Below are 51,230 nucleotides of genomic sequence, written 5' to 3' on the forward strand. Positions count from 1 at the left end.
CTGGGCATGACCTATCCTGCGACCTTCGTTGTGCTGTGGCAATGTTCCCGCGAAGTGATCCTGGGCATGACCTATCCTGCGACCTTCGTTGTGCTGTGGCAATGTTCCCGCGAAGTGATCCTGGGCATGAATTTCCTTAGTGAACATCAGGCGATCATCGACCTTCGATTCAAGCTCGTCACGCTTTTGACGGCCGAAGCCATCCCTTCGATGACAACCATGGAGTGGCATATATAGAACCACAGAGTGTTTAGAACCTCAGAGTGGATGCTGTTTGGGCATAGTTGATTTTCATGTGAATTCAATCCTTACAATTTGCTATGCACAGCAAAGGAGTCAGACCCCTCCAGCAGGCATTAGAGTGAGGCCTTTTCTTTTTGATGTCCACATTCATCATCAGTATCCAAATTATTCATCACCTCCCCCCCCCCCCTTTCTTTTTTCTTTTGCACTTTCTGCATTCTTTGTGCATCAAGAAACCTTAGCCTGTCATATTGCTTTCTGTGTTTTTTGGGAGGGAAGTAAAGAAAAGAAAGTGCATAAGATGACATGAAGCAGTATCCTGACCGAAAACTATGTATTTTCTCTGTATTTGTTTTTCAGGTCAGTGGCCCTTGTGATGTTTTAGATGAAGTGCAAGTCTACTCGGTCCACTTCACCAGTTCAGGGTTTACTCCTGGCCAAACCAGTGTTATAAATGCGAAAGTATTATATGGCTCTCTTTCAAGGTCATGTCCGCAGAAAATGGCTCCATGTGACATTGCGAGACAACATCATATCAAGTCACGTGGCAGCGATGTAATATGACACCATGCCAAGTCACGTGACAACGATGTAAAGTGACGTCATATCAAGTCACGTGACAAGATGTAGTGCGATGTCATACCAAGTGACATGATAGATTATTGCAAAGAGTTCAGGTCACCTGACAAGTAAGCTACGTGCCGGTTTTGAGAACATACCCCAGTCCCCACTCCCTAATCTAGGAAGGTGTAGATGAAATCCCAGTGATGGCATCACTGGCTGACCTCAATGTGGTGGCAGTATTTCGGACTACATTCGCACCAAAATTTTTGAGCAACCATTCATTGTATAGTGTTCCCGGTGGTGTCATAGTATTTTTGTTTGCATACAGCTTACATGTTTTTAGTCACGTTGGAGGCTAGCTTGCAACAGGGGTTGGAACCGATGACATATGCGCCTTCAGTTGCATGCTTTAAGGTGCGCTTGAGATGTCGACCAAGATGTCCACATGTGAGAGCTACTGTACCCTTTCCTTTCCTCAAATACCTTTTCTTTCCGCAAAAAACATGCTTTCGCTTTCCTCCACGTAAGCAGACTTAAGCGCCCTCTGAATTTTTTTGCGACTTTCCCCATTGTATTGCAGCCCTTGGAAAACTCACTACGCTATCACCAGCACTGTATGTTCTCGTACTGTTGCTGCAGAGCTATGGCTGTTTTGTGTTGTGTTTTACCGCCTTGAGCATGTTTGTAAAGATGTGCCTCACGTATTTTTTATTTTAAATCTACAGTGCTGCTGTTTCGCCCTTTACATTCCTTGTGGTATTGTAGCTGCATGTTGAAGTATTCCCGATTTGCGCTTGTCACAATGCTAGGTTGCATGTACTGAAAAATACTACGGCAACAATTGACCCATTACACCCGCTTAATGGTACTAAATGACGACTCAAGCTGGTGCAAAGCAATACATTAGGCTGAATTAAATCAGTGCATCACTTCATGGCCCAGTACTGCGTTACTGGGACTGTACTCCGTTTGTCTGTTTAAAGTGTCTCCGTGATGACTGGAAATTTTAATGATCTGGCATAACAAGTGGCTCTTTTGTTTAGTCCAGAATTCTTGCAGTGTGTTGCCAATGCTGAAATAAGACTCTTGGTGATTAGATTGACGAAACTGAATGATGTGTGGACACATATTGAATGTTTCCAAGCTTGCAAAAATGAAGCAGCAACACCAGTTTTACCAGCGCAGTACAAAGCTATGTGATAAACACCAACGCAGTTCAAAAAAATTTATTCATGTTCCTCGATTCTGTCTCCCCTGTACTGCCTAGTACCAGCAAAAGTTATCTTTTTAAGCATTTATGGGCATTCAGTATCTACTAATGCGTTGCTGCTTGAGAATTACTGATAAGTAGTGAAGTGCAATCACCGTTTCCTGTGCCCACGTGCTGTGCAATGTAAGCGCACGTTGCAGATCCCCAGGTGGTCAAAATTAATCCGAAGCCATTTATTACTTTGTCCCTCATAACCCAAGTGTCGCTTCGGGATATTTAAAAGGACAGGGTGGACGACTCCATCTGGTTTTCGCTCTTGGTAAAAATCGGTTTCATGTCTCTTTTTGAGTATGTTGATGCTTGTCCGATGTCGAAAAACACATTTATTGCGAGAAAATTGCATTTAAAAATTCTCCCTCGATTCGGATTTATGATGTCGGCACTGTAAAGCACTCAGTGATCACTGCTGTAAAGTGGATGACAATTTAGCCTAGACTGTGAGATCCACATCCCAAAAACAGAAAACTCTACACACCGCAGTTTACTTCCGAAGTCCGTGCTGGTGGCGGCGACATCTGTATTTGATTTTTTTGCCTTCTCTAGCTTAAACAAGCTCCATTTTACATGATAGCATGTTTGTTGTTAGACCGCAGTAACCTGTTGACACAAACCAAACTTCCAATTCTCAGTGTTCCGTTGAAACTCCTCATGCCACATATTCAAGCTGAACTAATGGGGTGTGGTCTTTACGGTCTTATGGCCTTATAAATGAAGTACTGTATGAGAAAAGTAAACGTTATTAACTTTTATGCAGACTGAGGTAGCCAGTAACTAGTAGGCCATGTTAAATACAGTGGTGGTAACAACTGGAGTAGGTTCATTCAAGTTTCGAATCAAATCTGAGAACAGAAGAAAAACTCCATGGCTGTATCTGAATACCTGTATTACATGATGTTACTCTTGAGCGGTCATTCTCCTGATGTTCTGCTTGTGCATTTCTTTTGCAGCTACAGTCTTTGTCAAAAGTAACCAGGCTGCATGGTTTGCTTCTCGCTCGTATAGTAGAGCCCTCGCGGCTTCCCTAAAGATAAAAAAGTTCTTTGAAGGGGAGAAGAGGGGTCCTTCTTACCATACAGAGATTTAGAGCTTGAGGGCTGGCATAATAGCTTTAATATACGACTGAGAAGAAAAACGTGCAGCCTGGTTACCTTTGACAATGACTGTATATATGGCGCACAAAAGAATGAGTAGCCAACGTTTTTGATTAGAACATAGAAGCATTTTACACATTCTTAATGGTACTTAGACCTGTGAGAATGGAAAGTCCTTTTCTCGTTTCCCTTCTCCAAGTGTGAATTTATGTTCTCCATTCTTCTTTTGACTTGTGTGCAAAGGCGCTCTTTCTTGCATGATCTTGTATGAATAACTGCTAGCATTGCATTGGACCTGAAGAAACTTCTTGTTCGTGTGTACAGTGAAGGACAAAAGTTCGCGGGATGCGGATTTGTGGAAAAGAAAATTACTTTCTGCGTTAACGTGCTGGTCAGTCTGCTGGCGTTCTTTTTTTTTTTTTTCGATGTTTTTTGTTCAGCGGCTTCACTCGATCTCATAGAAATTATTTTTTCCACGAGCCTCCGTCTCGCAAACTTTTGTTCATGACTATACTTGTCAAAGCTTTTTCTGTGTGCACTTGACGTCCCTCTCAATTTTTACTGAATTTTGCTGCTAGCTTTTATTAGCTTTTTGGCAAATAGTTTGTACTGTCTTTAATTCACAAGTTTTATTCGCAAGATTGTATGTTTAAAGTAGTTATATTCATAGCTGCGTCGCCTGGTTCTTGTACCTGTGGAAAAAGAAAATCAATAATGAGGTCTTTTTCTCAGGCAAATGATTTACATGTTTTTTGGCACTGTATGGGTGTTATGCATTACATTTAAGAACCTCTCTGGATACAGCCGTGTTGAATATAATGTCATCGAATACATGACCTTGAAGTGCTAGAAGGGCTAAGAAATTTATTTTTGGTAGCTTGTACCTGCTAAAATTTATTGCCTTAGACGTTCTTCATGCTCATATATTTCTCATGAGATGAAGCTGGCGGCATGGCGAAAATGTGACGGGCAGTGGGGGCCATACTTCTTTCTATATGCTTTTCCTTTTTGTGTGTGCGTGTGTTTGAGCACCGATCAACAGTTGTACAGTGGCTCAGAATAATTGTCTCTTTTGATTAAGTAGTAGTTTAGACCACCTTTGTTTGACATGCTGTTTCTTACCGACCTGATTTCGGAGTTAGTGAACTTCAAAGCAGAAAAATTTCTGAGTTCAAAACTGAGTTATCCTAAACTTTGACTTGTTGAATTGACATATGCCAGAAATGTAAACAGCTCTGAGTCAAGCATTGTCACCGTGCATTAACTATTAGAGGTAGGCTGGCCGCAACCTTTACACTCTGGCATATTCCTGACATAAGGGAGTAATTACTCATTGGCATCCACCCGAGCGCAGCCATACGGCTACAAAGGAAAGATATACAGCTTTCTCAGAAACTTCTCAGTTAAAGAAAAATTCGTCCTGGTCCGGGGTTCGAACCTGGGACCACCGCTTCACCGGAGCAGTCGCTCTACCAATTGAGCTAACCGGGACGGCAAGCTTATGGTAGGGCGAGAGCGAATTGATCAATAACTCGAAGTGGGAACAGTGTTGGTCAAATGTTGTAGGGGAATCCCCCAAGGTGGAGTAGATATAAGGTAAGCCCTACCATAAGCTTGCCGTCCCGGTTAGCTCAATTGGTAGAGCAACTGCTCCGGTGAAGCGGTGGTCCTGGGTTCGAACCCTGGACCAGGACGAATTTTTCTTTAACTGCGAAGTTTCTGAGAAAGCTGTATAGCTTTCCTTTGTAGCCGTATGGCTGCGCTCGGGTGGATGCCAATGAGTAATTACTCCCTTGCTACAAATCTACGCGACCTTGGGAGATTCCCCTAAAACATTTGACCATATTCCTGACAATTCAGCAAGCATGTTTTGTTCCATTGCGCAGGCTCAGTCACTACTCGTAGTGGGCGTGGCTCACCATGTCAGCAGCTATTGCAAGGAGAGAGGCGGCAACACCTGTGGCCCCAGTGTGGCTGCACCACGGCTTCTTTTGCCAGCCTCAAGACCCACCAGAGGGCACACGCTGGGGAGCGGCCCTTCCAGTGCAGCCATTGCACCAAACGCTTCATCAAACGCACCCACCTGAAGGAGCACCTTCGCATCCACACGGGCGAGAAGCCGTACCAGTGCGTTCACTGCAGCAAGGAGTTTGCGTGGAAGGGTTGCCTGAAAAAACATCTTCGTGTCCACACTGGGGAGAAGCCGTTCCAGTGCCGCCTGTGTCCCAGGGCGTTTTCAAGTAACAGGTCTTTAAAGAACCACATGGAAGCACATAAGGATGGCAGATGGTTCTAGAGTTGCTTTTGCTCAAGAGTGCTTGTACAGTCAGGGACAAAAGTCTCCGGACCACGTGTTCCTCAAACGAAGCTTATAGCTCTACTATCAGACAGCGGCTGGAGACCGCACTTGTGGAGATGAAAGAACAAAAATTTTACTTTTTCCTCCACAAGTGTGGTCTCCAGCCGCCGACTAATAGCAGAGCTATCGGCTTCGTTAGAGGAACACGTGGTCCGGAGACTTTTGTCCCCGACTGTACACAGGCTGAAACTGGAATGACATGTACTGAATGATCACCAAAAGGCATCCTCTGTTCCATAAAGCTGTACCATGCATTGTTAGCATTCACTGCCAAACTTGCAGGTCAATGTGTGTGCATCATATGAGTCGTCCAATTTTTGCACAAAGTCTTTGTTGAGAGAGTTTCTTGTTAAAGTGGTCCAAGAGGATACCTTTTAACGAGGGCTGTGTTGTCATATTACGGGGTTTTATGATGCCAGAGAGGCAAATGGTTTGTTGAAACGTTCTAGGGGAAAACTTGTGAACAGTTTTTATGCACCGTTAGTGAACCGTGAATGGTACCATGAAGGCAGTGAGCATATGTTTTTGCTGTGTAGTGTTGTTTTGTTTTGGTTTACAGTATTTTGCTGCATGTCAGCAAAACCTGTCATGTTTGCTAGAACAAAAGTCATTTTGAAACCCTCTTAGAAAGCCAGCTTCGTGCTTCAAATGCTTAATTATGACACAACTTGCTTGTTTTTTTTTTTAACAAGACCTCAGCATTCTTTTTTTTTTTCTTTTTCATCTAGTGAGTGGTCTAGATACCAAGGCATTTGCATATTTTTTGTTTATGTTGGTAACATGCAAATGTGAATAGTCATTCCTTTCCCAAGATGAGACATCGTTTTTTGTCTTTAGTATTTGTGATGAAAGTGCGGTGTTAATTTTTGCCAGGTTGTCTGCTCTGTGTATGCATTTCAATACACAAGGAGTTTGCTTCAGAGTTTGCTTCTATGTTTCTGATTGTGTTAACTGCCCATTCTTTCCTGGTTAAAATAAAACTGCAGTTGTGCTGACACATTTTCATGTTGTGGTCACAATAGAAATTTTTGTTCTACCATTTGGTATTGTACTGGCTTCTGATGGCACTCAGTTTGCAGGTACCCTGTATGGAATTGAGCATGCCGAGGTTAACTCGACATGCCACAGTCTCGGCACTTGTTGTCACGTCCCCTCGTTACTGGTGCCTTGCAGTGCGCAGGGTAATATTGTGCATTGATAGGCTTTCTTAAGCACGAAGAAAGAATCCTATCGGTGCATCCAGACAGAGTTGCAGTTATAAACCTGTTAGCAGTACAGCCAATGTACTGATATGGACTGTTACTTAGTTGGCGAACAGAAACTGTTTGGCCCACTATTATTAATAAGCATCTGTGGCTTGTCGTGAGTGACCCATTTTTCTTAGGGAATCGGCTAGCTAGCAGATCAATTCACAGGCTGCCAGGTGACTCATCAAGTAGCGTTCCAGCAGTAATTGTCGTATTATGCAGAGCATGATTGAAATAATGGCTGAACAAGTGTTCAGGACACGACTGAACAAAGACAGATTAAAGCACCTGCATTGTGAATGTGTTGGATAATATTTGTGGGAGGGTGAAGTTATTTGGTCCTAGAATTTTTCTGTGTGCCCACAGGAAAAATTAACAACCAAGGTTGATTTGTATTTCTGTATCTAGTTTAAATCATGTTAGAAACTTGTACAATCAGTGGAATCGCTTTTCATGGGATTCCATTTCTTCATTTCGTTATGTTGACAACATGGCTTAGCATAGTGGTTTTTGCTTTTGATTGTATATATGAAGGCAAAGTTTTGTAGATTTTTTCAAGTTGCTTGACTGACACTTGGTACTGTACAATGAACTGTGGGAGATATGGTCAGTAGGACTGAGAAGTTAGGACTAGTTTGTCTGACAAGCTTTAACAATAGCAGTGACACCAAAATGCAGAAAACAATGACTGTGTTTGCCCTATTGTGTTTGTTGTGTTCCTTCTTAGTTGGAGTGCACGATGGCTGCAGCCCTAAATCCATGTGGCCACATGGTTTGTCTTGGAGCAGCCACTAGGCTCGCAGTTTTCTTGAGCAATAGCTGTGGCGTGTGCTTGTTTACACGGGTCTCGTTTGTTGTCATAAATTTCTGTTATTTTACTTTCTTCCCCGTGACTTGCATGAAGTGGAAGTTTGTTTGCGATTGGTGTGTATTGTTGGTTTACAGAAATTTCATTGGGACACTTTTATTCATTTTATATTCAAGAGCTGGTCACCTTTTTGCTACAGGCTGCAGTCATTGTTTGCTCAATACTGTATGTATATGCATTATATTCAAGCACATTTACTGGCTATCTTTTTCTGTAACGGGGCTACAAGATTTAGGAGAACAAGCTGTACTTTTAAGGCTGGAGAAAACTACCGCAAAGCCATCAAGTCTTCCTTGATTAACCAGGAACCATAAGTAGACAAGTAATTTGTAAACAGAAGTTTGCATACCGTTATTGCAAACTACCAACCATTGCACTCCAGTCACGAACCATTTTTCAAATAGTTTAATGCGTAAGTCCTATTTTGCTAGCTTTGAATTTTGCACTTAATATGCTGATGTCTGTTCAGTGCTAGAATAACGTGAAATGTGGGGAGCAATTCAGCGTTCTTCCTGCTCACCTTGTTTCTTGTTTTTGCTCTTGTTTTGCTAGAGAAACTTACTAACGGGGTAAGTATGAAATGGAGCATGGGATGTGTTCTTGTGTGAATACTCTTTTTCATGAATTGCATTAATTGGAAGTCAAGCTGTGCATCAGGACGTGTGTCACTCTTGTGTTGTTACGCAGTTTCAGCTATCTGACCGATAAGCTTGTGGCCATTATTAATGCAGTGCAAAGAAAACGCTGACTTAAGGGGAGGAAATCTGTTATTACAAGGTTGTGTTGTGCAAAACGTAGGTGTATTGAGTTTTGACTCTACATGTAGTAAGGTGGCCTTGGTGAAAGTGTCTTCAGAACATGAGCCAGCACTCCTACATGTTGAGGAAGGTACAAGAGCACAGGATAAAGATGTAGATGAACTGGGAGGGTGGAATGAGAACTCATTCCATCCGCTTACTTTGCTGATATCTTTGCTTTATGGTCCTGTATTTTCCTCAATATGCAGCAACAGTCTCACCCACAAGTGCGGCTCACCCACGCACACATTGAGGCACGTGCTCTGCATTTTAGAACATTTTTTTTCTTCCTTTGTGCAGGCTCGGGGACCGGGTGGGAGCGCAGCTTACCTCCTCGACAAAAATCGCAAGCAGAAAAACGCCTGCTGCAGTGTCTCGTGTGCGGCTACAAGACAGCCTTCCACACAAACTTGAAGAACCACATGAGGACGCACACTGGAGAACGCCCCTTCCAGTGCAGCTATTGCAGGAAGAGCTTCACTACTCGAAGTAACCTGGAGATGCACCTTCGCATCCACACGGGCGAGAGGCCGCACCAGTGCCACCTGTGTCCCATGACTTTCGCTCAGAAGTCGAACCTGAAAACCCATGTCCGTGTCCACAGAAGTTGAATGAATGTTCCTATTGCAGTTTAAAATGTGGGTACAGTAAAACCTCACTGATATCTGTTAAAAATGGGGGAAAACCTATGATCCAAACCACCTAATTTTGAAAATGTATCTGTTAAAAGAGCGTCTATTGACAATAGGGGATATTCAAAATTCCGCAAGTGCGCTTTCCCACATAACTATGTTGCCCCAAGCAAGATGGCCGACTTCGCTATAAAGTAACTACGTGGGCTACAGGACAGGCGTTAAAGGTGTGGATAGAATGTAAGAAACGTATTTTGGAAGAATCTAACAAAAAACCAGTCTTTCTTGCTTTGTTTCAGCTGGAAACGCATGGTCAGCCATCTTCTTTGGGACAACATTGTTATGCGGGAAAGCGCACTTGCGGAATTTTGAATATCCCATATTGCCCTTTGTAAAATGTTGATTAGCATTTCTTGGTACAAAGCTCCAAGGCTTGGTACAACTCCATTTCTAGTGCTCACAGAATTCAGTCTGCATTTGCATTGTCCTTAGCGCGGAAGGAACTTCACAACAAATCCTGTCCACCGCTGGCAATGGTGCAAATAGCCAAGATGACTTCCTCATTGTTTTTGGATGCTCTGCCTCCGTGCTGTAATGCTGTGCAGGGAAATTGCCATGGCAGCTGACTCTCACAGCGTTTTTACTCTTCATTTTGAGTTCCCCAGAGTCTGCCCTCTTGCATGTAAGCACATCGTTGTAATCCTTAGATACCTTGCCTCTTGCTCTTAGACACTGCGAAGGAGCCGCTGCACTTCTCTTCATGTTGGCTCCCCGCGGGAAAGGTGTACTCTTATATTAGCACTCTTTTTCTTTATGTTTTGCCCCTTTGCAACGATGTGCTCTTTCATGCACTCCAGAGGAGCCAACACAACGGATGAGTTTTGCTGCATTCAGGCTTTTCATGCCGCGTGCCCCCCGGGTCAGCCAGCTCCCCTGTTTCTGCATGTGCGGTTGGTCGGTAAATGAATTATGCGACCAGAAATTGTCGACATTTTGAACATAGTAGCCAAGAAATCGTGCTGTCGGAGCACGTATTGATCAGAAGAAAAATAGTAAACGAATAGGAAGTATATATTGCCAGCGATTTTTTAAGTGCATGAATTAACCGGGAAATCATATGAACCGGAAACATATCAACGATGTTTTGCTGTCTTTGTGCAGAAGTTGGAGTTTACAGGGTCTGTCCTGAAAGTAATGAGACAACTCGCGGTGCGGCGCATGCATGCGCTAGATCGGGAAACCACTTTTGGGGGAAGGAGGGGGAACCTTCGCAATGCAAAAACCTCAGTTGGCTTCGAGCAGGTCAAGCGAGTGGACGTGTTCAAACGTGTACCTCTGTTTTGTCGCTGCGTAGAGAAAACCATGGAGCGAACGTTGGAACAGTGCGACGTGGTGAATCTTTGCAATAAACTGAGTAAATCATCGACCGAGACATTTGACAGGATGTGGTAATGATGCAGTGTCCATATCGGAAGGATTCCAATGGCACAAAGCATTTACAAATGGCTGTGAAGACGTTCAGGGCCACAAAGTCAACGTTACCGTCCGTAACCATCATCGACGGGCACCCGGACCATTGCTCGTCGCGAGTGTCGTCACGACCGTTTGTAAATGCTTTGTGCCATTAGAACACGCGACCTGGACATCACATCGTTCCCACATGCTGTCTTGATCACGTTGATTGACTCAGTGGGTGACTTACTCAGTTTATTGCAAAGCTTCACCGCGTAGCGCTGTTCCAACGTTCGCTTCATGGTTTCCTTGACGTAGCGACGAAATATGGGTACACTCTTGAAGACGTCCACTCGCTTCGCCGGCTCGCAGCCAACTAAGTTCGTCGCATTGTGAAGCTGAAGGTTTCCCCTCCTTCCCTCAAAAGCTATTTCCCAATCTAGTGCGTGCACACGTCCTGCTGCGACTTGTCTCATTACTTTCAGGACAGACCCTGTATGCACTTGCGACAGACAGAAGTATCGTGCAAGGAAGGCTGCTGCCCGTTAATTTTTTCATTTACTGCCAATTTGTGGCTGTGACTGTGCCTACAAACAGGCATTGTGCATTGGATTGTTCTGCAGCTTTTCCCCCATTGTTTTTGTCCAGAGAAAAGAACCCCAGGTGGATGAAATTATCCTGAGTGCTTCACTACGGTGTCACTCATAGCCTCATTCGCTTTGAACATTAAACCCCTTAAAGCAGTAAACTACTTAAATGGGTCCAGGGGGAACTATTTGTCCAGGACCTCACTTCTCATACTGCCGTATTGCCAATAAACAGCTGTACAGTATGATGAACCATTTTGAGTGAATGCTTAGATTTATTCTTCCATGCCATTTTTGAGCAGTGGAGAGTAGGGCTAAGCGAGTTCACTGGCCTCGGCAAGGCATGCTTGCTATGCGGTGTCATTTAGTTTCACTGAGCTGCCTGTTCTCTGTCTCTTGTGTAATGGCGCTGGCGAAAGTGGTTGTGAAAACTGTGTTGTCAAAAACAGACAGTAATTGGTGTATGCTTTATATGTCTAATCCTGAAACAAAATGTTGGTACTTTCTGTTAAAACATGAGACTATTTCCTTTTTCTTGTCCAGCTAGTGGTCCATGGAACAAAACTTTGTATGTTTTTATGGGTGCACTGAAAATCGAGCAGTAACTCCCTCATTGAGATGGTCCATTGTATTCATTATCAGAAATCGTGACAAAAATACTGTTAATTATGACTAGATCGTCGAGTTTTCGTTGTGTTGGATGCTTTGCAGCATGTTATAAGTGTGTTGTGTTTGCTGCATACATAGAGGGATGTTTCAGTGTTAAGGTTGATGCAGACGTTATCCCATTAACGTCCTATGTTGCATATATGATGCAGGGCGCAAAATTGTGAATAATTTTAATTTCTGCCTGCATATCTACTTGAACTGATAGCATAGTTCAAGTAACGCTCTTCTCCAACATATCTGTCAATGCAAGTCCACAGTGTAAGCTGCCAGAAATGCAGGAGGCCCGCGAAAAGATAAATTTGTGCAAAGGCTAGCCCTAACACAAAACAGCCTAAAATTTATATGTTCATAATGCTGCTTTCACTGACTATAGAGTAGTTTTGACTTTCGTACTTGTATTCCTGAATGAGCCTGCATGTTAGCACATGGTTTTGTGGACTTTAGGCACACAGATGTAAAAAATTAGCTCAAATCAGCTAATATGTAATTAATTTTTGTTATTGAATCTCCAAGATTTTTACATTTTTGCAATTGAGAAGCCATTAATGATGAAGTCCTGGAAATTCATAACTTTTATCTGATGTTTTTAATGGATGAGAATTAATGTCAGTGTTTTGCCATATTTCACATTGTACCGAATCCTTGTTGGCATTCAGCCTACTTTTTCAAAGTATGGATGCATGAGTGCACCATTTTCAAACAAGCTCCTTGCCTACAACCACAAATCTTGCTTTGGTGGCCACATCTAATTTATTGGTAGTTACCTTTGCATATTTACTACATTCAGCCTGTTTGTTCCGCTATTAAAGAGCTCCTAGAAAGTTCGGAGTAACTTTTTCTCAGTCACTTTCAGGGGTTTAAGTTCAGTTACAAATCTTCTTACTGTACATCCTTTCTTTATTGAGTAAAATCTATTGATTTTGTGATATATGGAAACTACTGAAAACTTTGTAACTCAACTTGAATAATGCATCTTCTTGACTCAGCGGCACACACATGCACATGCACAAATAAAAAAAAAATTCATATACTGCAGTGCTGACCTGAAAAACGCGGGTTCGATCCCAGCCGCGGCGGTTGAATTTCAATGGAGGCAACATTCTAGATGCCGATGTACAGCACAATATCAGTGCACGTGAACGAGCCCCAGGGCATCGAAATTTCTGGAGCCCTTCACTCTGGCGTCCCTCATAGCCTGAGTCACTTTGGGACATTAATCGCCTATAAACCAGACTACACCAATTTTATACTGCAGTGTTAGAACAAGGTGGCGTTTTAACATAATTGTCTTGACGTGCATTGTGCAACAGTATTTGTAGTTCAACATGAAAATGTCTTGCTGGATGGTAATCATTGTTTTATCTTGTTGATGTGTGTCTGCTATGTGTATTCTTTGCTGCATTATCTTCTGGTTCCAGCACCTGTGGCAGAGAATAAGAATAAAAGTGTTTTAATGATAAGGTCTTTTAGCCAGTGAAATCTCTGATTTTTGCTAAAATCAGGGATTTCGTATGCTTGAAAAAGAAATTGTTGCGGAAATTGTTGGATTTCAGCAGATATAGGTTGCAATTGCAGATAATTTTATTCTCAGTAGAGTTAAGAAGGGTGATGTTGTTTGCAGTTTTCTGCTGATTAGTTATTGCTGTTCTAGCTTGCTGGTCTGATTAGATCTTTTGTTAAAATGAAATTTGGGCTGTTTCTCAGTATTACTTGAATAAAAACTCCCATCTTTGCTTATTTTTGTGGTCAGCTTTAGTTCTCAGATTATGGTTCTAGGTCTTATTTAATACCTAGCTTGACTATCTACAGCTTATGCTGTGATTTTATTTAGCTGAATCTTATTTTCTTACTTTCTCAGATATCTACAAGACTGTCTCACAGACAATACAAAGATTATATATAGGCAGCTTGTGGTGTCTTCTTGTATGCACTTTTCTTTTTTATGAGTATTGATCAGATGCTATGCAATGGCGTATGTATATATACATAGCTGTTTACTCACATACAGTTTCAGCAATCTCTTGGCATTTTTTTTTGTGATTTACTGCTGGTGTGAAGTGAACAACACGCTAACTTCAAGACAGAAAATTTTTTATTTCAAAGCTGTATTTCCCAAACATCAGCTAAGTAAGTTCAACACCACGTATGCCGGCAACTTGCGACGTCCTGTGTAAGCACATCCTCACCATACGTTTACTCCTATTGAAAGGTGGGAGCACTCGTATGTGCATAGAGACATTTCTTTTCTTCCATTGCACAGGGTCAGTCACCATGCATTGGAGGTGCAGCATACAAAACCCAAGCAGAGAAGCACCTGCTGAATTGCCTCGAGTGTGGCTACTCCACAACTATTCTCACCAACTTCAAGAACCACCAGAGAACACACACTGGGGAGCACCCCTTTCAATGCAGCTACTGCAACAGGGGCTTCGCAAGTAGAAGCAACCTGAGGATGCACCTTCGCATCCACATGGGCAAGAGGCCATACAAATGCCAGTTTTTTCCCATGACCTTCACGCAGAAATCGAACCTAAAGAGCCACTTGCAAACCGACAAAATGCAAAACTGGTTTTGCTCAAGGGAATTCATGAACAGAACTATTGTTCAGTCATCCGCTGTTCTGTGGATCTGTAGCACGTTTTGCCAGCTTTCAACTTGTGGGCAGTCATTTAGGGTACTTTGTAACGAGTCAAAAAGGACCAAAATTGGGTCTGTCCAAAACACTTTCAGAATTAACTGGAATCGGATTGGCTGTGATCGTATTTTGTCCTTCTGGATGTTGTGGAGAAAATTTAACTTGCAAGATGTGATAAAATTTTGTGAACGATTGTGAAGAGTCATACGAAGGAAGTGCACTAGCCGTGGCGTGCTGTACGGTGAGGCTTAATTCATTTTGGTTTACGTAATTTCTTTGCTGCATGGTCGTTCGTGCACTTGTAAAGTATTATCAAGTGGCCTCTGACAACCACCCATCAATTAACTAAAAATTCATTCAGCTACTATCAAAATTCAAAGTGCACTAAGCACTGTTTACTCGTTCTTTTGTTTGTTTTTTCTGCCGCTGCAATGAAAAAATTGAGGAAATGCTTTGTGTTCTTCCAGGTTTTATTTCTGTTACGAATATTTCGCCTCGGTAAGAAATCTTAGGGACCAGTATTTTTTTTTTCCCCTTTTTCTGGCTTTTGCTTCGAGTGGAATCAAGAGGGAACCCTCTTACAGCTGCACGAACTGCGCTGTCGTTCGGCGGTGCAAACGTCTCCCCGAGTTGTGGTGTTACATCTGTTACATTGATACAAACAGCGCGAAGAGCAAACAAGTCCACTATGCGCGCGCGTGCGTACTTGTGCGTGCGTGTGGTCCAGCTCCAGTTACCGATTGTTTAGAGTTTTACAATAGTATCCGCCTTAATTTTTTTTTTACTTTTATTTTTGTCATCACTGCGTTGAAATGATTACGATCATTATGAAAAGCAGCATCACTATGCGCATCAGCGATGGCGACCATAAAGCTCAAGTTGCACTTGATCATGGAGGAAGGAACGAATGATCTTTGTTGCCTTGTGGTAAAGACGGAGAGCTCTGAAAGAGGGAGAAAAAATGTGTGCTTGCAGTGAAGCTCTAGTGTGGACGGCTTATCGCCTGTGATTCTGGAAAGTGTGCTCCGTTGTGCGCTCGTCGAGTGAACATCGACTCTCAATGGCGGGCGTTTCAGGCCGTTTCAAACCTCTACGGCTGGAAACAAAGCTGATGGCTGCGTAAACGGTGGGCTGTCAGTGATATCAGATTTACTGCGGTTTCTGCTGTCTTTTTGAAGGATACTGACTGAAAGGTGACTTTGAGACGTTTAGTTCAAGCATGCTTTGTCAAGCAAAAGGGACCGGAACATTTTGACGTGGTTAGCGGAGGTTAGCCGAGCGCAATCGGTGTGCTCACAACGGCGGTAACTCGAGCGTCAACACGAACTGCCAGCTACTACGTCAGCTGGGCCGATCTTGCGGCTACCGGTCAGCGGGAGGCAGTGGGGAGGTTCGAGCGCATGTACTGCGCTCGTGACCACAGCGCTAGCGGCGCGATTTCGAAACCTGACGCTGTGGGAACTTTTTGTTGCGGAAGCAACACTACGTTAGGTGTGAGCGATTTCGCGGAGCCCCGGAGAGCCCCAACGGCGCATGCACGAGGAGCTAGTGTGAGACAGTTGCTGCGTAATTTCCTTTCCTCAAATACAATTTTCCTTTTCTCCTCTTTCTTCTGTCACTCCCACTTCCTCTACGAACGGATGACGGGTGTCCACCGAGATATGTGAGACAGTTACTGCGTAATTTCCTTTCCTCAAATACAGTTTTCATTTTCTTCATTACGACCCCTCTTTCTCTTTCTTCTTTCACTCCCACTTCCTTTACAAACGGATGACGGGTGTCCACCGAGATGTGCGAGACAGTTACTGCGTAATTTCCTTCCTCAATTACAGTTTTCATTTTCTTAATTACGACCCCTCTTTCTCTTTCTTCTTTCACTCCCACTTCCCCCCTTCCTGTACGGTGCGGTTCAGGTGACCAAGGAGATCCTTTGCTCAAAAAGCGTTGCGTTCAAAGGGCAAGGTGTCACGCGGAACAGGTGGTGGTGTTCCCTGGACTCCCTGGCAGTGCTACAACAGGCTGTGTCCGTTCCACTCCTAATGGCGAAGCTTAAGCGTCATTAATTGCCAGTTAATTAGTAGTTAGTAATTAATCAATTGGCCATTAATTAGTAGTTTGTCATTAGTAATTAGTACTTAATTATGTGAAGTCATCCAGTGGTAAGGTCACCAGTGCCACAGAGGCAGTCAATGTGGTGCAGAAAACGCTTTTGCCTCTACGCACTTTACACAGTCAAAGTGCCCCCTGAGTTCCCGCCGCTGCTGCGATTGCGTGCCATTGCTTCCGCAATTCTACTCGGGATGGCCATTGGTCAAACCACAGCCAATATTTTTTCATCTTGCTTACATGACTTTATTATTTTTAGTGCTTTATTGCGCGCAGGGTACGGCGCATAGAGGATTGAAGGGTGGAAGGAGTTACTGCGTCAACAAAGCTTCAGAGGCTCAAACCTTTATATTTAAAGTGTTGTAAGTGGCGATAAAAACTTGCTGGAACGTTCAGATGCCATCGATGCAAGCGTTTTTACATGCGCAGGCAATGTTTGCATTTCTTCAATTCCATCCAGGCATTCACCTATGTCATAAAATGTGACGTGCATGCTTTTCCGCTATTTCTGGCAACAAAGAAAAAGTGCATATATGTTCACACAGTAATGCAATGTTTTACTGAATTGCCTTTGACATAGTACACAGTAAGATCAATGCTTGAGGAAGGCATGGCGATACGGTGCATCGTGAAGGGTGATAAACCGGGCCACTGGACCGGGTGCTTCTGGCTGTAGTGAAACCTCTGATTGTGTTAGCATTGCATTACACATACATTACATTACATTACATTACATTACACTTGTAGCATGGACCAGCTGTCTGTGCCAACAATAGGCAAAGACAGTGACAAAGTTTTGGCTTTTCACAAAAGCATTGTTTTGTTCATGAAAGGGACTCTTCAAATTTATTATTTATTTTATTATTTACAAATACTGCTGTCTCTGAGGAGAGACATAGCAGGAGTGGGTAAATACATTAGTAAAAACAAAATAACATGGGTAGCATAGAGATAGATAATACAGAAGTATTAAAAACAGATCAACAGGTCAAATTGTCAGGCAACTGAACAACAAACTCTTCAATTGGCAATAAAAGAATTGAGCCGTCCAATCCATTCCAAATTTCAACAGTTAGAGAAAAAAAGAAAATTTAAAACAATCTATATGTGGTTTGAAGGGAACAATGTTTAATGGGTGGTTCCGTCGGGTTGCACGTGCGCTTGAGGACACAAATGTGAAGGGTGCCTGAATGCCAGATGACGTGTGAACAATCTTGTGCAGCATAATGATGCGTTCACGTGTGCGCCTATGTTCTAAAGTTTGTAAAGATAAGCTGTGCACATGGGAAGAAGGTGAAAACTTGCAATCATAGCGGCCGAAGATGAATCGTATTGCATTCTTTTGAACTGATTCTAAGCGGTCAATGTCGCGCGCGTAATGAGGGGACCAGACAATTGAGGCGTACTCCAGGATGGGTCGAACTATTGATTTGTAAGCCATGCTTTTTGCGAGAATTGAACCCACTATCTACATTTACTAGTCACAACTGCAGGGAATGCTATGAACTCATATTGTTCTTAACGAATCTTTCATGATGAGTGTAGAGAATGTGTTTGTGGAATGTGTGGAGCAGTTTAGCAATGTAACAGAGCACTTTTGTTACACACGTGCTGCATTGCTGCATTAATTTTTGCAGGCATTGCAACTCATATCAAGATACCCAAGAAAGAAATTTGCTGGCAAACACTACCACAAAGTGACTGCTGCCCACATTTTTTCGGCATGTCTAGTGATTGCAATCCCCGGGGCGTATTTGGGAACAGTGAGCCTCTTCAGCTGTCATCCCTTCGTGTCGGGTATTAGCCTGCATATGGACTGTGCCTAACAGCTAGGCATTGGACGTGTGTTCCTGTATGAATGTGCATACGAGTGCAACAGGGACACTGTACTCAAACTTAGCGCTCATACTGTGAAGCATGACGTGATCTACTTTTTCTTGCTTTGTTTTTATAATAACTTGTATGGCTTTCAGAAACCATTGCAAGGCTAGATCACATGGAATGATCCTTCATGTGTTGTTCCTTCTACACCTATGCTGGTTGACTTGCATGTGTTGCTGCTCCTGTCATTTTATACAGTGCTGCCTTGTCAATTCACTGTGATTGTACTTCGCTGTGACAGAATCCTTACACCTATGGTTGGGCTGATATTTTTCCTGGTGTCATACTTGCATTCCAAAACGTGTGGACACCACGGTATATAAGCAGTCTGTAGGAGGTACGTACTGACATATGCAGAGAATATGCTGATTCTGACAGGAGCATCACATTCTGAAGTATGCAACGTGAAGGTTACTTATTTGTTTAAAGGCATTTTCCAGTTCAAAGGTATAGCGACCACCTCTCGTCTTGACTCTTCTACACTTTTTCTGTCTTCTGGTGTCATGCTTGTGCTTGTTACCAGTGCTCGGTGTTCAAAGTACCTGTGCTCAGTAAGAACTGCAAGTGAGGAAAATGACGCTGCTACTCACGCTGCCTATACAGCTCATGCACTGTATTTTGGAGTGGCAGACGAAATTTTATTTCTTTCTGTTTCTTTTTTTATTGTGCGTGTCAAAATGTGTCCAGTTAGCATACTGCATTGCCACTCCCAAATACAGAGCATAAGGTGCATAGGCAGCATGGATGCAGTGTGTGGTGTCTAACAAAATATCTTTCTTGCAGAGGTAGGCAGTTGTTAATGTAAATATAGTCAATATTAACTGGTTTGCCCAGGACAGGCATCCGAATCCTTCAGCAAGTGCTAGACTAATCCTTTTTTTTTTTTTGCGTCAAGGCATTACTGGTGTTTGAACTCTGGAGCAAACACAACAGCTATCTCTTCTTTTCATCTTGTTGAATCCTTATGTTGCACCAAGCACCTTCAGCATATTCCATTCTCTTGTGCGCTTGTATGGGAAGTCTAGAAAAAGAGATTACATGAGTAGGGATGATGGGAACTTCTTGTTAGAAGTGATGTTACCTTTTTGTTTCTTTGTTTTTAAAGTTTGAGACCTATTTGTATCATTTTTTAATTAAGTGGAACTCTCCATTGCACCAGTTTGTAGTCAAGTCATGACAGAGCCGGTGTTAACTGTCACTTCTTTCGCTGCAGTGCAGCCTGTTGAAGGCCATCTCAGCACTTACTCTCACATGCATTGAACATTCTGATACTGTTGATGCAAAGTTATGGTTCTTTTCTATTGTGTTTTTTGTGTGATGCCTTGTCCGTGTTTGTGCACGTATACTTCACAGATTTTCACTCTACAAGAACATTATTACGCAGGAACAATATTCCTGTGGTGCAGTTGTTCCAGTTGCCGTGAAACTGGTTGCATGTGCTCAAAAATGCCTGCCTGATGACGGGGCTAGTCAGTCAAGCTTAATGAATGTAGTTGAGGTACTGAAGGTCGCGGAGCTTGGTATATTTGGCTGACTTCAATCACTGGATTGTCTAGTGGCCCTGCATGCTAGTGTTGAGGTCGCAATTGGTATGCCCATTTTATGCACATTGGCGGTGTTTGTCCAATAGCGCCTGCATAGTGGCTGTCCGAGGTTCCCAGCATTCTAACCCTGGAAATAAGGAGCCTTGCAGAAGTAAAATAAGTATTTTCATGGCTGTGAGGGGAAGCATTGGCAGCTGTCTTAGAAGCAGGGGTGCCAAACTGCATGATGAAGTCTCAATACAGTTGCAACGAAGCATGCACGTTCTGCAACTTTTCATCCTTTGTGGTGCCTATGAATATGGGTTTAACAATAACAGTTTGTGCATTTATTTTCTTCACTAGCAGTGTATGTGTGACATAAGTGTTGTTACACTGTTTTAACCCCTTTCCGTCCCTGGACAAGCTGGGTTTGTGTGCACATTTCTGGTAAAAGAGGCCAAGGACAAGCTTAGCTTGTCGACAGTACTCTATTTTCTGATTTTAAATGTGTTTGCTGTTGTTATGGTCGATGGCAGCACACGTTCCACGGGGCAGTGCTAGCCGTGGTGAGTTGAAGACACAGTTCTTCAATGTGCTCAGTTTTCAGTAGTAAAAAAAAAAAATTACCGTTTTTGGTAAAAGTTTAGAATAATAGCTTGGCAGTGAAGGGGTAATAGGTCAGTGACCAGGTATAAAGTCAGTTACACATGGTTAACCTGAGCAAACAGGACACAGCTTTAATGATGTCGTACTTGAAATACTGTGCTGCCACTGTGGCTCTGTGGCTCAGTGGTTAAGGCGCTCGGCTGCTGACCTGAAAAACGCGGGTTCGATCCCAGCCACGGCGGTCGCATTTTGATGGAGACGAAATTCTAGAGGACCGTGTACTGTGCAATGTCAGTGCACGTTGAAGAACCCCAGGTGGTTGAAATTTCTGGAGCCCTTCACTGCGGCGTCCCTCATAGCCTGAGCCGCTTTGGGATGTTAAACCCCCATAAACCATAAAACCATACTTGAAATACCAGATGTGAAAAGCAAATGTTTATAGCTTTAGTGCAAAGGCTAAATCGCTTAATCAGAAGACAGGAGGTGGATTCGACAAGCATATTTGAATACGTGCGTCACGTGTGTTGGTTTTGAGTGGACATCCCCTTGACATCTGTGCTTAGGCATAATGGCTTTTGTAATTGCATGTAGTGCACAGAGGAAAGAGTTACAGGCAAAGTTGACTGGTCTTCATTAGCAGTGTTCATTTTTTATGGCATCTGGAACTGTGAAAAGAGAATTCTTTCCTTGCCAAGTTTCTCGATGCCAGTTACGTGCTTTCATGTTTACTGTTCTGCTTTTGAGCGGTGTGCAGTGGCATGTTTTCTCACGAGGTCTTACATGTAAAGCATAGCTGTTGGCACTGCGTCAGACCCCCTGATAAAAATTTTTATCGTTGTGTACTGTGTAAAATAACCGGTATTATGTATGCATTTGATTTCCCTCCCTGTTTCTGCCAAGTTTTGAGACCAGCTTCTTTTGGGTTCTACATCAGTGTTTCTTGACAAGTAATGGGTATCGTCATTACTCCGTAAGTCTTAAATGACAAGATTTCACATTTTGGAAAGTTCCATTTAAAACTTTGCTGCCTAGTGGTGCCACCTGTGGTAAAGAAACTAAACCAGCAGTGAGGCCATCTTATACCTCATCTGCCTTGCTCTTTTGCAATAACTGAGCCCTATCCAGTTTTGCTAGCTGCAGCTGCCCCTCTTGAAGAGCTTTTCCATTCTGCTTAATGAATGCGCATTCAAAAGGCATGAAAAGTGTCCAAAATGACCTACTGGAATGCGTGGAACAATTGATCACGGCTGCTTGTAGCATTGCCTCTTGTAATGCACTTGTTGCATTGCTCTGTTTTATTTTTACAGGCATTGGAGGTTGCATCAAGATCCCACAAAGAGGCTTTCTTTTGAAAAACTGCTTCAGAATGACTCCTGCCCATCGTCAGAGGCCAGATATAGTTTGGAGGTCACTGTAAAACACTCTGTCTGGTGATTGCAACGTCAGGTGTCTGTGGCACCTTATGGATCGCTTTGTGTCGAGGGTATTAGCACAGCTCTGCATATGGGTTGCAGCTGATGGCTAAGCATTGCACATGTTTCTGCATGGCTGCTCGCATAAATGCAACATCAAAACTGGGTTCGAACTTTGCGATCATAATTTAAGGCATAACATGATCTACCTTTCCTTTTTTGATAATCATTAGTTTTTCTTGCTTAAACTGTCACAAAGCATGTTCCCTTGGAACGATCCTGTATTTGTTTTGCCTCCCACACCTAAGCTTTTTGTCTTGCATGTGCTTGTTCTGGTCTGGTGTATTTTTTTTCTGTCATCATACTTGCATCCTGAATTTCGATGCTTATGAATCACGGTTTGTGAACGTTTTCAGGGCGGCAAGGACCTGATATGTCAAGTTCCTGTTCCTCGTCATCTAAGGAAACATTTGCATGTTGGTTCTAATGTGAGTGTTGCATTGCGTTATGAAGAATGTTACATGAAAGCTTCTTCGCTGTGTGAGGGCATATCTCAGTGCCAAGATGTTGCTATTAGCCTTATCTAGCTTTTCCCCAACATTTTTGCTGTTTTCTGGTGTCATGCTTGTGTTGGTTACCTGTGACCTAGGTTCAACGAGCAGAAGCAAGAACAAACCGAATTTTTTGTGATACTGCATGTTCTGCATTTGGGAGTAGTTAGAGAGGCTGTATTTACTGTATCCTTTTTTATAGTGTCTGCCATTTTACTTCTCAAAAGCCTATTTAGGCACTCTGTAGTGTGCATTTGTCATGTTGTGGCAAGCAAAGTAAATGTTCTGCTGAGTTGTTTTTCCAGGAATTCTATTGACAAACTTTGTGTGTGTGTGTGTGTGTGTGCGTGCGTGCGTGCGTGCACACGCTTGTGCGTGCACAGTTCCGAATTCATCACTGTTTTCATGAGCTCTAAGTGGATTCTTCAGTCATACTTTTGTTTTCGTGAACTCTTAGTGGATTCTTCAGTCATACTTTTTTACTGTTGTACAGTTTTACCCAGCACTCTTGGGTTGCCACGTGATGTTTTTCTCTGCGGGAATGCTGAAAAAAACATGCATGAGAAGGGGTGAAGGTATTCCCTGGCTAGAAATGATGCTTTGTCTTTTGATTTGTTTTACAGATTGAAGGTTGGTCTCCCATTTACGTAAAGTGCAAGTCTCTGCTGCACCAGTTCATGGTTTACTCTTGGCCAAGCCATGGTTGTTTGCCTACTATCTGCTACTAGTCATGTCGTCTCTAGTAGTCTCTATTAGTAATGTTTACCGCCTGTTCGCACACACTGTTGCAACTGAACTATGCATTTTTTTGCCCTTGCAATTGCACTTTTGCATTTTTCATATGTTACGAGCTTGTTGATGTCTGTACAGATTTGTCCCACAGATTTTTATTTTTTGTCCACTGGAGCCATTACCCTGCTTCTGTCACATCTTATCCCCTTTGCAGCATTCAAGCAGAAGCCTTTTCTGTGTATGCTTGGTTTCCTTCTCTATTTTTACTCAGTATCACCTTCACCTTCTATGGGGTTTCATATCCAATGACAAGTGGTCTGTATTGTTGTTACTGTGCATGTTTTATTGGCAAGGTTGCAAATTCCAAAAAAGGACGATTCATAGTTTACGAGGGTAGAAATGCAGTGTTGTCGGTTGTTCATGGTCGCAGAACAGTGCAGATGACAAGGACTAAGTGCTATTTGTTCACGCAGTGTCGTTTGCAGGAGTTTGCGACCATTCATAGCTGCATAACTTTGTTTCTGTACCTTTGGAAGAAAGTATAAATAACAATAAGGCCTTGCAGCCAGGCGAATTGCTTTATTCATTTGTCGACACAGTTACAATTGTTATTAGCTGAAATGAGGCCATTACATATAGCTGCCTATAATATTTACCACCGCCGAATAAATGACCTTGGAGCACAAAATGGTTTAAAAAATTTCAGTAGGGCAGTTCATACCTGTGAAATTAACCCTGTTGGGTTTTATTTCAGGACAGATTTTTGATCAGGTGAAACAGGTGACGTGAAGATACAGGAGGCAGTGTGTAATGTTTGGCTGTATTCGCTTTGTTTTCGTGAGCAATACTAATCTGACTTCACGCTGTTGCTTAGAACATTTGTAGCTTTTTGCCTAGTTACAGTTTCATCTTGACTGTTTGTAACTTGTCATGCATGCGTGCCAGAATTGGAGCAGAAAACTTTGATTTCAAGACTGAGTGTTGTAAACAGTGACGGTGAATTTTGACACAACACATGTCCGAGACGTATAAAGGCCCGAGTAAAAGCGTCCTCACTGTGCGACAACTTTGGCCAGGGTTAATGCACATTCCCCGCTTTTTGGAAACAAATGCATTGTTTCATTACGCAGGCGCAGTCACCACCGACAGCAGTTGCAGCTCACCACCTCAGCAAGCGTTGCTAGCAGGAAGGCAGTCGTTCCTGTGCCCTGTATGTGGCTACACCACGGCTTCTCACACCCACTACAAGGACCACCTGGAGACACACGCCAGGGAGCACCCCTTTCTGTGCGCCGTCTGTAATCAGTCCTTTGCCAAGAAAGACCACCTGAGGATACACCTCCGCATCCACACCGGCGAGAGGCTGTACCAGTGCCCTCATTGCAGCAAGGGCTTCAGTAAAAAATGCCACCTGACAAGCCATATGCGTATCCACACGGGCGAGAGGCCTTACCAGTGCACTCACTGCAGCAAGAGCTTCACAAGAAAGTCTGTTCTGACAGAGCACCTTCGCACTCACACTGGCGAGAGGCCGTACCAGTGCCCTCACTGCAGCAAGAGCTTCACAACGAAGACCATTCTGACAGAGCACCTTCGTACTCACACGGGCGAGAGGCCGTACCAGTGCAGTCATTGCAGCAAGAGCTTCACAACGAAGACCATTTTGGCAAATCACCTTCGTACTCACACGGGCGAGAGGCCTTACCAGTGCCGTTTGTGTCTCGAGGCTTTTGCAGTGAAGAGAACTCTAGATAATCATATGCAAACCCACAAGGGTGAAAAACTGCCGTAGGCCGCTCAGAGTTGTTTATACAGCCTGAAGGCACTGTGACACCGTGAACAGAACCACCACTCAAGGCATCCTCTGTTCCTTAAAGCTGCATGGCATGTTCAGGCAGCATTCAGTGGTGGACTTGTAGGCAACCTTAGTGTATTTTATAGATTAGCCAGTTTGGCTGCCAATTCCTTGTTTGAACACTGCGGGGTCCTAGAGGCTAGGCTACTTACTGATGAGGGTCATGTTGCACTCTGCCTTGCTGCCAAAGAAAGGTGTGAGAAATGATAAAACATTAGAGTTGACGGCTGTAAACAACTAAGGTTTTCGTCCATGTGAACGACGAACTTTGGCTAAATGGGATTGTGCTGGCTGTGGAGAGTTGTGTTTGCTCGGTTGTTAGGACTTGCTTTTGTTGAGAATATATTACTGGCCACATGCTCTTTGACTTGCATGCTTGCAAAGGTAAAAGTGGTTATCAAACATTTATTGAGAGTGCACAGGGTGTGCATCTTAATTATGTCTGGCATAAACTACTTGCATTTTCCAACGAGGCATAAGTATTCTTTTTCTTTGCTGTTGCATCCAACAGTTTCTGTTGAAAATGTGTTAAAGTGGATATTTCTCTGTACGTGTTGGTGGTGTTTAAATGGGAAAGGTAATCCCTGGCGCAACTTTTTAAGGTGAACTTTATCATGAAACGGCGGGGATGACGACTTTTGGGTTCATAAACAGCGGTCATTTCGGAGGCCCCAAGCAAAAGTAATGTGAAGTGCCAAAAGATGGCGAAAATCGCACTTCTCGCCATTGTCAAGACGAGCCAAGTCAAGGCGGCGTTTTTTTATTCATCCTTTGCAACTTTGTTTGCTCTGTACGTAGTGCGAAGAGAGTGTTTCAGCCGCGTTGCCTCCAGAAATGGGCGAACTTTTTTATAGCGCATCCGAAGATTAAGACTTCGAAGGTTTTAAGTAAAAATAAAATGTTGCTATGAACATAAGGAGAGTTCTATTGTTTATTTTTAAATCTTTGCTAAAACATGGGCAGGTATGGCGTAAGTGTAGCCCTTTTCGACCACTTAGCGTTGTTCAAGAGCCTCTCACAGGTACGGTGCATGTTGCGATGGTCGCACAAGCATGTTTAATTAAGCCTTACTAGCCTAACTGGGTAAATTGGGGTGCATCTTATACACCGGAAAATACGGAGTTCAAGACTGAGTGTTGTAAACAGTGACTAGCTGAATTTTGACACAACACATGTCCGAGACGTGAAAAGGCCCGAGTAAAAGCGTCCTCACTGTGCGACAACTTTGGCCAGGGTTAATGCACATTCCCGCTTTTTGGAAACAAATGCATTGTTTCATTACGCAGGCGCAGTCACCACCGACAGCAGTTGCAGCTCACCACCTCGGCAAGCATTGCTAGCAGGAAGGCAGTCGTTCCTGTGCCCTGTGTGTGGCTACACCACGGCTTTTCACACCCACTACAAGGACCACCTGGAGACACACACGAGGGAGCACCCCTTTCTGTGCGCCGTCTGTAATCAGTCCTTTGCCAAGAAAGACCACCTGAGGATACACCTCCGCATCCACACCGGCGAGAGGCTGTACCAGTGCCCTCATTGCAGCAAGGGCTTCAGTAAAAAATTCAACCTGACAGTCCATATGCGTATCCACACGGGCGAGAGGCCTTACCAGTGCACTGACTGCAGCAAGAGCTTCACAACAAAGTCCATTCTGACAGAGCACCTTCGCACTCACACGGGCGAGAGGCCGTACCAGTGCCCTCACTGCAGCAAGAGCTTCACAGCGAAGACCATTTTGACAAATCACCTTCGCACTCACACAGGCGAGAGGCCTTACCAGTGCCGTTTGTGTCCCATGGCTTTTGCAGTGAAGAGAACTCTAGATAATCATATGCAAACCCACAAGAGTGAAAAACTGCCGTAGGCCGCTCAGAGTTGTTTATGCAGCCTGAAGGCATTGTGACACCGTGAACAGAATAACCACTCAAGGCATCCTCTGTTCCTTAAAGCTGCATGGCATGTTCAGGCAGCATTCAACGGTGGACTTGTAGGCAACCTTAGTGCATTTTATAGATTAGCCAGTTTGGCTGCGAATTGCTTGTTTGAACACTGCGAGGTCCTAGAGGCTAGGCTACTTACTGACAAGAGTCATGTTGCATTCTGTCTTGTTGCCAAAGAAAGGTGTGAGACGTGATAAAACGTCGGAGTGGATGGTTGTAAACAACTAAGGTTTTCGTCCATGTGAACGATGAACTTTGGCTAGATGGGATTGTGCTGGCTGTGGAGAGTTGTGTTTGCTCAGTTGTTATGGCTTGCTTTTGTTGAGAATATATTTTTGGCCACGTGCTCTTTGACTTGCATGCTTGCAAAGGTAAAAGTGGTTATCAAACATTTATTGAGAGTGCACAGGGTGTGCATTTTATTTAATTATTTCTGGCATAAACTACTTGCCTTTTCCCAACAAGGCATAAAAAGTATTCTTTTTCTTTGCTGTTGTGTCCAACAGTTTCTGTTGAAAATGTGTTAAAGTGGATATTTCTCTGTACGTGTTGGTGGTGTTTAAATGGGAAAGGTAATCCCTGGGAAAGGTAATCCCTGGCACAACTTTTTTAGGTGAACTTTATCATGAAACGGCGGGGATGACGACTTTCGGGTTCATAAACAGCGGTCATTTCGGAGGCCCCAAGCAAAAGTACTGTGAAGTACCAAAAGATGGCGAAAATCGCACTTCTCGCCATTGTCAAGACGAGCCAAGTCAAGGCGGCGTTTTTTTATTCATCCTTTGCAACTTTGTTTGCTCTGTACGTAGTGCGAAGAGAGTGTTTCAGCCGCGTTGCCTCCAGAAATGGGCAAACTTTTTTATAGCACATCCGAAGATTAAGACTTCGAAGGTTTTAAGTAAAAATAAAATGTTGCTATGAGCATAAGGAGAGTTCTATTGTTTTTTTTTTAATCTTTTTGCTAAAACATGGGCAGGTATGGCGTAAGTGTTGCCCTTTTCGACCACTTAGCGTTGTTCAAGAACCTCTCACAGGTACGGTGCATGTTGCGATGGTCGCACAAGCATGTTTAATTAAGCCTTACTAGCCTAACTGGGTAAATTGGGGTGCATCTTATACGCCGGAAAATACGGAGTTCAAGACTGAGTGTTGTAAACAGTGACTAGCTGAATTTTGACGCAACACATGTCCAAGACGTGAAAAGGCCCGAGTAAAAGCGTCTTCACTGTGCGACAACTTTGGCCAGGGTTAATGCACATTCCCCGCTTTTTGGAAATAAATGCATTGTTTCATTACGCAGGCGCAGTCACCACCGACAGCAGTTGCAGCTCACCACCTCAGCAAGCATTGCTAGCAGGAAGGCAGTCGTTCCTGTGCCCTGTGTGTGGCTACACCACGGCTTTTCACACCCACTACAAGGACCACCTGGAGACACACACCAGGGAGCGCCCCTTTCTGTGCGCCGTCTGTAATCAGTCCTTTGCCAGGAAAGACTACCTGAGGGTACACCTCCGCATCCACACCGGCGAGAGGCCGTACCAGTGCCCTCATTGCAGCAAGGGCTTCACTCAGAGCGGCAACCTGATAAACCATATGCGTATCCACACGGGCGAGAAGCCTTACCGATGCACTCATTGCAGCAAGGACTTCACTGTGAGCAGCCACTTGAAGCGGCATCTTCGCACTCACATTGACTAGAGGCCGTACCAGTGCCCTCACTGCAGCAAGAGCTTCACAACGAAGACCATTTTGACAAATCACCTTCGCACTCTCACGGGCGAGAGGCCTTACCAGTGCCGTTTGTGTCCCAGGGCCTTCGCAGAGAGGAGAACTCTAAATAATCATACGCAAACCCACAAGAGTGAAAAACTGCCGTAGGCCGCTCAGAGTTGTTTATGCAGCCTGAAGGCATTGTGACACCGTGAACAGAAAAACCACTTAAGGCATCCTGTTTCTTAAAGCTGCATGGCATGTTCAGGCAGCATTCAGCGGTGGACTTGTAGGCAACCTTAGTGCATTTATAGGTCAGCCAGTTTGGCTGCGAATTCCTTGTTTGAACACTGCGGGGTCCTAGAGGCTAGGCTACTTACTGACAAGGGTCGTGTTGCATTCTGTCTTGCTGCCAAAGAAAGGTGTGAGACGTGATAAAACGTCAGGTTGTAAACAACTAAGGTTTTCGTCCATGTGAACGATGAACTTTGGCTAGATGGGAGTGTGCTGGCTGTGGAGAGTTGTGTTTGCTCAGTTATTACGGCTTGCTTTTGTTGAGAATATATTTTTGCCCACATGCTCTTGGACTTGTGTGCTTGCAAAGGTAAAAGTGGTTATCAAACATTTATTGGGAGTGCAAAGGGTGTGCATTTTAATTAATTATTTTCTGGCATAAACTACTTGCCTTTTCCCAACGAGGCATAAGAAGTATTCTTTTTCTTTGCTGTTGCATCCAACAATTTCTGTGGAAAATGTGTTAAAGTGGATATTTTTCTGTATGTGTTGGTGGTGTTTAAACGGGGAAAGTAATCCTTGTCCCAGCTTGATGCTTCATCGTTTTGTTAGCTGTTGCCAGTGACATTCGGTGTTTGTCTTTGCTGGACCCCTACAGAATTGCCCCTTCCGCTTGTCGCCTTACAATACGTATGGAGTGTGCTTCAGTGCTTGTTATTGCGTTTGGTGCATGTCCTCTTTATTTAGTATGTGCCTCTTCTTCAACACTTGCCATCTGTCATATGGTGACATAGTAGTGTTTGCTATTAATGTCAAATGTTTGAAAGTTCCCGCTGAGAAACAAGTGAAGGCAAGACAAATGAATCAAGTGTTTTGCAGTTACCATTGTCTCTGAAGTTTGGAGTGGCAAGCAAGCCTTTTTTTTTAGTTTACCCTTTGATGTTGTGCATTAGTAGTTAACTCAGAAGAGTGCTAGTTTGTACTGTTGTGTGCAGCTTGTATGTAATGATGAAAAATAAGATTGCTTTGCAAAGATGGGCTGTTTTCAAGTGAATGCCGCTCCTGGAAGCCAGTTTGCACAACACAGTAACATCAGTCTACTGAATCATCTACAAATAACATTGGTGTACCATTGGTTGAAAGGCTAAACTATCTAATAACTAATTGCTCATGTTAAAAGCAGTGATAGTAAAAATTGCAATTCATTATTTCATGCTGCTAAAACATGAATTGGCAGACCAGATGGAGATTGTGGATGGATTTAAAAACTCGTGTTATGCTTGGTGTTTGCCTTGAGAAATAGTTTTCTTGATGTTCTTGCTTATACCTTGATGTGTTTTGCTGTACATAGTGCTCAAAGAGAAGAGTGCCAAGCAAAGTTGAACAGAGATATTTAAGCAGTGTTTCTTTCTAATACTGCTATGGCGGCCAAACGCTTATCCGAAGCCCTCCTCTGCGATGTCTCCATAGCCCATATGTCACTTCAGGATGTTAAACCCCACATGCAGCAATAATCCTAATAGCACCTGAAATCATAAAAAATAAACTTTTTTTTCCTTTCTAAATTTTCTCTCGTTGCCCTCTGCGTTCGGATTTGCCTTGTTCCACTTCTGAATTGTGTGTGAAGGCGAGCTTCTGCACGTGATGTAGCATGTAACGAATAGTTGCTAGCACCACATTGGGGCAAAATGAGCCTTGTTTTTTGCACATTTGATTTGCCTCCAGCTTCTATCGGGTCCACATCAGCGCTATTGGCAAGTGATGTTTATTGTTATTTCTCTGAAAGTCTCATTGACGGATGCATGTTGCACAAAGCCCTATTCATATGTATGTCACCTGATTTCAGCACCTGTGGCAAAAAAAGAAATAATTGTTAATGAGCTCCTGTTACTTGGCTAATCTCTGTAGATACGGCTGTAACTGACATTCATTAGACGGAACAATACTTTTACATGAAGCTGCCAGTAATATTGTAGACCTAGTGTCTGCGACACTTGGCTGCTGATCTCAAGATCCCAAGGAGCACATAAAATGGGTGCAAGCTTTTCGTAAGCAACCTCAGCATGTAGCATTGATCCTGTCAGATTTTCTTCACAGTATATCATATTTTCCTAAGGTGAGGCTGGCGGTAAAATGAAGATGTAAAAGGCAGTGTGGGTGTGTTGGTTTGCGTACTTATTTCCCCTCATAGTCGACGTGCAGCTTCACGACATTAAACCTCACATACCATACAAACTAATTAACCCTCAGCAGCTATGGAAAGAAAAATGATAGGTGTGACGTTAAGAGATCGGAAGTGGGTGAGGGAACAAACGCGGGTTAATGACACCCTAGTCAAATTGGAGAGGAAGAAATGGGCTTGGGCGGGGCATGTAATGCGAAGGCACGATAACCGCTGGTCCCTAAGGGCAACGGAGTGGATTCCAAGAGAATGCAAGCGTAGCAGGGGGCGGCAGAAAGTTAGGTGGGCGGATGAGATTAAGTAGTTCGCGGGGATACGGTGGCCGCAACTGGCAAAGGACAGGGTTAATTGAAGAGACATGGGAGAGGCCTTTGCCCTGCATTGGGAGTAGTCGGGTTGATGATGATGACCATATCATTTGTTAATAACGCATGAATTCACGCAGCTTTTGTCTTAGCTAAAACTTCGCACCATCTTTTTGCAATGATACTCTGTGACCAGCTACACTAATGCAAAGTGGATTTCAACTTCAAAGACGGGGTCATCTTTCTTAAACTTGTGGCTGACCAAACAAATCCAGTGACACATGTGCCGGCAATGTCAGAACGCGTGAATGAGAGCTGCTTCACTGTTGGTTCACTGTTCTTGAATGGTCTGCTAGTCCTTTTATATGCAGTGCGAAACATTCTTCACATTTTAAGGGACAAATGTTTTCTTCTATTGCTCAGGCCCAATTGCCGCTTATGGCAAGCGTGGCTCACTGCCTCGCGAGGAAAAGCGAGGAGGAAAGGCGTGGCACTGGTGCCCTGACTGCAACTACGCCACAACCTGTCTCTCCCACTTCGAGGTCCACCAGCGGACACACACGGGAGAGCGCCCCTTCCAGTGCATGCTTTGCAGCCGAAGGTTCTCGCAGGGAAGCATGCTGAGGAGGCACTTTCGCGTCCACACGGGTGAGAAGCCACACCAGTGCCACCTTTGTCCCATGGCCTTTGCGGACAAGAGGAGCCTAATAAAACATAAGGGCACTCACAAGAGTGAAAAACCTGTCTAGACTCACTCTTGTTTGGCGGCGCGTGTGTGCAGGCTGTGACTGGAATACCGTAAACAGATCGATCTCAAAAAAAAGCATCCACTGTTGTGTGAAGCCGTAGCATGCTTTGCTGGCATTCACTGCTGATCTCTCGGGTAATGTTTGTGCTTTATGTAGATCACTCAGTTTTGCTACAAGTTCTTTGCAGTGGAAGTTTATTGTTAAAGGGCTCAGGAAGGACATTTTTTGACTAGGGCCATGTTTCCATATACCATGTTTTCCAGTGTATGAGTCGGTTTCTTCTGGATAGCATTTTATACAATGGTGCAACTTGATGCATGCAGTTAAAAATCACACTGCACCCGACGTCATCTTTTACCATGCTCAGTAACTCCGTTTGAGAAATAAAATTGATGTGTTAAAAACACAGTCCAGCCATGTTCTCGAGAGTTTTGATTTTGGTGTCAGTACTGTTGGTGTTGCTTTTTTTTGGCTTTGTGTTGTCTGTTGTGCATCGTTCTTGCTCGACGTATTTCTGCCTGCAAGTAGAAGAAGCTATATTGCAAAATTCAAGATACATGCTGTTAAAGGGTCCCTGAAAAGGGTGTTTGAGGTTGGCTATAATATGCTTGCATTATGTAGAGTATGTGCCACCGAGCGTTCATGCCGTGTACAAGACCCTCAAAAGTGAGCCGATCATTTGCAACATGTTTTTAAAAATTTGCGCTTGTGTGCATAAGAGTGATCAGCGGTGCCGGGATCATGCAGCGCTCGTTACATCAGTAGCTGAGAGCTATCATTGGTCCGCCGTGTCAACTCTTTCTGACGTCACATAGCTAACATGCCCTCCCTCGGAGAACTCGTGCGCCTATCGGCAACTGGCTGAGGGGCCAAGCGGATGAGGTGGAGAAGCGCCAACATTTCAATCTGCAAAAGCAACGAGAGGAGAGAAAAAGGCGCAAAAATGCTGAAATTTAAATTTTAATTACAGATAACTGAGCTTCCACAAAACGCATTAGAAAAATTCTTGTAGGATATTTGTGAAGCAGCATCTTTTAACATCCTAGGCATACCACAACATTATTGAGAGTCCCTTTCAGAGTCACTTTAAATATTCACTGGATAATAGGAACTGGGCAGCAGTGACACAGTTCAGTATAATGAAAAAAAAAAATGATCCGGGCTGGTGCAAAGCCACAAGGGCACTCTGCTTGATGAAACCAAAGAGCAAAGGCAGACCGTGGGAATAAGGCTTTGTGGATTGTCTGTACATTGTAGCTGATGCGAGTATTTTCGTCGTCATTTCAAATGAAGAGGTCCTCGGCATGTTTTTATAGCGCTTACAAAATGAACGGGTGCATCTTTTACATCAGTGCGACCTATGTGTGAGTTTTTTTTTAGAACAACTGCCATTTGCTGGGGGGTGCCTATATGCAGGTGCAACTAATACACTGGAAAATACGGTAATATGTTAAGTGGTACCATACTGGTAAAGAGAAGGTAGCAAACGATGAAAGTGAGTGCCTGTGTACTATTTATGAACCCTTATACAGAGAAAGTACACTGCCAATGAACAGGTGTTTGCTGTGTAGTGGCAGTGTGTTATGTTTTTCTTCTGTTTTGCTCCGGCACGCTGTCTAACCTTTTTGTACTTGCTATGGCAGAAGTGGTAGTGAAAGCAGGTTTACAGAATGAGTCAATTGAATGTTTTTTTTTTTTTGTATGAATGTCAGAACAGTTTCTCTTTTTTTGCACTTGCATCCAGAGTTATTAAGACTTGATATTGGCTCACATTGTGTTTGTGTTGGTGATATGTAAGTGAGCAGTGAGACTTGGTTGGCCCACATTGTGTTTGTGTTGGTGATATGTAAGTGAGCAGTTAGACTTGGTTGGCCCACATTGTGTTTGTGTTGGTGATATATAAGTGAGCAGTTCCTATTCTGGCATGATCCATCATATTTATTTGTTTTTAGATGTGTATTTTTGCTAGACTGTTTTTAATTGTCCGCTCTGCCTGTCTTACAGTACACAGATAATGCTTTTTGTTGTGTTCGCTGTTTGTTTTTTCCGAGTTAGAATAAAATTGCAGTTTTGCGTGCATTGTTCACATTGTCGTCATAGTGGGAGTTCATATTTTGGCTCTTCATCTTGTACTAGCTTCTGAGTGGGATTCAGTCTGCAGCTGCATTGTGTGGAAAAGAGAGCGCCCAACTTTAATGTGAAATTCTACAATCTCAGCACTTAGTAATGACCCCGTTCGTGGTTTGGTAACTGGCATACAGCACACATGAGCAGACAAGTGTAGAGAAATGAGGGGTTTGTTATGCCGTACATATGAGGAAAGTCAACAATACTGGATAGCCATTGCTCATTCGATAAAACACCGCTCGCATCCTGTGGAGGTCATGGGTTTGGAGCCCACCCATGTCGTATGGTTGCCTTTTCTTCTGCTTCCTAATTGGGTAAAAAAATGTTTCAGGTAAAAAATGATTGCACTACTAATTTCTTACTGAACAACGCCACAAATTAACCAAAACATAGAAACATTCCTCCCTGGTTTCCTTGGCTGTTGGCTTTATTCACATGTATATCATAATGAGCCCTCCCTTTTTCTACTCTTGTCTACTGACTAGCTTAACGAGGACTACAGTTGTGGCATCCTTGATGCCATAGGCAGCATAAGAGGGTTTTCACACAGCTGCCACCCTCACCGTTCGATCACGTTCCACATGGCACTTGACGTATTAGAGGACGTTCTACGTCTGACACTATGGTCGATGGTGGCGCTGGCAGACACTCATGGTTATGCTACATGCAGCAAACAGTAGAATCTCAACGATGCGAACTTGGTCGATACAAATTCGTAAAAATTTCCAGCCGGTGTGCATTGTGTACAATGTACACAACTTGAGATATTCCGAACGCTCTCTAGAGACACTACAGATGATGCGAACGTGCGAGCCGCATCCGCACCCTCAGGCAATAAACGCTGCCCTGATACTACTCAAAGCTAGTGATGCACACTGTATCACTAGTAGCGCTGTACGCACATCAAGTAGCGAGCTATGGCCTCGCGGGTTTAAGTAAATCCTATCAGTCATAAACAGATTTCCGTGAATAAACTTCTCATGCTTCCACAACGGATTTTGTCTGTTTTGGATGTTGCGAAATTTCGGATGATACAAATGTTTTCGTGATCCCGTGAGATTCATGTTATCAAGATTCTATTGTAAATACGGTCAAGCCCACCTATCGCGAACTTCACAGTCGTGTGAATACCATTCGTTGTATTGGAAGCTCTTAGTAAGTGCATTGCTCATATTACAGCCAAAAATATAATGTCTCACAAAAGTGGCATTTATTTATTTTCAAATTCTTTTATACACATCTCGAGATGCAACCGTGGCACCTTCCAAGTTGCTTCGTTTCTACTTGGTAGAAAGGATGAGGATAGAGTTATCCAACACATAGCCCACGCACAAGCTCTTGTGTGTGTAGCAGTAGTATGCATTTCCTTACTTCGTCATCGACCTTTTTGCACTTATAATTGAAGAACTTAATAAACCAAATAGCCCGACAAATTTGATTGAAGGTTTCCAAGCCCTCCAGTGTGGTCTTGTGGTTCTCCCTGAGACCCTCGCTGCCGATAGAGTGGGTTTTTGCACGACATACAACTAACTGTGGTTTAAGTGTCCTGTCCACGGGAACGGGTGGGACATCAGTCTCCTCATCATCTACATTAGATTCCTGCCAGTTGGAAGAGTGTTTCTACTTTATTTACAGTGGCTTCGTCAGTGCATGGCTTCATGATGTAAGCATCACCAGCATTGTGAAGTTGTCTGAGGTGACATAAGGTCCGGCTTGCTGTGATTCAATAGTAAATTGTGATAAGCCTGCATGTGTCAGTTTGTGCTGCTGTTCAAGAGCATTATCTGTTGTTCCTAGGCTTGTAAACCCCATCTTATATAAGCTGTTCGTGATGCTGTCCGAAATCAGTTCCATCCATGCGGCCTTCTCCATTTCCGGGAAAATGTGTCATTTTAGAGCTGTTTAACTGACAGTAAACAATATATTTCTAGTCTGATAATTACTCTCCTTATATTCACTTCTTATCTCTATCTTATCTACTTAGCATTATCCTTGCCTAGTTTGTGCAAGGCGTTAGCTTTCATAGCTTAGCTGTACAGTTATGTGGCCCTGGCTCCTGTTAATTTGAAAATCTGGAAAACTGAAACTGCCTGCTAGATCCCGACCAATTTCCATGCAAGTCTCTGGCTTCATATGCTCACTAATGTGGGCACTACGGGTCTCACGTCAGTTACCTCTAACTTTATCATGTTTTTGCATAATTAACGCCTGTCTGAAAAATGTACCTGTTTAGTTTTGTAATGGTTAACACAGCAGTAGTGCTACACTTGTCACTAGAACTTCATGTTTGAAATGGTGCAAGTGGTGATGTAAACGCACTTGCCCCTCGCCTTTGTGTGATGCGCAGTCAGTACGTTTTGACACGCATCAGTTTGTGCTTTCTTACGTGCTCACACAATGCTTGCATTTCTTACCTGTTTACCTGTCCTGTAAATTTTCAGTGTTCATCCAGACATTCAGCCACCTCATAAAGTGATTCCTGTGCTTGCTTATTAGCATGCTTTCTGCAAAGAAATGTCATGTGCATGCTTAGCCACTTTTTCTTACAGAAATAAACATACAAATATTCTAACAAAGTAGGTTTTTCATGTGATGTTTTACAGAATTGTCTGTTGCACAGTACACTGAGATTCATGTTGAAGGAGAGCATGAGGGTCATGAGCATATGGTGTACGGAGGATGATGAATTGCCAGGCTACCCCAGAGGGTACCACTGGGCCTAGCGATTACCTCTGGCTGTGTGAGCATGGGTCAAACCTTTCAGAATGGACGGATAGCTAAGTTGATGACACTTCAAACTGCTAAGCTTTGGCCAGCTGTTAATGCAGACGCAGTGCAAAAGCGTGTGTCGCTTCTGGTTTCCTACAAGACCATCTCTGTGAAGAAAGCGCCGCTCATTTGTGATGCTCTTGTACAAGAGTTGTACCCACCATCTATATTTGATAGTCGTAGCTGACTCACTGAAAAACCCCAGGAGCTTGTTCATTCTGCTTCACGAATCGCTTTCCAGAGATATGACAGGCACGCAAACTGTGCATGGGAATTGGACGGAGCAGTTAACCTCGGCTGCTTGCAACATTGTATTTTTGTTATGAACACACTGCATCGCTGTGGTCGTTTTTGCATTCATTGTAGTTCTTAAGGAACCAATAAGAAAGGTTTGGGACGCAAACTGAAATTCTAATTCAAAAGACGTGATGCTTGGAAGTAGGTGAATAATTGATTGGTCTGGTGATTTCTAAGTGTTCCATGTGACCACAAGGGTTCATCAACTGTCATCTTTGTATGCCTAGAGAAATTCGTACGACCGTGTATGTGACTGCAACAGAGAACTAGGCATTGTGTTCATGTTTCCGTATAACCATGTTTATGCAAGTGCACTTAGAACAGTGAGCTGTAACTTTGCGACCATATTCAAAAAGCGTGGAATCTTTTGCTTGCTTTCTCATAATATTTGCCATTTCTTGCCTGGAGCACTGCGCCACACAATTGCTTGCAGTGAATCCAACATAGACTAACACTTAGGTTTTGGTGCAACATTCAATCTTGTGAAGAGTGCTGTGAGAGAGATGCTTATTTGTTTAAAGGTATTGGCCGTCATATTGTTTTATGTCTTTAACAGATTTAGTTTTGCGCTCTGTTGTGTGCTTATATGCACCGATGAACAAAATAATTTTTCACAAGAATTTGGTCTGCACAGCACAGGTATCTGAAACCTTGAGCAAGCACCGGGATGATCCCCCCTCTTAGTTTTTGCGTGTTGCATTCCACATTTGCACTAAAGAACCTCAGCTTTTTACTTTCTTCTCTGTGTTTTTGTGGGGAAATATGAGAGTGTAGAAAAAGTATGGACAGAGAGGAAAGCATTCATGACTGGAAGTGACATGTTCTTTTATTTTTGTTTGTTTCTCTCTTTCTTTTTTTTCAGGTTGGAGGCCTACATTCTGTCATTTAGAGTGAAGTGCAAGTCTCCGCTGCACATATTTGTGTATTACTCATGACCAGGTCATTGATGTCTTCCCTTGCTGCAGTGAAGCCCATAGGAGTGTCTCAATGTTTGCTTGCGCCTTATTAAATTGAGTGAGAAATGAACGCCAACCAAGTTGTTGTAGGATAACGTGATGTTTCGGCACCTTCTCTGTTCCTTCATCAAGGTGTAACTGCAGGCAAGCAGCAGGTTGGCATCTTAAGCTCATGTACAGGTGCCCACAAAAGTTTTCGGAGCACGAAAATTACAAGAACACTTAATTTCAAAGCAGTTTCAGCATGCATCCACTTACTGACGGATGAACTCCATACTTTCCTCCGTGAACAGCACAATGCACTTCTTAATGCCTGGCTGTGCCTCTATGTAGCGAGAAAATTCAGGCTTTTTGTGATTTTGGTCTTCCGAAAACTTTTGTGGGCGCCTGTAGAGTTGCCTGTCAGGTCACTGAATGTAAACCGTGGGTGTAGGAAGAGGGAAGTGTTTTAAGAGTGCGATTAACATTCCCCTGTGTCTATTCTGTGTCTTCAGCACAGTAGCTCTGTCAGATCCAATCCTGTAATTGCATGCCTCACAGTGCTCAGACACCATGCTTCGCTTACTGTTCATTTGTCTGACCTCAGCTTTGTGCTGGTTCATCCTTTTCATGAAATTCTTATTTTCCCCAATGTACGATGAGCACTTGGATCAGGGGATTTTGTATACCAAGCCTTAAGCTTTTTCATTAGGATGATGGTCTTTTGGCTGGTGAAGGAGGCGTCTGATGGTGTCGATTGTCTTGTGTGTTATTTGTACCCCTTCCTTTCCAAGAATATGGGCCAAAGTTTCAGGGACGCCTTTTAGGTATGCGTTGCATGTTTACAATTTGTTGTAACAAACATGTCTGTTTTGTATCGCGTTGCACATAACACTTCACATGCCCATATTAATAGAGGCTTATCTCGCATATTTTTCTCTTGACATTCACTAGAGCAGTTACTTTGCTCACAGGAGTATTTGCTGCCATATTTGGCTCTTGCCTCGAGAGATTGAAACTGCGCCACGAAAAGTACTCCTCAGGTGCAACTAAATTGCCATGAAGGTTGCTGCATGCGCTCAAAATTGCTTTTATATCCGGATCACTCAAGGCTGATACCACACTTATACAATTGCAAGTCAACTCCCTGCCGCTTCTCGACAGCCGCCATCAGCAGCTGCACGCGGGGAAGGGGTGCTGGTTCTGTACGTTGACAGTGGTAGCAGTTTATTTTGAGTCCCACATCAGAGTTTATTGACTAGTGATAGGCATTATACTACTTTGAAAGTCTGGTAGGGAGAATTGTGCATTTCAAAAAGCCTCATTCACAGTTGATCTGCCCTGTTTCTACACCTGCAGGGAAAAAAAAAAAGCGAGGCCTTGGTCCCATGCAAATGCTTCTCATTTTAAGCATGAAATGCTTTTAGCTCCCGTTGTCGGCAGTGTGGTGACGTCACACCGAGAGCCATCATCCGGGCTCTGAAACGAGAACATCCGGGCACCGTACGAGACTTATCGAGATTCAACGAGACTCTCTAAGCCCTCCTACGGGACCGGCATACAAGCGCCGATTGCTCTCCAAACGAGTCACAAAAAATAACTGCTGCCAGTGTCTTCTCAATGTTTATCAAGCTATCAGTCGAGCTGTGCATTTGATAATGCACGGAATTATAATTTCCGATTTCTAATAACACCCAAAAAGCACATACATGCCACAATACACTTCGTTGTCATACGTGATCTGTTAGGGGCTTTGAGAGAAGGCCGCTTAGAGAAAGAAGGGAGCTCCAGGGCGTGCTTTCGCGCGCTCCCCATGGATGGCGTTGCGGTCCTACACTCACGCATGTAAAAGGCCGGCCGCAGGGCCTTCATGCCCTTTCCCGCTCTGGCAGGCAGATGTATACACGCTCGCGGAGTATTCGAACGCGCTGCATATGCATTCTTGTCAGGCCTGCGTCTCGTCGTGTCCGCGTACGCTCCTGCATCGTCCTGGATTTCAATGCCGCCACCGTCACAGCTGCTTGAGCCGAGCAATAGAGCCTGTATTAGGCCCATAAACATTTCATGCTTACTCTACTCTCGGTTACTGGAGAGGCGCAATTTTTTTAAAATACATTTTAGTGATTTGTTAGGTAAAACAAGTCCTTTACATGTAGCTGCCTGGATTATTGATGTCATAGAATAGGTGTTTTTGGAGCACATAGAATTGCTGAAAAATTCCAAATAGGCGCTTCGTACCCTGTTCTGTGCATTGTATCATGCTTGCGTGTGTGTACTGTACTCAACCAGATCATCACACACGTGCGACCTGTACATATGTTAATATGTAAATAGATTAATTAGCAGTGTACCTCTCCCCCTGTCCTGTCTACTATCCCCTCACCTCTTTCATTTGACTTCTACACACTGCCTGCTATCCTTTATTTCTGTTGCCCCAGCTCAGGTGCTTCCAGCAGCGATAGCAGATGCCGGGGCAAGCAAAAATCTTTTCATTCCATTTATTATGTCATTAAAACCTATTGCTACTACTACTACCACTTGCTATTGCTACTAGATTGAACCTGTCGGATGTTTTTCATGACTGTCATTTTTTCATGTGCTTGCAAATTTTTGTGAGTGACACTGATCAGAAGTCATGGAGTGACTCATACTATCTGTAATCTTTGATTCAGTTGTAGTTTCAGCCATCTTTTTTGGCCACAAGCTGTTTGCGATCTCTTGTGCTGATGTGAAGTAAACGGCAATATCGAAACAGAAAATCTAATTGCAGACTTAGTGATCTTGAGTTCCAGGTTTCTGAATTTTGACATCTTTTACATGAGCAATGCAAGCATAGCTGAGAGGGTACCCTTGCCTAACATTAATTCTTCTTGAAGGGTGGTCCAGGGAGTATATCCACGAGACGGTTCGCTTCTCCGCGCTTCACCGCGCACTATAGGCCACTTCGCCGCATGACTTCAGCCATCCTGATGTCATGCAGTGAAGCAGCCAATGGAGCACGGCAAATGGAGAAGCGAACCATCCCATGGTTATACCCTCAGTTCTCTGTGCACTGAAGCATGTCTGTGACGTCTTACGAACAAATGCTTTTTTCCGTTGTGCAGGCTCATTGACCACTTGGAGCGGCCTGCCAAGTCAGCGAAATTCGCAAGCGGGAAAACAATACATGTGCTCCATCTGTGGCTATTCCACAGTGTTTCACACAACCTTCAAGAGCCACCAGAGGACCCATACTGGAGAGCGCCCCTTCAAGTGCAGCCATTGCAACAAATGCTTCGCGAGAAGTGACCACCTAAAAATGCACCTTCGTACCCACACAGGCGAGAGACCGTACAAATGCGAGCTTTGTCCCATGGCCTTCACACAAAAGTCAAACCTAAATACCCATATGGTAGTCCATAAGGGTGGGAAACTGTTGTAGTGTCACTTTTGATCAAAGGGATCTGCGTGTAGGCAGCATTCAAAATTCAATAAACGGAATGCACATTCGAAGACATCCATTCTTGATTGTTGAGTTGTGTTGTTTGTTCTTCCCTCGGTCAGTGGTGCTCGTGCAGGCAACCTTTTGCAATTTGTGGATCAGACAGGCTTGCTGTGATGTCTTTGTTCAGCAAGATTTTGGTTTGAGCTGGCTGGTAGAAAGACATGGCTAATGGAATATAACAGCGTAAGAAAACAAGGATGAGAACACACAATAGATAGGACTGGCTCCATTCCTCATGGCATGTTCACGGTGCCAGTCCTGTCTGTTGTGTGTTATTGTCCTTGTTTTCTTACGCCGTTGTATTCTATTAGCTCTGTCTTTGTTGAAAGATTTCGGGCTTGAAGAGATTACTTTCTGAGGGACAGTGTTGCTGTAATGTGTTACCTTTTGGAGTATTGCCAAAGCAGAGGTGGCAGATGAGCTAAAATTTCATAGTGAGCAGTTATTAAAAAATTTAGGTGTTTCGCTTGTGAACAATGAACATTATTGTGAAGGATGTGTGCTGGCCATGGACAGGTGTGTGTTCTCTGTAATGGTGTCTTGTTCAGGTTTAACATATTCATTTGCAGCGCCTACTACACGGTGTCGAACTTATGCACATGTGTTGATAGAAGTGGTGATGAAACCTGTATGAAAGAAACCAGAGAGGCTGCTCATGGTGCATTCTTTGAAAATTTGTTTCTTGCATAGACCACTTGCCTTTTTTCTAACAAAGTATGAGAAGGATTGCTTTTGGTGTCTGTTGTATCCAACAGATCATCCACAGAATGTTCTTGTTTTTTTTTTTTTTGTGACTGGGAAAAGTAATTCTTGCATTGGGATGATACGTTGTCTTAATTTTATATTTTGGCTGCTACGAAGGTGAGGCACTGTTAATTTTTGCCAGACCGTAGCTAATTTTTCTATACCACTTGGTGCCTTTGTGTACATATCAGAAGTGTGCATCAGTACTTGCAATTTCCTTCACTTCTTGTTCTTTAGGGGTTAAATTATAACTACAGTATTTTCACAGTAGGAAATCTTTCCCTGCCTTTTCATCTTATACCAGGTTCTGAATAACATTAAGTTCGTAGCTTCACAGTATGAAAAAAAAATGTAACCTGGTCTGAATAAAATCGAGCAGTTCCATTTCTTAATAATGGTTAAGTTCGTTGGTTTGCAGCTCTCTTGCCGTACACATGGTTATTGGTCACAATTTGACCTGTCATAGGTACTTGAAAGCACCAAGAGAAATTGCATTTTTTTTTGTTTGTGTTCATATATTGTCAAATTATGCATTATGATGGAAAATAAAATCTAAAAGAAACAAAATTTACGCACTTCTGTGTGCCTTGTAAGAGAGAATGTCTGTAGTTGTTGTCTTAGTGCAGAAAGCACTATTGCGTTATAGTAGTTCAAGAAAACACATGTTGCTTGCCTAGAATTAATGATTTGTTTTGCTGTGAACTTATTTTACATAGCAACGAGAACTGCACAGAATGGAAATGCAGATATATTCGAATCCTCTGGCACAGATATTGCTTTTGGGAGGCCGGTGGTGCTTCTTCCGTTACTTAAAGGTGCACTGAAGAGGAATCTGAACTCGTCTTTTTGCCACGGGAACTCGATCTACACATTCCCAGCATTCTTAGAAACTTCGATTTATTGACCTGTGTGGCCGATTTTCCTAATTAAACCGAATTAAGGTCCGGCTCCTGCCTTTCTTTTTTTAATACTCCCTCGTACGGTGGCTGGAGTCGACCAACGCGCGGAGTGCCTTTCACCCAGTCCTGCGGCGGCTTGCCGCTCTGCCGTCGGCGGAGTAATACGTAGTAGTCCGTAGAAGCAAATAGTCCGCGCGTATTTTTATTTCTGCGGGCTTATTTTGCGGCTATATTATCTGCGAATTAAACTATTTGTTCACGGAAACCTAAAAAACTAAATAAAGCGAAAGCAAAGCCTCCACGGAGCTGGCTGCAAGGCACTCCACGCGTTGGTCGACTCCGCCCACCGTACGAGGGAGAATTAAAAAAAAAAGGTGGGAGCCAGACGTTAATTCGATTTAATTAGGAAAATCAGCCACACAGGGCAATAAATTGAAGTTTCTAAGAATGCTCAGAACGTGTAGATCGGGTTCCCGCGGCGAAAAGATGAGTTCAGATTCCTCTTCAGTGCACCTTTAACTCCTTTGCTACTATGTAAAAATGGCTGATTTTGGGTGTTTTAAAATAAAAATATTTTCTTCAAGAAGCGCTGAATGCACGGTGGTGATTCTCCCTTTGCATAACACTCAAAATTGAGTCATTTTTACACAATAGCAAAGGAGTTGAGCAAAGGAAGAAGCACCGCAGGCCTCCCATAAGCAAGATCTGTGCCAGATCCTTTGAAAATCGCTGAATCTCCGTTCTGTACATTGTAATGGATCCAACTGTAGCTTTTTAGAGCTGTGTGTGTGTGTGTGTGCAGAACTCTTAGAAGTTTGAGTGGGTAAACATGCTGTTAATAAAAAAATAGAAGCAAAACAAAAATAAGCCACTGCACTGAGGTAAAAGTTGACTGCAAGAAAATTGAAATGTACAAAACGTTGCACATGTTCGTAGCTACCAATCTTGTCAGTCTCAGCTGTGTACATAATGCACTGCACTTTCCGCGGCTTTTGAGGTTGGGGGGTCACAACTGCTGTGCCACTTGAGAACACATTCGTGTGAGGGCGTGAAGTGGAGGTAGATCTGGCATGGGCTGTGCATTGTGCTTGTTCTGCGTTCTCTTCTTGCTTTTTGTTGGTTGTTGTTTTTCCTCTTCTTCTCCAATATTCTTTCTTTCTTTCCTTTTTGCTCTTTTTTTTGTTGGTGGCAAATGGGTTCTCTAGGTGGATAGGTGGTGCGACCTTCCTTGACATCATTGCAATCAATGACTTGCTTGCGAGTTCGGTAACATATCTTGGCCGTATGTTGTGAAGACTCTAAAGCAACGAATGAAACCACTCGTGAATTACAAATCAGGTTCACTGCGTAAAACAGAATGCGAATGCTAAAATGGAAGACATGCGATCACAGGCTTATCTCCGGGGCCTCTGGGGTGAAGTATTGCTATGGGAACTGAAATCTGATGATTGCACATCATTCTCTAACTCACCACTGCTGCTTTCAAAAAAAAAGGGAAGGCATCGGAACAAGCTGAAGTTGTTTGTATAGCCTTTAGATTTTGAGGAGTGTGCACTGAAACGGATGCTATAATGGCCAAATTACAGCCTTTGAGTTACAAAAAAAAAAAGTAAAACAAACCAAAAAGTTGGTTTTATAGAAACAAACTAGATGGCACAGCTTGTCCAGGAGCGCCAACTTGAATTCTGGCGGTGTGTTCAAAATGTCGGACGTATATGTCCAATAGCCTACGGTGAAGTAACATGGGAGAGGCCTTTGCCCTGCAGTGGGTGTAATCATGCTGATAATGATGGTGATGATGAAGTAACGAAAGAGTTGATGTGTTTTTCAGCTTCACACAGAATGCTCAAGAAAGAAGAGAGTGAAATTGCTCCAGAATCTTATTTTCAGTACTAACTGTGTGAAACTAAAGTGAAAACGGCTTCTTTGTTGCATTTCTGTTTGTGATGTAGACTACATGTTTTGAATTGCTGTGGTCTGCAGTCGAGAAGTGTTGAGGCACAAGCCTCCCGAATGCAGTTGCTGCAGTCCAAAATCCCTCTGCCCGGAGTGTTTGAAAATGGCCTATACCTGTTGTGGTGTGAGAGTGACTGTCAGTATCATGTTAATCGATGTTAATCGTTTCATTGAGCATTTAAAGGTGCACTAAAGAGGAATCTGAACTCGTCTTTTTGGTGCGGGAACTCGATCTACACGTTCCGAGCGTTCTTAGACACTTTGAATTATTGTCCTGTGCGTCCGATTTCCCTAATTTAAATCGGATTAAACGTCCGGGCTCCCTCCTTTGTTTGAACTCACTGCAGACGGTAGGAGGAGTCAACTACTGCGTGGAGTGCCTTAAGGCAGTTGCATGGCGGTTTTGCTTTCGCTTTTGTTTTTTAGGTTTCCTTGAATAAATAGATTCAGTCAGAGACTACATAGCTGCAAATTAGGCCCATGGAAATAAAAATACGCGTGGATTCTTTGCTTTCGCCGATCTCAAAGTACCACTCCGCCGATGGCAAAGCGGCAGGCCGCTACGGGACTGGCTGAAAGGTTGGTTGACTCCTCCTACCGTCCGTGGTTGAGTTAAAAAAAAGGCGGGAGCCGGGACGTTTAATCCGATTTAAATTATGGAAATTGGCCGCACAGGACAATAATTTGAAGTTTCTAAGAATGCTTGGAACATCTAGATCGAGCTCCCGCGGTAAAAAGACAAGTTCAGATTCCTCTTTAGTACCCCTTTAACCTTTTGTATGCCTGTTGTCGTGGGGCTGCTTTATGTAACCTCCGTCTAATTCTATTCATTTACCTTATTTTCACTACAACCTGTACAGGGCATCAACTCAATGTTCGTTTGGGAATGGAATTTTAACTTTTGTTATTTGCGTTGCATTGCGTTTTTCTTATTCCACACGATGGCAGTATTGCAGATTTGGGAGGAAACTCATTCATTGCCACATTGTCTGGTACACAGCCCTTGGCAGAAAAGCAATAATGAGGACTTCTTGCAGTCTTTTTTTTACTGCAGGCAATTTTTACTACGAATGTTGTTTGCTCAATTTACAAGGTGTGGATACGTATGTCCCTATTGCTTAGGTGCCATGAAATGTCAGTTCTCTTTAAAGGCTGCAAAACTGAGGCGGATATCTAGTGCATGCAAAGCTGATAAATTGTTTGAGAGAAATTGGTTTGTGTATGCCTTTTTTTCATGATTTGTTCTGTTCGGAAGTTAGGCTGTGCATGTAACCACCTGTAGTTCTCAACTCATTTCTAATTTCAGCCGTCAGTGAGAGAGTGTTTGTTCATGTCCCGCAGTGCTGATGTGAAGCAGATATCAGCTTCAAGACAGAAAATCTTTCATTTCAAGTCTAAGTTGACCTAAGATTCTCTGTATAGGTGCTAGCAACGTTAGAGGGTTGAAAACTGTTTTCAGCATTCATTAATTTTTTTTTAAATCTTAACGAGCTGTCAGTGATGCATTGAATGCATGCTTTCTTCCATTGCACAGGCTTGGTCACCACCTGTTGAAGGGACAGCTTGCTGCCCTGACAGAAATTGCGAGCACCAATACACTTGTTGCTGTGCTTCAGCTGGGTATCTCTTGTAGTGAGGGCTTTACAAAACAGCAGCTTTGAGGTCCTTCTTCACATCCACACCGGCAAGAAGATGTGCCAATGCTGGGCGTGTCCCTACCGCATCACCAAGGACAGCATCTATGGTTTTGAAAGGGCTTATGAGTAGGCAGGTTTGAATATTACTGTTGTTGTTGTATGATGAGAAATATTGCAGTTCAGCTATGTGTGTGTAATGGGAAGGGTGTTCGGGACAGGCATGTTTTTGGAAGAGTCTTCCGAGCTGAAGTTGTGCTCCTTTCTTTTTTTCCCTTTCTTGCCCGGTCTATAGTCTGAGTGCTTTTTGCCGATACTGTTTTCTGGCGACATGGTTGTGCTTTGATCTTTGATGCAAGTGAATATGTGACATTGAGGTATGTAAGCACCGTGAGCTTAGTAAGGTGCTTATCGTAATCTTTTGTCAAATCGGCATTTTGGTTATGGTGCAATTTTTGGTGTAAATGCCTCTTAAAGGCAAATCCTAATATTAAGTTAATGTGACAAGCCTCTTCTTTTGGAACTTCTACATTTCTTTTTTTCTCGTGGTGCCAGGCTTGGATTTTTTTCAGTGCTTCAAATGACCTCTTCTCACGTCAAATTAAAGCAATATTGATGAATCAAATAATTTGCAGTTGCCATGTGCTTTACATTTCACTGGTAAATAAGCTTCTTTTCTCTTTATTTTTGATGGTACGCAGAAACAAAGTGAACTATAGCTGCTTAAGAGTGCCCAGTGAGAAGGACAGTGCACAAAAGACTGACTGTGGGGGGGGCGAGGCTTCAGACTGCCTCGCTTGGGAAAGAGAGCTTACAGTCTAGACGTCATGTACACATGCATGGAAGAGACGGCCGCGCTTCTGCCGAGTACCGGCTACTGTGCTTGCATTCTCATGGTACATACACGGGACATGTCTAACTTTAAGACGGGGGGTGCAACAGTAATTGGCATGAGCTAAGGTATCAGCTTTGCAGCAATCCTCACACTGTGAGCTTTAATTCTTTTAGTTGCATCTTTTGTGTAGTGGTGAGCAAAGGAACTGTTCTGGAAAGGCGAATAATTTTCAAGTGAATGCAGTTTCTGAAACTCAGTCTGTATAGCCAGGAATTTGAATTTGGTGGCTGATGTACACAGCGCATTAATATCTTAGAATTCAGGTTACAATCCGTTATTTCTCACGGCTAACGCAAATTAGAGAACTGGATGAAGACATCGTAGATTTATTACAACACCTGTCTCTCAGGATGTGGTGGTTTTTGAGTGGTCATTCTCTTAATGATGTTTGTGCTTGTGCCTGTGTTCTTTTGTATTTGTACATAGCGCACAAAGTGGAGGCTAACAAGTAGGGGTGTGCGAATATACAGAATTTTGAATACAAACGGAATTTGAATATAAAGGAAAAAATGCCTTTGAATATCAAATATCTGTTTATAACAAACATATTGTATTAGTATTTGAAATTTTTAATATTCACACACCTGTACTTCCAAGCCTTGACACCTTGACACCTTGTGGACTGTCCATTATTAATGACATCTCAGACTGTAAGAATCCGAATTACTTTGCTTCCTTTCCTTTTTCATGACTCCTAATGTCACTGTTCCACTCTTCAGTTATGTGCAAAGGCAGGGCTTTTCACTGGGCATTGGGCATATAAGCAATGGTAGCTGGCACCACATGGGACCGGTTAACCAAAATCCTTTTTTGTGTCCACATGATCTCTCTTCCATTTTTTTTGCTGTTTAGCCACCAGCTTTTGTTGGGCCCATTGCACCTCACCCTTTTGTTGCAAATGGTGTGTGTTGTTTCTCCATGAGTATTATTGGCAGTCGCATATTGCACTAAACACTAATCATATTTCACCATCTGATTTCCACAGCCACGAAAAAAAAAATAATGAGTCCTTATTACTAGGAAATGTATTTGTATATTAAGGAAGCCAACAGTTACCGAAACCAAGCAGCATAGTGGAATGTTTCTTTTTTTATATATATAATTTGCGCGCTTATTTGGTGGGATAATTATAGCGTAATTATCACTGAAAGATAAAATTAGCAGTAAAATAACTACACTTTTATGATACTTGGTTTCGGTGATTGGTTTCCTTACATATGCATGTCATTACGAGCTCCTCACTTCCCTTCCCTTGTCTGCTCACCAGGCAAATCATTGTTTTTCTTAGGTATGATGTAACTGTTAATCATGACAGGGGACAATATTTTCACACAGTTCACAGGTATCATGATGAATTTTTCAATATTTTTAAAAATATTTTCTTAAAGCAATGCTGATAGTGAGATGAAGATTTTAATGACAGTGTGTGATGTGGTGTGTTGCATGCACTTGTTTTTTTCATATGCACTGATCAGAACTGGCTCAGTAGTTCAGTGTATTTGTAGCTTAATACTCAGCTTCCATCTTGAACCAGCGTTTTGTGACGACAGTCTATTGGTCACCTTTCCTGCTGATGAAAAATGCAAGTAACTTTAAAAGAAAAATTTTTACGTCAGGATTGAGGTGTCGCAAATTTGTGAAGTAATTGAAATTGGCACAACTTATGCGAACTGGCTGGGCGCAGCATTACTATCCATTAAAGGTGCACTGAAGAGGAATCTGAACTTGTCTTTTTGCCGCGGGAACTTGATCTACACGTTCCTAGCATTCTTAGAAACTGTGACTTATTGCCCTGTGTGGCCAATTTCCCTAATTAAATCGAATTAACATCTGGCTCCCGCCCTTTTTTTTTTAATTCTGCCTCGTACGGTGGGCGGAGTCGACCAACGCGTGGAGTGCCTTTCACCCAGTCCCGTGGCGGCTTGCCGCTCTGCCATCGGCGGAGTAATACGTAGTAGTCCGTAGTAGCAAATAGTCCGCACGTATTTTTATGACTGAGGGCTTATTTTGTGGCTATATTATCTGCGAATGAAACTATTTATTCATGGAAACCTTAAAAACAAAATAAAGCGAAAGCAAAGCCTCCACGGAGCTGGCTGAAAGGAACTTCACGCGTTGGTCGACTCCGCCCATCGTACGGGGGAGAATTAAAAAAAAAAGGGCGGCAGCCGGACATTAATTCGATTCAATTAGGGAAATTGGCCATACAGGGCAATAAGTTGCAGTTTCTAAGAATGCTAGGAATGTGTAGATCGAGTTCCCACTGCAAAAAGACAAGTTCAGAATTCTCTTCAGTGCACCTTTAACTATTCTTGAGTTGTGCACTAGTTCTTGTGTATGCGACATTCAGGAAACATGCTTTTTTCTATTGCACAGGCTCGGTGCCTCAACCAAGACTGCAACAAGGAAGGAAGCGGTTCGTGTGCCCCTTGTGTGGCTACGCGACAGATGTCCCCACCAACTTCAGGCGGCACCATAGTGTGCACACTGGAGAGCGTCCCTTCCAGTGCAGTCACTGCGGCAAGAGCTTCGCACAGAGTTCCAACTTGGCAACGCATGTTCGAACCCACACAGGGGAGAAGCCATACCAGTGCAGTCATTGCAGCAAGGGCTTCAAACAGAGGAGTGTTCTGACGGCACACCTCCGCATCCACACGGGCGAAAAGCCGTACCGCTGTCAGCTGTGTCCGATGGCCTTTGCGCAGAAGACAAACCTAGATGCCCATATGCGAACCCATCGGAGCAGAAAACTGGTGTAACGTCGCTTTTGCTTTAAGAGATTGGCATGCAGGCTGCAGTGCAATATAATGGACAGAGGATGGTGTGAAAAATATTTAGGTTGAATGTCGACAGTTTTGGTGCATCATTCATGAACAGCAGTGTGAAGAAAGCCTGCTGCCAATGAACAAAGCTATGTATTGGTGTCTTATTTTAGTATAGAATATTCTTTCTCTTGTGAGATATTTAACCTTTGTATGGTTGCTAAGGCAAAAGTAGGCATGAGTTTTGGCCCCCTACGCACTGTAAGTGCGTAGGGGGTTTATTTCAGGTACAAAGCACACGCCTTTTTCTTGTAAGATATGAGAAGAATTCATTTTTTTGTTGTTGCACCCAGCAAGTGTAGTAGTATCGACACATTTTTGCTGTGTTGGTGACTTTTCAGTGGAAAAGGTAATTCCTGTCCCAAGGTGATGCATTATCTTTATATGTAGCCATTGCAGAGCAAATCCGGTGTTAATCTCTGCTAGACAGTTCTAAAATCTTGTGCGCTGTACTTGTTGCTTTGCAGT

General features: G+C 43.3%; 3 protein-coding genes across 4 annotated transcripts; all 3 read left to right on the forward strand.

Annotated features, from left to right (window-relative positions):
- Positions 1-5,023: 5,023 nt before the first annotated feature.
- LOC149336422 (uncharacterized) lies at positions 5,024-10,404 on the forward strand (the record flags this gene model as incomplete). Its single annotated transcript, XM_089552884.1, has 2 exons — positions 5,024-5,408; positions 8,836-10,404. Coding segments are annotated over 2 exons (600 nt in total), but the record flags the coding sequence as incomplete, so codon positions are not given.
- A 4,758-nt stretch (positions 10,405-15,162) lies between these two features.
- On the forward strand, positions 15,163-27,367 carry LOC149336423 (uncharacterized). Of its 2 annotated transcripts, XM_089552885.1 has the most exons (3): positions 15,163-15,607; positions 21,838-24,951; positions 26,543-27,367. In XM_089552885.1, the coding sequence occupies exons 2-3, from the start codon at positions 24,241-24,243 to the stop codon at positions 26,942-26,944; spliced, it is 1,113 nt and encodes a 370-aa protein (XP_089409011.1). In that variant the 5' UTR covers positions 15,163-15,607; positions 21,838-24,240; the 3' UTR covers positions 26,945-27,367. The 2 variants fall into 2 exon arrangements, 1 of the variants encoding a protein (XP_089409011.1); XR_016284276.1 differs by lacking the exons at positions 21,838-24,951; positions 26,543-27,367 and adding an exon at positions 18,158-20,262.
- Positions 27,368-27,518: 151 nt separating this feature from the next.
- LOC149336424 (uncharacterized) lies at positions 27,519-50,929 on the forward strand. The gene is made up of 3 exons (XM_089554146.1): positions 27,519-32,099; positions 41,433-41,732; positions 50,317-50,929. Exons 1-3 carry the CDS (start codon positions 32,036-32,038, stop codon positions 50,697-50,699), a joined length of 747 nt encoding a protein of 248 aa, XP_089410272.1. The 5' UTR covers positions 27,519-32,035; the 3' UTR covers positions 50,700-50,929.
- The last annotated feature ends 301 nt before the right edge of the window (positions 50,930-51,230 follow it).

This window comes from Amblyomma mixtum, chromosome 7, assembly GCF_055824585.1.
Source record: "Amblyomma mixtum isolate Tamu chromosome 7, ASM5582458v1, whole genome shotgun sequence".
NCBI lineage: Eukaryota > Metazoa > Arthropoda > Arachnida > Ixodida > Ixodidae > Amblyomma > Amblyomma mixtum.

What these genes read in the sequence shown, in the direction of transcription:
- LOC149336424 (XM_089554146.1), top strand. Translation starts at nt 32,036, where the DNA reads ATGCTTTGCAGCCGAAGGTTCTCGCAGGGAAGCATGCTGAGGAGGCAC. An exon ending in GCACTTTCGCGTCCACACGG is followed by an intron (nt 32,100 to 41,432) that starts GTGAGAAGCCAC and finishes TCCGTTGTGCAG; the next exon opens with GCTCATTGACCACTTGGAGC. An exon ending in CCATATGGTAGTCCATAAGG is followed by an intron (nt 41,733 to 50,316) that starts GTGGGAAACTGT and finishes TCTATTGCACAG; the next exon opens with GCTCGGTGCCTCAACCAAGA.
- LOC149336423 (XM_089552885.1), top strand. Translation starts at nt 24,241, where the DNA reads ATGTCCGAGACGTATAAAGGCCCGAGTAAAAGCGTCCTCACTGTGCGA. An exon ending in AGTGCCGTTTGTGTCTCGAG is followed by an intron (nt 24,952 to 26,542) that starts GCTTTTGCAGTG and finishes GTCTGTAATCAG; the next exon opens with TCCTTTGCCAAGAAAGACCA.